Raw genomic sequence first — 52,813 nt, forward strand, 5'->3', positions numbered from 1 at the left:
ATGTGCGAGGACCAGCTCTCTTTGTTGGATTCTCAGATTTCTCCAAAGGTGCTCCGTAATGGGTTGCTCAAACACAACACCATCTTTTGTATTGAGTAATCATAGAGAATGAATGTTCATGGTTTTATAGATCTTGAACCGAGTTACTGAGACTGCACAAGTGCAAAGATAGGTTATAACAGCAAAATGATGCTTCAGCGGAGGCTGTATTACATGATCCCTTCTGTTTAACCCAAAGTACTCTGACATGACTCTTAGATATAATTATGGGCATGACATCTAAGCTTGATTCATTTTACTTTAATAGTTAACATATTCCTGTACGTAATAATAACACGGGCTCTTCAACACTTCCATTTGCTTAATAAATAAAACAAGCATCGGGTGGGAACCGACTAGCCTTCTGTTTGATAATATTATTTTTAGATTTAAATGTCTAATAGAAAATATAAATGTGGGATTGAAAAACTCAAAAAAAAAAAATCGAAAAAACTGATTCAACCTCAAAAGGGAGTTTTAAATAGATTTGTTGTCACAGACAAATAATTATTTAAAGCTAGACGAATTATTTTTAAATAAATTGTTAAAGTATTTTGCACTTATTAAAATTTTTTCATCATTTTCTTAAAAAAATCTTTCTAAATGAGTACGTCTTAAGCTTCTAAATGTATTAGGCCGCCTCCGCTTATGGAATGGTTTCACAGGTTTTAATAGTGGCTGTGCCATTCATTCCCTTTCCCGACCGGCTGGTTTCGGGGACTCTCTTGATGGAATATTGCAACTAACGACCGGTAAGCTGACAGGCGATGCTCGTGGCTGCCTTATGTTACCCTGGATGGATGATTTGGTTCTCAAGAAAGTAAGGGCGATTCCAAGGAAAAACTACCTCGGCAACGCGATTTTTCCATCCCGGAATTATCATTCTTGATGGGGAGACTGTTGCAATAACATGTCGTGGGACTGGCTTCATAAGAGAGATTGACTGATATCCAATTCAGCTTAAGAAATGAGGTTCTCAGATATAACCATTATCTAATTGCCATCGTATACATCATAACACAAAAATATGTGTTGAAATATTTGTAAAACCAGATAACGGTGTTAACAAGACCATTATCTAAAACCTTGGTTGCTTTCAGTCAACCAAGCATAAACATAAATAGTTCTAAAAGGCCATTTGGGCGATGGAAAAATGTTGTGGTTTACCTTATATCATATTGAATTGCAATCCATTCCTTACTACGTTAATGCTGCGCAAAGATGCCCATGCAAAGACTAAAGGGACACATGCACTCCAAAATTCTGGGCTCGTGGGCTTCCCAATTATGCTCTTCCCGTACCCAAATTGTACCATAAATTTGGATTCACATTTGGCCCAACTAGTTAATACCGTGACCAGCCCACCTAAGCGTAGGCTGGCCTGCATGGCTCACGGAAAAAGACATCCCTTTGGCGGGAATCGATTAAGAAGGCACCCACTGATGCATAAATTTCCCGCGCCCCCTCAACTTTGCTCCCAAGTTTTCCCCCAGTTTCCAGGAAGTTCTAGGGTTAGGGTTTTCCTTCGCAATTCCGACGAGAAAAATGTTTTCCAGCCAGCTCGACGGCGGAGCCTCTCTCTTCTCCGGCAGCGGTTTCATGGCGTCCCAGGCCGCCCAAGCCCCGGATTCTAGCCTCTCCAAGGTAAATCAACAAACCGGTTCGTCTATCTCTTGATCTTGATCTCGTTTCCCTTTCTCCTGATCTAGATCTCTTTTTCAGAATCGCGGTGCGCCGGGGGTATTCTCAGCGACTGTGAAGCAGATCAGCGACGCGTATCACTCAAGCGATGACAAGTCCAGTTTCGTAATTGACGGGGTCGATGCCACCAACGTAAAACAGAAATTAAATTTTGCTCTTTTTTGTTGCGTTGATTCTTCGTAACGTTCTACTCCTAAGCCGTAATTTGTTTCTGTGGAATGTAATTGGTGTTTTTATTTGGGTGATCGCAGTTTAGGCTCCTAGGAATGGTGTCGAACAAGGTGGAGAGGACTACGGATGTCACCTTCACCCTCGACGATGGCACTGGCCGGATCGACATCATCAGATGGTAATTTCTTTTTCTTTATCTTTTTGTTTCTTTTGTTTTAATTTTGCAAGCATCATTCTTGATCTGATTCTATGAAAAGTTCCATTTATTAAAATTCTATTTTGGTACTATTTATAGGGTGAATGAAGCTTCAGATGCAAATGAAACAGCTATTCTTCAGTAAATGTCCAAAATCTCTATTGATTCTTCCTTTTTATTTCTTAAAGAAGCCACCGGCCAATGACTTATTTCCTTTTTTTTCTGATGAAGGAATGGTATGTATGTCAGCGTCAGTGGCAGCCTCAAAGGATTTCAAGACAAGAAGCGTGCTGTTGCCTTCTCCATCCGGTGAGCTATATAATGCCTTTTTACTAACACATAATTGTTAGACTCTGTGCTAAGTTACTGATTGTTGATTGATGATACTTTTAGTTTCTTGGTTGACTGGCTGTGTTTCTTATCTCTGTTACATCCATTTGTATGAACGGTCCTTGTTCTGCTGTCTTGGTAGACACTTCATCTGTTGTCATGAAACCAGGTTGTGCCAAATCCTGCAATATTACTCAAACTTATCCACTTTTCCGTGGCTGGTTGTTGGGTTTCGGTGACTGGCAAAGCCTGCCATGAGTGCATCACTCTGTAGTGGTTGATGCAGTATTCACGTCTATTAGTGATGAGTGGTTAAGGTTAAGCGATCTTGAGAATTAGTTTCAAACCTATTGCAGTTTGTTGGCAAATACTTGTCTGGAGCTTTTTTATTCTTTTCCATGATTGGAGTTATGTGCAAGATGAAGCTGTGCCTAGCCCAAGTCTCTGGGACCTGTGTTTGATCCTCGATCACAATGCTGTGTCTCTGTGTCTCTTATATAGATTAAGTGATTGTTTGTAAAAGAAAAAGGAGCAAAAATGGTGGGGAAAGACATGAGAATCCTTTAGATTATACTGAGAAGCAATGGCATATAAAACAGAAAGAGCAAAGATGGTGGAGAAAGACATGAAAATGCTTTAGATAAGAGGCAAGGTGTTAAGTTAAAAATAGCAGGAGTGGTGAAGAGTCTTATGTAAATGCATCAAATGTAACAGAACTCAACTTCACAGAATCATGACCATCATAAGGGTGCTGTATGGGTTATCAAAAGGACAAACATGAGAAACCAAACTGATTCGCATGTAACTTAGACCTATAGATACGCAATAATTATGCAGATCTTTGGCGTGTTTCATGGTGCAAATGATTAGCTTGGCAAGGTATGCAAGGGAGTCTTGTGCAATGTGGATTTGAAGTGAAGGACATGATGGAACAATCCATATGGTTGAAACATCTAAAGTAATGTTATGGTTATTCTACATCATGGTATCTATTTCAAGAATAATAAAAGAGTCTAGTACCTCTCAAGATACTGCTATTTAAAAGGGAGCATACTTGGGGAGAAACTGAAGGATTAACCACATCTGCATCTGTTAAACTAGTTCACTGCCACCTGTTGCAGCACAAGGTGGCAAGAGTAATAACAACAACATCATCATTTGAAAAGGCCATTGTTCACAGAACAAAAGTTTTAGTTTTCAATTTGCATTAAGATTTAAAATTTAAAATTTAAAATCTTTAATCCGATGACCAATGTAAGTGTCAAAAAATTGTTCTTGGTATTGTTTAACAGCTAAATAGTGGACATTTTTGTAAGACTTGCTATGCATTATTTATGACGAGTACACCCAGTTGATTATTACATAAAATGCCATTTGCCTATTTGGATTCTATTGAGAATAAAATTCAATATCTAGTAGTTAGATGAGGATGATGGTTAGGACTGTCACTAAACTTGTTGTGTGGCCCTATAGAGGACTGATATTTGATAATGGACATCTCCATAGCATAGTGGGGAGTCTTGGGTGCTGTGTTGGAAATTCTTTCTCCAGAAATTATTTGAACTGGGGAAGAAAATGCACAAGGAACAGACATATATGTTTACGATTCTCGGAGTGTGGTTACTCAAGTATGCAAGATCGTGGTGAGGATCTCATCCTCCTTTTCTTTCACTTTTATAGTCAGGGGAATTCACCTAAATAGGGCCATTGCCAAATATTGCTTATGGGGACAAAACTCTTTCTTTTCCACCAAAGAAGAAGGCAGAGTACCTGAAATTAGTTAACATTTGTTATTTCCTCCGTAATTCCCTGTGTTTTCATAGTTTAATATAAAAGTCTAGTTAAGAGCCATGGAGGGTTTGGTGGAAGGCCATGAAGAATGAGATTTTTTTCAGAGTTACAGCATCGATTCCTATCCTAATACCTGTCTTAATGATGAAATTATCCACCAGATCCAGTTCAATATTGTAACTTTAAATTGATATGTGCACTATGAAATACTACCAATCGAGGCTGTTGTAGCTCCCCCTCAATAATGGGTTAGATCATTTTGAGCCGAATTCTTTAGCCAATAAGAATGGTTACTGTGATTTGTATACTAAGGTGGCTTAATAGCTTAGCCTATTTGTTACTTTGCCTGCATTTCTGGTGTTTTTTTGGGCTTAAGTTCAGGACTTACTTGTATCTAGGTAATGAAGCACCAACTTTCTGTCTATGTCCTGTTTTTGTTATACCAGTTAAGGAACTGCTGATATTGCTCTAGACTTCATGCTTTGCCTAGATTTGGTTGATCCATCTCTCTAATTGGTATTCCATCCCCAATGTGTGATATAAATTTTTCTGTCAGCTTCTTCTTATTATGCGATCAATGAAGCTTGTGATGGAAAGAATGACACTTTGCAGCTTCCCTTTATTGGTGAGCAAAAATGATGGTCATATTTGGCAAAACTTCTGGAGCCCATATGGTCATAAATACACAAAGCGGGAATTCAGATATATATTTCACACACAACCCAGTGTATTTCAGGTAATGCGTTTGAGAAGTGATATGACTGTTTGTGAATATGCGGAAAATTGACGTCAGACAAAATGCAAGACACAAGGGAAACAAGAAGATGTGTTCAAAAGTCTATAATCAATTATAGAGAAACCAGCTGGAAAATGCAAGCTTATCTATCAGTTTGTCGAAAATTTCTGAACTTGTTTCCTATCTGTTGCCCTGCGTATAACATTTCTTACATGTGTTTCTTTTGGTGATAACTATGGTTTTAAGGTGGACGGTTATCTTGATCTTGAAGCTCGCTAGCAGACGTCGAACCTGTTAAGTTTTTCTAGTTCGACTGGAAGTGATGTGATCTAATGACAGGGATTTCTGCCCCTTTTCCTTCCTAGTCCTTGTTGTTGCTGTATTATCGAACTTGATCTGACGTATCTGGACTTGAGTCTGGGTTGGCTGTTAGCTTGATATCTGCTCTATTTGCAATTAGCAATTATTTAAACATATGTGGAAAACATGAGAGTAGAATTTGAATGATACTGGGCGATTTTTTTTAAATAGTTCAGCAAATGTTGATGTCTCTGGGGCTTAACTAGATTTGTTCTTTTTCCAGGCCTGTCACTGACTATAATGAGATTGCATTCCACTTCATTCAATGTATTCATATTCATCTAGAGAACACCAGAATGAAGGTACTGGCATTTTCAAAAACATTGCATTTCTGGTTCTATGCACTTGGCCACAAGTATGCTACCAGATGCGCGCCTGTGGGCATAAACTCTTGATCTTCTAAGTCACCATACATTTGACAGGTTGGAGGTCCTACCCAAACCCAGGCAAATCCAGTCATGGGAACCTCTTTTGTGACTGGACCAAAAGAACCTCAAACTCCTGCCAATCAAGTATGCTAATTAAGATTTCTAATTTCCTCCCCACATTTCTTCATGTGGTACAACTCAAAACAAGAAGACAAACTCATGCAGTATGCTCCTTTTCTTCTAGATATCAGGGCCCAAAATCATGAATGGATCAGAGAAGGACATCTACAAATTGGTCTTGAATGTTTTCCAGGAACCTGCGAGCCTGTAAGTTTCTTGTGATATCTTTCTGTACCTCCCAGTTGTTTCTTGGCACAAGTGTAACATAGGACAAAAGGCAAGCAATCTGAATCCCCTTGTAATATATCAATATGAAAATAGTACATTATTTATATTCGCATAAAATCTGGTTGGTGTTATTTAACCACGATAATTTTAGCATTGCTACAGATTCATCCATTATTTGTCTGGACCATATACGGATATGGAAGCAAGATTGCTTATGTCTGAAAAAGTAGATAAATTCATTAAAGAAGCACCGTTGCCTTCTAATTTCTATATCTGTATTGGAAAACTATGCTTAGGTTTAGGTCATATTTTTCCAACCCAACAAACAAAGTCCTTTTGGATTCTGGTGAGCCACCTGCCCAAGGCCCGACTACTACCAATGTTAAGTGGAGGGATCCATTCTAGGGGAGATTAATCCATATGGTTTCTTCATCACTGATGCCTTCATTTTCCTGAATGACTTGTCATTTTACCTCTATTAGTAGTTGCCATATGCTCTTGTCAAACCATGTTGGATGCACGGTTACCTTGTGCCTGCCTTTTCATTCAGTAATATGGTTTTTGGCAAGCAAAATTCTTGGACTAAGTACAGTAACTGATGCCCTTTCTAGTGTATGACATGCCATTCTTTCTTCAGTGCTAGCGAACATGGATTGCACATGGATGAAGTTGCCAGGCGACTGGGGATACCAATCAATCAGATCAAGTCTCTCTCTCTCTCTCTCTCTCTCTTTCTTGTCTCTCTCTCTCACACACACAAACAAATGAATTTGCTCTTAATCTTCCTATTGTTTGTGGTGCAGGGAAGCTATTGATTACCATGTTGATGTCGGCCATATTTACTCTACGATTGATGACTACCACTTCAAGTCTGCATTCACCGACTAAGACCTTATTAATCTCCATGTTCATGATGCGGTGCAACGAAAGATTTTATTGTAAGAAAGTATCCCTTCTTTTGCTAGCCAGTGAACTTGATGCTTCAGCTATCTTCCATAAAAATTCTGTTGTTGCAGTTGAATTATAGAACTTCTTAAGAATATATAGATATTGTAAATCGAAATGGACTTGAAGTGTTCGTCTGGCACTTTACTTTGCGTTAGGTGTGTGCTTAATATTTAATTCTATCTCTTGATCTATTGGAATTTATGATCCAAAACAAGTAGTTTACTGATAATTCAAACAGGTAGAATGGTTGGTACCAGCAAATGAAAATGTCATTCAGAATGGAGCAAAGTCTGTTCTATTGTTATTAACGAGCTAAAAAGTCCTTTTCCCCCATTTGTGATGGTTGGCTTAAAAGCAAAACTTTTTGCATAAAGCGCAGACGAGGGTTGCTCCTAAAAACTTCGGAAACTCCGATGCCCTCAAAGAGGCGAATAAAAATTTTATATAGTTCCTTATATACAGAGCTCATGTATGGCACGTACTCTTCTTTTTTTTCTTTTTTTTTTAATTTTTTTTATTAAAGCCGGTGGATTATATTTAACCAATATGGATGTATCTAATAAAATTAAAAAATAAAATATCTTAAAATATTGGAGACAGTTTTTTATTTTCAGCGACTGGCGATATAAATAGTTATTCAGTCGCTTTACGGAAAATTTGTAGGCCCCAAATATCGTCTGCGAAAGCAGAAGGATGTTGTGTCAAAAAGGTAAACTCAAAAATCAAAAGAAAGAAAAACCAAAGCAAGACATCGGGCTAGTTAGAGCGAGAAGCTCTGGTTCTTGAGAGAGAGACAACGGCTAGTTGGCCAGCGGGAAGTCTGTGCTCCGGCTGTCCGGTGTGTGACGCGTGACCACGGCGGCCTGGGCAGTGTGATAGCATTGCGGTTTTGGGAGGACCCTCGGTGCAGTCGGCGTTTAGCTCGGGTGCACGGAGGAGGTAAGAGGCGGGCCACCTGGCTCTGAAGCCGGAGGGCAGGGGGTCGGTGCCTCTGGCAGCCTGCGTCCCGGTGGTGTGAGCAGGAGACAACCCGTGGCTGGCGAGGTTAACTCTGATCCGCTCTGTTTGGCTAACCCCCTTTCTTACAGGTGCAATGGACCGGAAGGGCAAGCTACCGATGGGGAAGACACCGGAGGGAGCGGCGAGAGGACCTGGTAAGGTTCCTGACCATGGTCGAGGGGAGCGCACTGGCGCTTGGTCGCGGCCGGGGCCGTGGGTGACTCAATGGCCCACGGCCGCGGAGGTGGAACGGCTGAGCCGCCGCTTCCCGGACGTCCTCCGACTCCCGGAGGAACCGATAGCGGCGGCCCGGCGTGAATGGCAAGGGCGGGCGTTGCTGGCTCGTAGTTTTGGCCGCCGCGTCCCGGCGGAGTGGGTGGCCAAAGACGTGGCGGCCCGGGCAAAACTGAAGGATGTGGTGGCCGTCCCGCTCGCGGACGACCACCTTGCTCTGCGATTCCGGTCGACGGAGGACCGGGATCGAGCCCTGAGCGAGGGTCCGTGGGTAGTGGCGGGGCAGCTCCTCGCCATGAGCCCATGGGTCCCCGACTTCGAGCCCGACGACGGCACTGTGAAGACGGCCCTGGTCTGGCTTCGTCTGCCCCGATTGCCGCCGGAGTACTGGTCGACCTCGACCATTCTCCAGATTGCGGCGCGGGCGGGCCGGCCGATAGCGGTTGACGGGGTCACTGAGCAACAGGAGTCTATGGGGTTTGCCCGGATCAAGGTGGAGGTCGATGTCAATGAACCCTTGCTACCGGGGGTTCTGATCCAAGGGGAGACGAAGGTGCGTTGGCAGCCCTTCGTCTTCGAAAATATAGCCGCGCTCTGTCCTCGTTGCGGGCGGATGGGCCATGGGGAGGCGACCTGTCGCTTCCCGGTGGCCGGCCGTGCTGCGGAGGGCCCGGCTTCGGGGGCTGCGGCCCCGGGGGGCGGGTCGGACCAGTCGCCACCGACTGGTTCGGTGGAGAACCAAGGGCCAATTTATGGCCCTTGGATGGTGGCGACGCGGAGGAAAATTCCGCGGGAGAACCGTCCGCCGCGGCCGGGGGAGATGAACGCACCGATCCGGGTTCTGGGTCATCCTTGCCTCGGCCGCCACCCCCGGCGGCCCGCCCGACCTCGCCGGCATCCCCGGCGGACACTGATGGCTGGCAAAAGCCGACGAAGGTCGCACGCCGCCGGTCGCCGCTGGCCGGAGGAGGGGACGGGCTGCCCCCGGAACTTCCCATGGGCTACCATCGACTTGCCCTGGTCGATGAACCGGGAGTCGGCTCGGCCGAGTCCGGGGACCCGGAGCTGACCCAGCGAGGTGACTCGCCCCCTCCGCGGGCCGACCCGGGGCCTAGTGGGGTGGGCAAGGCCCGGGGCCCAACTCAAAAAAGGCCCAGGCCCCCAGCGGGCCTTGGCCCACAAGGGGGCCCGGGCGCGGTGACCCAATTGGCCCAGCAGGCCAATCGTACACTGGCCCAGCGCGGCCGGGCCCAGAGGGCCGGGCGTCGGGGCTGTGGGCTGGCTGGTGTAGCCCAGGGCGCGCCTCGAGCCGGTGGCGCGCCACGCACGGACGGCGCGCTCCGAGCCGGTGGCGCGCCCCGCGCGGCCGGCGCGCTCCAAGTCGGTGATGCGCCACGCGTTGGGGAGGCGAGCGGAGGAGCGCCTCAGGCCCGCGTCGAGGGCGCGCGTGGGGATGGGCCCGCGCCTTGCGACCGGGCCGGGGGGCTTTCGGATGCGCGGGGCCAACAGGCCCATTCGGCGATGGGGCAGCCTCTTGACCCTGTATTGGGCCAAGGGGACGGCCTGCGAGCCCAGATCCCTCTGGTCCACAATATCGGGGGCCTACAGGGCCAGGGCACGTGTAGCCTGGGTCCCCCTGAGCTGGACACTTTGGCCCAGGACGAGCGTACTTTGGTCAGGGGCCCTGAGACACTCACAGGGCCTTTCCAGTACAGCCCACCCTGTCGGGAGCTGGATTCGCGGCTGAGGGTCCCCCTGGCTGCTAGCCAGGACCTTCCTATGCTGGGTGCGGGCCTAGATGGGGTCGTTCGTTTTGGCCTTACACCCCTGACCCCGGGTGTGCTGGAGGACACCACCCCAGGTGGTTGTGTGGGGGACCACCCCACCCCACACCTGGAGGAGAGTACGGCAGCTGCGGGAGGGGGCATGGATCACTCTACTGCCTTGCAGCATGCTAGGGCGGCAGTTATGGGGGTTGTACCCACGACTGGCGATACGGAGGAGGAGCGAGGCATCCTGGGCGTCGAGCCTGTGGATGTTTCCGCGACTCTAGGAGAGGAGGAGTCTGAGGCCGACTATGTGGACTGTGACCCATGATGATTCTCGTTTGGAATTGTAGGGGGGCGGCTAAGCCGTCCTTCATGACTTCCTTCAAACGGTTAGTGCAGGTCCATTGTCCAGAGATCTGTTTCCTCTGTGAGACCCGATTATCTGGCGAGGGGCTCGGACGTTTGAGGCGGCGCCTTGAGAGGGACTGGCAGACCTATGCGATCGACTCTCGGGGGCTGTCGGGAGGTATTTTGGTCCTGTGGAGGCGTGGAGTGACGACAGTTGATGTTTTTCACAACTGCCCCCAACAGGTAGTCATGGTTGTGTCGAGACCTGATGTTGCCCCGTGGGTGCTATGCGGTGTGTATGTGAGCACGGACCACAGGGTAAGGAGAGTCCTTTGGCGGGAGATCACCAACCTGGCCGCTCAGGGTATCCCGACGGTCGTGGTTGGTGATTTCAATTGCATTCTGAGTGAGAATGAGAAGCGGGGGGGCGCTGTCTTTACTGATAGAGTGGATAGGAGGGAGTTCCGTGATTTTGTGTCACGGAATGGCCTGGTAGACTTAGGTTTTTCGGGACCACAGTTTACTTGGTGTAATAATCAGCGTGGCAGTGCTAGGGTCTGGGAGAGATTAGATAGGGCCTTTGCGTCCCCAGATTGGATCCTTCGTTTCCCCACTAGTAGGGTCACTCATCTCCCTCGGATTGCCTCGGATCATTGCCCTCTGCTACTTTCTACCTCATCGAGTCCCACCCACCATAGCCCCTTCCGCTTTGAGAAGGTTTGGCTGTCATACCCCCAGTCTTGGGATATTGTCGCGACGCGTGGCGGATCCCGGTGCACGGGGATGCCATGCAGCGGGTCTCGCGCAAACTTGAGTTGACTAAGAGGCGCTTGCGCCGTTGGAACCGTGAGATTGTGGGTAACATTTTCCGGCGTTTGGAGGGGATAGAGACCTCGATCGCTGAGCTGCAAAGGAAGGAAGACCTAGGGGGCGTGCTTCCGGAGGATGATATGGTTGACCTTCGGGGCCTACTTGCGACTCACCATTCGCTGCTACGGCAACATGAGGTCTTCTGGAGACAGAAATCTCGTGTGCAGTGGGTAAGCGAGGGTGATCGTAATACTAGCTTCTTCTATCGGACGACAGTCATCCGGAGACGACGGAGCTTGATCCATTCCCTGCGCGATGGGTCCGGCCATCGGGTGGAGGGTGAGCCTGCCATTCGGCAGGTCTTGCTTGATTTCTTCCGCGCTAGATGGACAGAGGATGAGGGGGCCCATGATGGTCACTAACCCTCTCAGGGTGGACGTGGGTATTGGTGAGGTTGAGTGTGCTTCCTTGATCCGGCCGGTTATGGCACAGGAGGTGCATGAGGCGGTCTGGGCCTTGGCAGCTGACAAGGCCCCGGGACCCGATGGTTTCCCCCCCTTCTTCTTCCGGCGGTATTGGGGTATTATCCGACCAGCAGTGGTGGAGGCCATCCAGTGCTTTTTCACCCAGGCAGCGATGCCTGAAGATTGGAAGGCCACCTTCATCACGCTCATACCTAAGCGCCAGGATGCGGCTGAGCCTTGTCACTTTAAGGCCCATTAGCCTATGCACAACCTTATACAAGGTTGTGGCAAGGATTCTGGTGGGCAGGATGAAGCCCCTCTTACCTGGCATCATTAGTCAGGAACAGGGGGCCTTTGTTGCTGGTAGAAAATATTTCTCATAATGTTATGTTAGCCCAGGGAATGATGTGGGATCTTCGGCGGGCTTCGAAGCGGCACAGCTTGATGGCAGTCAAGCTGGACATGGAGCGGGCCTTACGACAGGATCAGGTGGAGTTTTCTCCAGCGGGTACTGGAGGTGCACGGTTTCCCCAGGCAGTGGATTGGGTGGATTATGGGGGTGTGTCCGGGGGCCAAAGTTCTCTATCTTGGTCAACGGTACTCCATCAATTTTCTTTCGAGTCCACGATGGGATTACGACAGGGATGTCCCTTATCCCCTTATTTGTTTATTATCTGTGCCGATATTTTATCCCGTGCTTTGCAGGGAGCGTGTGCCAGCCGGGAGCTGGAGGCCTATGTGCCAGCCCCGGGGGCCCGCCCTATCTCCCATTTACTCTTTGCTGACGACTGTCTTCTCTTGGCCAGGGCACGGATTCCAGAGGCACGGGTCCTACGCAGGGTGGTGGCAGACTACTGCGTGGCATCCGGTCAAAGAGTGAATTTCCTTAAGTCTGCCGTCTTCTTCAGCCCCAGCACTGAGACCGGAGTCAGACAGGAGATCAGAGGGATACTGCAGGTACCGGAGCAGGAGGGGACGCTGACCTACCTTGGCGTCCCTATCACTGGTCGGAGGCTACGGGTGGCCGAGTGCTTGGGCTTGGTGCAGCAGGTTCAGAGCAGGCTGGAGGGATGGAGGGCATCCTCCCTATCCATGATGGGGAGAGTGACTTTGGTCAGAGCAGTGCTGGGATCTATTCCGGTGTACCTTATGGCCAACACAGTAGTACCGAAGACGATTCTGCTGAGGATCGAGCGCCTTCTTCGGTGCTTTCTGTGGGGGTCATATGGTGGAGGCCATGGAGTGCACCTGGTAGCTTGGGAGCAGGTTTGCCTTCCCACTAGCGAGGGTGGTCTAGGGGTGCAGTCCCTCATTGAGAGGCGAGAGGCACTTATTGCCCGGCACGCGGCCCAGTTCATGTTAGTGCCACACAGCTTCTGGAGTCAGGTGATGGCAGCTAGATATGGTCAGGGGGCTTCAGCAGCAGCACGGACCGGTCGTCGAGTCTCTTTCATGTGGCGCGAGATCGGGAGGTACCTACCATCAGTTGCAGCACATACCAGGTGGTTGATCGGCGACGGCCGGAGTATTGATGTGACCAGTGACTCGTGGGTGGACACCCTTCCCCTGAGTCGCTGGCCGACCATGGTTGATACAGAGGCAGTGGAGGGGCTACGGGTGTGCGATCTCCTAGCACCAGGAGGGGCCGAGTGGGATGAGGCCCGGTTACGACTGCTCTTCGGGGTACACCTAGCTGTGAGGATTCGGTCCCTCCCGCTTCCAGGATGTGGGGGGCCGGATGTTAGAGTTTGGGGCACTTCGAGCAGGGCCGGTGTTAGACTGGGAGACCTCTCCCCGCGCCATTCAGCCAGAGCACGAGCCGGGGCCAGATTGCGCTTGGATCTGGAGGTCCGGTCTCCACCCGAGGGCAGCTCTCTTTTTGTGGAAGGTGTTCTGGGACCGCCTTCCGACGAGAGCAGTATTGAGCAGGCGTGGCTGGGGGATCCCTGCGGAGTGCGGGACGTGTGGAGCTGAGGAGACAGTGGACCACATGCTCTTTCAGTGTACTTGGGCGATGTCGACATGGCAGTGGACAGGGATCCCGCAGGGGGCCCGATGTGCGCGGACACAGTTCCTTGGTGCGACGCGGCAGTGGCTAGCTAGTCCGCAGACTCATGAGGAGGGCATCCGAGCGACCTGCACAGCCCTTCAGATTTGGCTGGCAAGGAATGCTCGTACCCTCGGCCAGCGCAGGGTATCACCGAGGTTTGCAGCAGAGTTTGCTCGAGCACAGGCCACGGAGATCAGCCATATCCCTTCCTCAGTTAGACCTTTGACAGCTCGGGACACCTGGGGTTCCCCCCTTGCTCCGGCAACTCCTCAGATGGTGTTTCTTCACCTGGGAGCCCCCACCCCCGAGTTTCCTCAAGGTCAACTTTGATGGGTCTGTGTTGGATGGCGGCTCGCGAGGTGGTGCAGGTTTTGTCATACGGGACCTGCATTCCAGGGTTGTGGCCGCAGGTGGTTGCCAGTTGTTTGCTACATCAGTCCCGGGAGCAGAGCTGCGCGCTGCCTGGGCGGGGCTGCGACATGCACGGACGATGACGCGGACCAGCTCGATTATTTTGGAGGGCGACTCAGCTACTGTTATTGGATGGATTCAGAAGGGGTTGAGGGGTGAGAGCTCAGACCACCCCTTGATCCGTGATATAGTCAGGATGATGAGAGATGGGGGGCCATCCAGGCCAAGCATGTATTCCGGGAGGCCAATGGGGCGGCTGATTGGGTGGCCGCCTATGCGGCCCACCATTCGGGTTACGCCCTTTGGTCAGGGGAGGGGGAGTTGCCACTGGCACTCCGCGAGATATTGTATTTTGACTTTATTGGGTGTATTCACACACGGTTTGTACGAAGCACCCGTTTCAGCAAAAAAAAAAAAAAAAAAAAAAAAAAAGCAGAAGGATGCATCCCGTACTTTTTTTTTCTTCTTTTTGCCGCTCATGCTTGCATGACATCATATAAAGGGTCCGTACGATGCACCCGGTAGAACTCTATACGGAATTTTTATTCAAAAATCGCCGACGTTGGCGTGTCGACTCGAGTCTCTTATCTCAGGCCTCGAAACTCCCCAAGCGTCGCTATTCTTGGTGTCGATGGCGTTGAATCCAGGCCAGAGTCCGCTCTCGAGTCTGAAAATTGCTGGTTTCGTTCGGCTTGAAAAGCCTCACTTCACTTCTTTTTTTAAGCGTGGATTTCCTCTAAAAAAATGAGTTTTAAAGTGGGTTAAATTTGATCCGATTATATCTGCCTTAAAGTCAAACTTTTATCGGATGACTTTTAACATAAAAATAATATCTGAAAATGTATCACCTAGTTGAAAAAGCTTTACCGAGTAAATCCTTCTAATGACCCATTTATCTACGGCACTGATGGATTAGGATTTATTGGAAACGTAGAATGTCAGAGAAATTCAAATTATGTGAGGCTTAGAAAGCGTCATAGAGTCCAGGGAGAGCTTTTCTTCACGCATTCCCCGTCTCAAAAGACACCTTCTATGCGGCACCGTTTGGTCGCACGGAAAGCATCCCTGTAGTTTCCGTCGCCATCACGTGTCAGGCTTTAACTGGCTCTCCTGTGCGCGGACCACGCTGGTGCACACGCGATCCCTAAGTCCAACACGCGTCCAGTCCTTCCACGTGCTCCTTCCGGATCCCGTGGTCCACAGCGAGTCTGCACCGTTGGATCGCCGCCCTCCTCCCCTGGTCGCAATCTTCACCGCCGGATTTGACCCAAAGAAGGCGGTTAGCACGACCCCGTCACGGACGCCACCGTCCTAAATAAATAAATAAATGGGGGAGGCCGAACCGGCCCCCACAGCAGCCGTAGCTGTTCTTCTCCATTTCTCTCTCTCTCTCTCTCTCATTTAAATTATTAGGAAAGCTTTCTAGGGTTTCTCTCTCTTTGTCGGTCAGGGTGGTTGGGATCGGGCATCTCCCCGTGGGCACGACAAGAAATCTCTTGTGAACTCTAGGGCTTCAATCGTTGAAATCGTTTCAGGTGAGCAGATTTGACTCGTCTCCGGATTTCCCGAGGATCTGTTCTTTTGGGAATTTGTGGTTTGATATTTGTGTCCCTAATTTTTATGGAGATTTCGTTCGATTTCAGCGAATCTTGTGATCTGTAGGACGCCATGGCGGCGAAGAGCGGAGCGCTCCTTTTGACGGATGATGCGATCTTCCCCGTCCTCGCGGGTCTGTCCGCGATCAAGAATCTTGCGAGCGAAGTGGTTGTGGAAGATGATGATGTCGTTGTTATTACTCAATGCGGTTCCCTAGGTAATATTTGCTTCGTTTCTCTGTTTTTTTTTTCCAGCTGCAATCGTTAAAAGTTCGTGTTTTGCTATATCATGATAATGAAGTCGATGGAAATTATGAATAATTTTAATTTTTGGACCTGAGATTTGTTGGGGAAGTAGCTATCTGGAACTAATTTTCCAATTAGATTCAAGAAACATGTCAACCATTAGGCAACAACTTATATGCATGTTAAAATTTTTTAGAAATTAAGGCATAGACAGGGACCACTTTTGTCAGTTCTGTAATTGAAATTTTGAATTGAGATGATAAGGCTTGTTGGCTATGTTTTACCCCTTTTTTGTGTAAATTTTGTAATTTATTGTTTTTCTAGTTGAGAGGAAATGTGGATTCTGATCATATGGTTGATAAAAGATATTAATTCTTCTTCTAAGCATCTGAGTTTTAAGATATTTTGCTTGTTTAATTGCTATCACGTTGTTCTACATGTAAACTTTGGTGTTTTGGCAACAGGAGAAAAGTTGCCAATGGAGTCAGGGTCTTTGGATGTTGTTGTTTCGGTCTGGAAGGCACCTGAACTTGTTGGAGAGCAGTGGCTTGAAGAGATCAGCAGAGTGTTGAAGCCTGGTGGGAGGATCTTAATACAGACCCCTCTGCCTTCTGCAGAGCAGGATAAGGTAATATCTCCATGTTTCATGGTTGACTTCGTTCTGTTTGTTGATTGATGAATATTTGATGCCACTCTTAAGATGATAAAAAATGATTTTCTTGCAGCTGAATTCTACACTCAAGCGCAAATTACTCGTATCAGGATTCTTGGAAGTGCAAGCTTTAGAGTTGAAGTCTTTATTATCTCATGAGGATGTTCAATCTGTAACGGTGAGCAAAGCAAAACTTCTACACCAAAAAAATAAAGCGAGTTTTATTTCCTAGTTATGCCTGTTGTGATATACCTGAAACCTCGAATTCTTCCAATATTTTTTGCAGATTGAAGGCAAAAAGGCATCTTGGTCGTTGGGGTCATCTTTCCCCATTAAAAGAGCAGTAAAGACTGTTCCCAAGATTCAAATTGATGATGAATCAGATCTGATTGATGAAGACAGTCTCTTGACTGAGGAAGACTTGATGAAACCACAGCTACCACCTGGTTCAATTCAAAATCCCAGTATTTCTGGTTCCATTTCTTCAGATGATTCTTTTTGTTTAAAGAAGACTTAGCAGTTATTTGATCCTGTGCAGTTGGAGATTGTGAAGTTGGAAGCACAAGGAAAGCTTGCAAGAACTGCGTTTGTGGTCGAGCTGAGGCAGAGGAGAAGGTGCAGAAACTGGGGCCGACCGCAGAGCAGATCAACAATCCTCAGTCTGCATGCGGCAACGTAAGTAGTGATGACCATCTGAGTTATAATTGCTGATAATGGCATCCCCTTGGTGTCTGGTGTATCAATACAATCTTGCTTTGTGATGTTAATCTTGCAGTGTGGGCTCGGGGATGCATTCCGGTGCGGTGGCTGCCCTTACAAAGGTCTTCCTCCATTCAAGTTGGGCGAAAAGGTAACAACCAATTATGGGTCCATTTATACATTTATATTTGGGTTGTGCATTCGTAGAGATGCAAAACAGCTTGTTTGGAGGTTATGCTTGGCTAATGCATGTTCTTGATTGCAGGTTTCCTTACCTGGTAACTTTCTTGTGGCTGATATATGATGGTTGAGAAGAGCCAGCATTGAAGTAGGTTGATGTTCTTTGTCACCATTTCTTTTTTGTTCTCACTGTTAGATCCTTGATTGTTGGTCTTGCACTGAAAGAAGAATCAAACTGATAGAAAAGATTTGATTTGGACAGACTTTTTGTTCTTGATGAATGAAGATAATCAAATCTCGGTTCATTCAGTTTACAATGTTTTGTGTTTGTCACTCTCTGTGAACAATTTTCAATTACTTCTTTGCATACACATCTACTGCCTAAACTTGTTGAGATAAGAGCACAAGTAACCCTTGAGGGCCGACTAATATTTCGTTTAAGAAGCTAATCAATCCAAACCAGACCACAGGGGTTACATCCACCCCACCAAGAGGAGGTATCAGCTTCCTTGTGACTCTGAGGAGTGGTTCTGTAGGTGCAATAGGCCAATGACATATGGGAACTTCCCAACTGGGAGCTTTGGATACCAAGACATAACTATCCGCAGGACAAATAAAAAGCCAAACGCTGAAAAGAAAGGGCCTGTGATCCCAATTGCCAACTTTACTGTAGATGGGTCCAGATCTGCTACTACCAAAGCCTGCGAGTAGTTGGAGATGGCTGTTTGTAAGCTCTGAGGTATAAGCAGTTCAGGTGTTTGCAGGCATCTGGATAAATCTGGACCAGCCGGAGCATTAAAAGATGATCGGATTCCACTGAACGTTGTGGTGCCAAACAGGCAGCAGGCACTGGTTTTCCTTGAAGTGCGCCATAATTTGCTTCTTCTTAAGCCTTCTGTAAATACCTGTCGATCATAATGTTAGCAATTTACCAGTATATGTTCCTAAACTAAATTTCAGCAATTCAGAAAAATAAATTCCTACGATACAAAGCTAGGTGATCTGAAAAGGGACCATTTGGAATTGCTGCAGACCATACGCATACAGCAAGAGGTAAGGGTTGACTGCAGACCCGAACTTTCAAACAAATTATGGAGTAAGACAGAGCCCCTAAAATCCACCTTCTTTCTACTAATAATTGAAATTAGCTTCCTTTCAATCAACTGTCTTGGAAATCTTAATATTTCTCACTTCAAAACCATTAACTGTAAAAAGAAAAAAGACCCACTTAATCATGCATTTTATATAGTCTGAACTTGCTTCTATTCAGAAAAGTGGGATGGACAAGTTTCTAAGTCTCAGCAAGTATACCAAAGCACTCCATGCTCAAACCCACAACCAAACACTTGTCCTGCACCGAATCAGAAAATGAAGAATTGCTTTCGGCTTACTTTCGAAAAGGAGAATTGCTTTCAGATTTCTCATAGCACAGGTCAAACCTTTCTTGGAACACCCAACTCCATATATGAAGGTTTTCCTCTGTAGGGATCCTCATGAAGATGACCGGTCAGGAGAACATGAGTTTTTCAAGGGTTCTTTGGATTTGGAATCAGTTTTTGAAACAATTGATCACCAATGAGGAAGATGAATTTCATGGTGAAGTTCTCAGTCACCATCCTTCCAACACATCTGTTTTCCATCAACATCACAGCTCCACCAGGTTCCAAAATAATTTAGTATAGATTTGTAAAATGATATGTAACATTTTGATGTTTCACCTGTGATTTTCCTTGTATGATTCTTTAAAGATTTCTTTTCTATTCATAAATACCCAAACTTGTTTCTCATGGAGATGCACTAGACAGAATAACAATATCAGCATAATTCCAGGGGCTGAAAAAGCTTATAAAGATTATTATAGTCTTAAACTTAGAAAAACTCTCCTCTCTCTCTCTTTTTTTTTTTTGATGATATTTTACTTAAGTATGTGGACATGATCTTAGTGATGGTGGTGGCAATACTATTCTCAATATTCATTCAATTGAGAATCCCCGAGTTCAATATCATGTCAAGTTAAAGGAAAAAACAATATTTTCATTGTAATCTAATATAAATATAATCTTCAGGCAAAAGAAGATAAGTGCAAAAAATAACAGATGAAACATCAGGAAGATCCAGTGGCTCTGCTAAATAAAACAAAGACATGGTTGATTGCCAATTATTGAAGGCCCTGAGATATAATTTAAACCCGGAATTATCTCAAGCATGGAAAAATAACCTGCATGAAAGGCCCCATCTAATTCATCCATGAATGGCTATGCTAACTAGGCCACTGAGCAAGCATCTTTAAAAGCTTAAACAAGAAAGGAAAGAACCAAGGTGAAATTTCCTTGATGAAATATGACATGGGGAGAGAACCCTCTTGTCCAACCTATCAACCTTTCTCTTAACCCGGTTTAAACATCAGAAGGTGTTGAAATCCCAATCCACACAGTTGTAAGTTTTTGCAAGATCGACAATATCCACCACTCGTTGGAAATCGTTCAAGTTGTAAACCCATTTTGTCGATAAATTCTTTATGTTTTTCAGGTTTTCTGAGAGGACTCAACGCCATTTCCAAGCTTGCGTTGGCTTTGACCTTAAAATGGAACCTTATCTCAAGAATTTGCAAGATAAACTAAAAAGCAATGGAAGCTTTCAAGTTCATAGCAAATCTATTCAGCAACTCAATATTGAGTGATATTAATATGGAAATCTAATCCCGATAACTGCAATCATCTACAGCAGTCTTAAGGCTCTGTGTGCAAAAATTCCAACTTTTAGCTCAATAATAAGAAGTTTCATAGAACAACCAAATATTATAACTTCCGAGAGATCGAATGTTACGTGAGTTGGAATCAAGAATGAACACTTACTGGAAAGTCTTACTGAGCTGATTCCATGCAAGAATCCTGAAAAAAGGAAAGAAAAAAAGTTTAGAGGAAGTAAAAGAGGATGGCATCATAAGAATAAGAACAAGAGAATAGAAAATTAGTGGGGCAACCATAAAGAGAAGAGAGAGGGCAACCCTTTGTTTGGAGACGATTAAGTTGGAAACGAGGGACCGAGGTGTAGGGAAGCGCCATGGGGAGAGAGAAGTTCCGTATCTTTTCCCTTATCCAATCTCCAAGGAAGGAGAGATTTTCCGCTAGATATTTTCCGCTCGACCCTTCTTCTGAGCCGCACCCGATAAATAATCAATCGGGTGGAGATGGGGTGCAAATGGATCGGGTCCATCTGGGATCCGACCTGCTCCGGAACTTGATTCCTGAAAAATCAGATGGAAATTGAACTGTGCCCTGTCCAATTTGAGTTGATTTGTAGATCAAACAGGGTCTGAAAAATGCAATGGTGTGCTGATCATGGACCTTTACATGCCAAAATTATATGCCATTTAATTTAGATTTATAGGGCACGAGAAAAGAGTTAATCAATGTGCTTAAATTATATTTTTATGGTTGTTTTTAAGGATAAAATTCAATGTTTTAAATTTTTCTGAGACTTTTATCTTAAAAGAAAAATGAGATACGGATGCTCTGTCTGCCTTGTCTCGTAAGAAAATAGGATTTCAAAACGTTATCCTGATGAAAGAAAAAGAAAGAAGAAAGAAAAAAAAAAAGAAAAAAAAAAGAATGGGTTAAAAAAAAATAAAGAAAGAAAGAAAGAAAGAAAAAAGTAGAGAGAGCCAAGTGGGTGGAGAAATTAGGGCATTTCGTCCTATAAAAATTAAAACCTTGATAAAATTTATTATTTTTAATTTTATTTTTCGGTAAATGTGTTTGAGAAGTGATATGACTGTTTGTTAAAGTTCTATTTTTATCATTTTCCGGTGTAACGGTAGAAGAATGGACGGGTGGATTTGGATCACATATGACCTGTTCGACTCAAATGATCTAATAAATATAAAATATTTTACGAAACCGTGTTGACCCAAACAAGCCAGGTCCAAATTCAAAGTTCGGACTTCGGACCGAGACATACATTGTGCTGCTTAGCCGAAACAGTAGACATCGCATTCCCCGGGAGAGGAAGAGGGGCGGAAAGATCCGACTCATCGGAAAACGGAGCTCCGAAAGGCCAAGACGCCGGCAAATGTCCTTGGAGACTTCCCTCGTATTACCCTCCCCTTTCCCCTTCTCTCCTGCCTTGTACTCCCCGTAGGAGGAATTCCAGCTACCAGAAGAACGGCGAGAGAATCTCTTCCCTAAAACATCCAATGGACGGTGAGCATACGGGTCAAGGTATCATCTCTCTCGCTCCTTCTCTGAAGTTCTGTTTGCGGATTCTATTCTTGTCTTCCTTTTAGGGTTCTATTGGTACTGGATTATTCTGAATTCTCTGCTAATTTGAGGATCGAGAATTTAATTAGCTAGGCTGTGGCTTTTGGTTGTGTACATTTCTCTCTTGATGGTTTCCTTGCCTTTATATTATATATGCGCAGTGATGGAAAAACCATTGGAATTTGGACTTTGCTTGTTCTCTTCATAAAGTTGCAATCCACAGTGTTCGCTGTGAAATTGGGCGTTGCGATCCAAGTTTTGTGCAGTTTTTGCCCTCCTGCAATTATTTTCTGATTTCTTTCCTTCTTTCTTTTTGATTCTTGAGCCGATAAGAATCTCTTCTGGATCCTATATAATCTGTTCTCTATAAATTCCTTTTGAACTATTTCTTCTACTAATTTCATTTCTTTTATCTTGTTTTCATGATTATGGAAGGCATGCCTAGGACTCCAATTGTGTTCCTTTTCTTTTCTATGAAATTTCTGCAAGAGTAACAACTGACAAGCTCTTAAGTGAGTTATTGTTAAAAGCTTTAACATGTGGAATACAGTTCGTAATTAATTAGAACTCATATATTTCGCTATGAAGAATGGAATTGATGAAGACATTCAACGTAATTTGAGTGTATGAATGAAGTGGAGCTTTGATGCTAGAGAGTTGACATGAGCAAGGCTGCTGATGTTGTATGAAGTTTCAGAATGCGAGGTGACAGAAGAAGAGTAGGACATATTGAATGAGCATTGCATAGATTATAATGTCTGAATAACTGTATTCTATATCGAAGAACGTTTGGGACAAACATGATATCATGCATAGGAACAAGGGAGGTCATAATAACAAGATACGGCCTATCAAACTGGTAAAGGTTTTAACCAAGTTCTGTTGACTTGACCAGAGCCACACTAATGTAACCTATTTTTAGTTTCACTGGTATAATCAAGCAACCTGCCTTCAAGCAACCTAATCTCATGCTGACTTTCCATTGCTGTTGTTTCTGAACATGGGATTGTCTTGTTCGCGGGCCTCATTTAGTATTTGGCACTAGGATTGCTGACTGGTGTGGGCTTTAGACACTTTTTTTTTTCTTCGATGAATGCCATATTTTTAGGGGCTTCATCTAGTAGTTTCCACTTTGAGTTGGCCTCTACAGCCTAATGTGTAAATGTTGGTTATCGGCCCTTGTAACTTGGTAGCACGCACAAACAGTTTGTGTTTCATGGCTTCTATTCCATAGGCCTTACTGCAGCAAAATTCAAGATTTGGTTTTGAAATGGTTTTGGAATCTAGACATAATATTTAGATTTGATCATATTGGAATATTCTATTACTGATCTGTTCCGAGCCACCAAAAAAATTATGCAATTAATATCATAATAAGGCGAAAATATGTATAGGAAAAAGAAAGGTTGTGATCCATGACAAAGGGGCAAACCTTAAGTCTCATCAGAGAATCAATAACATGGGGACTTCACTGCATTAAACAAAGAAAAATAATAGCATTGAACGATAACTAATACAAAATAGATTGTGTCGTTCTAGTTACCATGTGGTCTCGTTAGCTAATTGGTCCCAACCAGGCATGAATCAAGTTTTTGCTTTTTTATCTGTTTTTAACCAAATTTGCATGTTCGGATTACTAAAGTGTATTGACTTTTTCACTAGACTGCGGGATTTTCTCCTCATTACTCTGCACAACCAATTGCTTGGCATATGGATTAGCTAGCAACAGACTTGATGCTGATTCTTGCTTGACCATTAGCTGGATTGTCTTTTAATGTCCTTCAATGAAGAATTGCCTTCCAAGGCTCAATATGTTAGTTCTTTTATGTATGATGACAAGCACATTCATATGATGGAACTTATTTTCGAACATTCATTGTATTTGTATGTAGGAAGAGCCACTGTATTGCATCCATATCTGAGGATCATGAGACAACATGTTGGGGCTGTGGGTTGCACCTTCTTCTTGAAACTGATTCAACTATATTCAAGTGTGGATGGTGCGGAGCAATAACCCACCGAAACAAAGCTTTGAGAAAACCTGACAGTATATGCTTTTCTCGTTGGAGAGTTTGTGCGGGACCGATTCTTTGTTACTATTCTTCTCTTCTTTGTGTTATTTGTGATATGTAAGTTGCAAACTCATTTCTTTCTGGACTTACTTTACATGTTTGATCAGTAAATTCTTGTTTGCATTTTTTTTAACATCATGATGCTGCATCCAGTTTTTGCATTAAGCTGTTTCATATATATTTTTTTGTCTTCTATTTTGACTCATGACAGGTGCTGGTGTTTGGGGCGTATACCCAGTTGTTTTCTCAATCAGCTATTTTTGTGGGATTTTCCACTCCACATTAACGGCCATTTTGTCTGTCAGTACCATATCTAGCTTCTGCCTGGCAGCCTTTAGGTCTGCTGGCTCACCACGAAACATACTCTGGGTAGTTATCCAGTTGTGGCAAAAGGTGACCTAGAGAACTACACCTTTTGCATTTACTGTGCAAAGCCAAAGCCCCCAAGAGCACATCATTGCCGTTCATGTAGAATGTGTGTGTTGGATATGGATCATCATTGCCCATTTGTAAGTGAAATGGTTACTTACTGCCCCTTCTTCCACTGTTGAAATTTATTGGACTGAATTTTTCTGAATCGTAACAGAAAGATATGGGTTGATCTAACCATGACCAACTAGTCCTTTCCCATCTTGCTCACCTTATAATTATAAACTTATAATCTTATAACTTTGCTTGGACAGGTGCATTTATAGATCATGCGGATATTTGGAGGCTGTTAGGTTAGGCACAGATTAGTGCATGGAAGACAGACTCAAAATATACTGCTTGAAATAGAGGCTGCTTTTAAAAGGAATGCCAAAGGTGCAAGCTTTTATTGTAGGACAGACAGAAGAAAGACAATCATGACATGTGTTGCAGTGCATGGGCCCTGAGGTGAATAACAAAATTAGTGAAAAGGGACTTTTGAAGTGGGAATGTGATTACTATGTCATTTCAATGGATACATGAAAGGGATTAACTCTGGCAACTTTCTTTAAAGATCAGACTTGCAAATCTAATGCTGCTCAAATTTCTATCAGACTCTGGAATATTTACATAGTAGTTGCTAGTAGTTTCTTTAAGGGTTGACTTACTCTTTAAGAACTCAACACGTTAATTAGATTGCCACTTGGTCATCCGCAAGATATGGGACTTCTCTGCACTAAACAAACCTAGGTTGGGAATGTTTTAAATTCAGTGGATAAGATCCATAAGGTGTTATCATGTACGAGGAAGAGCATCTATTGGTGTTCTGTATTGTTTTTTGTCAGATATTGTTATAGATGCTTATAACTCAGTTGGATAGTTTTAATATTTGTGCAAGAAAGGAAGTTTAGGAGTTGTTACCAAGTGATAAAACTTATTGTTATGACATGCAAAGAGAGACAACATTATGTGGAAGATTTCATTTCTTGTAGGTTGAAAATGGATCGACCAACAATATATCCATATCAATGTGCATTTTTATTTGGCAAATACAATATGGATATGGACATTAATTGTATCCTAAAATTTATATCCATAATTATTTTAAACAGATATCGATACAAATTGAATATTGGCAACATGGATGTAAATGCTGATATAAATTGGACGGTTAAAATTTTATGAGTCGTCAAATAAAAATGTCACTATATGGAATAAATTGAAACAAAGGTGTTGATTTTGTCATTCATTTCCCCTTGGAAAGTTTATGAGAGCTATATGAGAATAAATAGAATTGCAAATGGAATGGGAAATTTGGGTACAGATATGATAATTGTATATCATCCACTTTTCTTTTATTGATAGAAATAAAGATATGGATATTAGTTTGGTGCTATTTGAATTGATATCCAGATAGATTGGGAAAATGGAAACAAATCCGATGGATAAGTACCTGAATCCCATTTTCTCCTCTAGTTTCCCATGGTAGAGAAAATCTTACTAACCTAGAATGAATCTCCTAATAAGAGATTGAGAAAGGCATTCCTTGATAGAGCATGCAACATTTGATTGGAGCTGATCTTGATCTGTAAGATTTTTTTTTCATTGAACAGATGGACTTTTTAATTATGGTTATTGGTTATCGAATAATTGTGGTAGCATTTTATTATTTAGATTGCTTAACTGTATGTTTTAAGATTACATGTTCATGTATAAATTAAAAATGCATGTAACAATGCAGTGAAGAACCATTAATCTAGTAAACTACATCACTCCTGTAAGCATGATAAGAACATCTGTTGGGAAGTTCAGCAGATTCATTTATACGGTCTTACTTTCTCTTCAGATAGGCAATTGCGTTGGAGCAGCAAAACCACCTGTTTTTCATTGCATTCCTTATCTCTGCATCATTAGTTGCACTTACGTTGTCCTGATAACACTATTTGCTGGGTTTCATACCTGGCCTCCTTTGGAGTTTAGAACACTTGGCTCAAACTGGCTTCCACAATGTGAGTGGTAACCGAGTTAGCAAAGGAGATCATCGCGGCCTTAGCTAGCTCAGCACTGCGCTTGTCAGCAAGAGGCCTTGTTCTTATTTATTTGGCATTTGCATGCCTGTCTGTGGAGATTGGTTTAAGTGCATGTTGTGGCAGCAGCTCTATTACATCTATGAAGTAGAACTTTCATCAACCGCATAAATTCACAGAATGTTTGGCATGGAGAAAAGGGGTTCAAAACCTTTTGCGTTTTTTTCGTTTGTCCATATTCAGTTTTGAGGGTATCACTGGGTCCTGCAAAATGCTGGAAAGTTTCAGGACACATCAAGCTCCAAGATCTTGTACGAGGTAACTGAAAACTATTCTATATTTTTTCAATTGTAGATAACACAGTTAAATCATTCCTTATGAGTTGCCTCTGTATAATGTTACAAAGTGACCATCCTTAGTGGCATAATAATTTATACCCTTTCGGCCTAGAGTTATGATTGCATACTGTGTATTAGTTATATGCACTGGCCATCCATAATTAATGGGATAACTTTTATATCTGACATCTTATTTTTTATGTGTTGGTTATTGGTGTATGTATTCTGTTTTAATTATTTCCACAACCAATGCCAAGGAGCCTTCTTTTTCCCATGGACCTTAATGCAAAACTTTGCTCTAAAGAATTTCTTCTTATACATTTTTAACTAAAACATGGTGATGCTGATTTGCAGAATGATACTTAGATATTCTAAATGATGTCACTTTTGGAGTTTGCGTTGGTGGCATACCCTGCTTACCAAGATGTCAAATGCCAGAACCACAGCAGTCTCTTATGCTGTTCGATAGGCTAACCAGGTAGCGAGATACTTTCAACTGAGTTTGAGGGCATTCTGGTATAGAGAAAACTGAACGGATTTGGCATCTAGCTGGAAATTTTTTCTATTTTCTTTCCCGTAATATTGCAATCTAACCAGGCTTAGTTATTACTGTGCTTACTGTCTTCATCAGTGTAAGGTCTTTCTGTTGCTAAAATTAAATACTTTAAATGCAAAAAACTCGATTTTCACTCCTAGATTCTTGTTGTACAAGTCCTCGACATTATTTACATGTAGGCTGTGGCTATGTTCGACCATCAATAGACCTATGAATTATTGTCGTAAACTGCATGATATTAATATAAGAAGTTTTGGATGCTTATTTGAGAAGGGTGGCTCTTCTTACGTGAACATAACAAACTTAATCAGTACGTAGCAGAATATGCTGCAAAGAGTGCTGAGTATATGGAGGCTTAGTGTTTTTTTTTTTTTTAAAGATGTGCGGTGCTCAATTATATAAGCAAGGTCTCAGGGGTTATTTTAGTTATCTATTTTATTTCTTTATCTCTTATAGATATTTGATGTGTCAATTTTTTTAATAAAATAAACTTCTATTGAAAAGTTAGAAAAATCACATTTCATAACCCTCTTTCTATTGATTTGTGCAGTAGGTTCTTGAAGCAAGAGCAATGATATGAAATCAAAAGATCTTTAAAAACGATTTACTAAATGCAAGGCAAGATTCATTTGAACCATTAGACAGGTGTTGGGCGATGGCCAATAGTGGTTTCTATGATTAGAATTTGATCGGTTTAGCAATGTTTGAAGAATGATAGTCGAACTAGGAGTTTGTGGAAACCGACAGTGGCTCCGAGAACAATATGCGACAAACAACCATCTCAACGCTCAGAAATAACCTCTAGTTAGGTGAGTCTAGGAAGAGCCATGAAAGGAAATAAAAGCTTTGTCCAAAAGGTTTTTTAGTGAGCGATGACCCTTTTTTTCGCTTTTCTACAAGATTAGAGAATTCGCATATAGTTGGGAGTATCCTTTTAAGAATTCATGAGATTATATGCCTTCTTCTTCAAGTTTGGATCTCTTGCATGCATCTTTTGCACCTCGGAGCTGTGCATGCATGGATTGCCGGCCGCTAAGCCATCCGTCATGGAAACGGAAGGCTCTCACTGCTTTTGAAATTGAACTGTCATCTTTGAGTTTGCAAGCACTCCAAGTGGGGAGATTTGTGCTAGAGAGACTTTGGTTTCCGAGATGGGTGTTGTGATGGCAATCCAGGCATGCACAACCCTCGTATGATGCATAAAAAGAACCACGAAGGGTCCCTCTTTTGTTGTCCTTCAAAAGGTTGCAATCGTTATCGCCCTTGTTAGTTTGTGATTGGTCCTATTGGCCATTGATATAGCTCAATAAGCTTTTATGGTAAAACCTAGCTGTATTGGGCTATGGGAGTGGTAGTGGCTTCCACTTATTTGATGTTAATGGTTGAGCCTTCTGGATATCCTACATTCTTATTAGCTCGTCCCTATGACTACAATTTAGCAACTAGAAGTCCTAGATTCAATTTTCGGATGGTACATCCTCATAGAACTTCAAACATGAACATATGATGATGGATTTTCGCTGCTTGTTCCAGTAATTCCTAGCAACAAAATTAGAATCTTGGAGCGAGGGATTTGAAAAACCGGACCAGGCCAGAAACTATGTCCTTTGGCTCTTTCTTCCTTTGCCTAGAAGAAACGCATCAACTACAAACATGGTCCATGTCAGCTCGAAACCCTTTACTAGCACTAGCTATGTTAGATGCCCACGCATGCAATGGGCCTTTTTTTTTTTTTGTGGTATGTCGAGGACCGGCCTATAAACACAGTCACCTAGTATAAATGGTAGCCAGCCACTCGTGTCACTCACCCAAATATTACCAACTGTTCACAGAAAAAGTAAATCGTAAACTGCCACGGCGAACCAGCACTTCATATTGCTTAGACCCCATAAGTGGCAACCTAGTTGGCAGCAATTCTTTCGCTCCTGTAAATATGTTGGCTTTATAGAAGGCCGAGCAATAAAATAAGCCTAGGATAAAATGGGTGTGCATCCTCATAATTTTTTTTAACTAGTTATCCAAAAAAAAAATTACTATTTTTATTTTTTTTACTAAAATAAATATCCATACAAGCCTAGTAGGAAATATATCCAAAATATCAAAAAAAATAATAAATTTCAGAATACTCTAATAGCTTTCCCTTCTCCAATCCACGGGAACTGAGTCTTCTTCCAAGATTATGTTATCCGTTCCGGATCTTGGATCAACTTGGGCATATGGAAGTTAGGTTGTATACTTGTATCTTATGCCGAGTATACCAGCTCAACGGTACCGAGTTAAATATAACCTGCCTACGTGTCCGTGAGTAAAATAATAAAAATCAAACAAGCCCTGACTTGGGATGGTGTGTTTTCGCAAGATAGGGGCGCTATCGGGGAAGGGGAGGCGGCAGGAGACGGAGTCGGCCGTGGAGAGGCTCGGGGCAAAAGGGGTGGACCGCGTACGTCAACGGAGGTGATGGTCTCGGGAGAGGATCGGATGCGAAGCGGAGGGACTGGGAGCGGCACGGTACATGAGGCCTTGGGGCGGCGGTGGCGGTGTCGTCCATGGCGGAGGTGGAGAAAGCTTTGAGGGGATGCGGAGGCTGAGGTCGAGGCGGAAGGGGAAGGAGGAGAGGCGTTCTTTAGGAACTCAAGCACCCGGGCGATGATGTTGAAGAGAGTTAGCTCGTTGTTGGAGCCTTTGAAAGGCGTGACGCCGTAGAGGAGCTCGATGAAGACGCCGAGGGCACACCAAGTCAGTTGGCCCTCGCCGGAGATGTTCTCAAGGGCGAGATACTCGTCTGTGCCGATGAAGGACACGGAGCGAACGTCCACAGGCTCGACGACGAGCTCAAGGCTGCTGGCGTGGCCGTGGCAGCCAAGCTTCCAGCAGCGGCGATGCCTGGGGCGGAAGTGGGAGACGGCGGGTATGATGCAGGTGGGGAGGAAGCAGGAGGCCGCGGGCTGGTGGTGGTGGTCGGATGCGAGGTGGACCCGGCGGAGGACGGCGGGGTGGGGAAAAGGGTTGTGGTTGGAGATGAGGTGGGAGAGACCCGAGCACTCGGCTTTATATATATATATATAATATATATATATATATATATATATATATATAGACACACACACTCATATTTAAAGGGCATGCATTCAAGAAAATCTAGTAAAAAATAACCTGAACTCCATTTTTTAGTGATTTATAAGTGGTTAGTTGTTTATTCGTTGAGGAAGAAGTTTTGAAAAGGCGACATGATTTATTCTATAAAAATTGAAATTAATATAGAATGCATGATAATACCGATATTTTTTATCACTCTTAATTGAATTTCACCTTTACCGTTTGAGCATGTGCCCCAAATTGAATATAATTCAATCACAAGCTTTGGGATATATACACGGATAGTAGAAATCAATTTTAGTAAAGATAATTCAGTTACTCTTGATTGAAGAGGGTGATAAAAGAATTAATATTATAATGCTGCCCATGTTGACATCAATTTTTATAGAAAAAGTCATGATGTCTTTGTAAAATTTTCGTCTCAATAAATGAACAATTCACCGTTTATAAATCACTAAAGCTATTTCACTGTTCTAAACTTCTATAAATAATTTAAATTTAATATGCTTAAATATTTCAAAAATAATGAAGAATATATAGCTGTATAGATCCACTAAAAATCATCGCATGAAAATCAACTGAAAGAATAGAGTTATCAAAATGATCATCCAATATCAATTTGACTAAGCTAAAATCTTAAACAAAGAAAAATTGAAAATGCTATTTAATTTTTATTTGGACTTGTCATTCGACCAAGCCATAAAAAACTTGGCAAGTATCAACTAAGTTTTTATCATTTTTTAATAGATTTTTTTAAAGTGTTTATCCTTCTAAATATGAGAAATTGCATAAATACCCTTGTATGTTACTATTTATGCATGTACCTTTATGAAATTTTTGTTTGTATGTTTACTTATAAGGATATTTCAATCATTTTAACTTGAAACTATTTATTTTTTTAATGATGTTACATGGTATAAATATATGTGCTAAATATATATATATATATATATATATATATGCAAAATCGATGTTTTATGAAAATATATACGCAAATAGTAATTTATAAGAGTAATTAAAATAATTGTAAGGGTTTTCTGCGTACATATGCTCCTAAATATTCAAATTTGTGTAAATATCCTGCCAAAATTGATATTTGCATGTATAACCTCATCAAACACTTGTCTTGTATGCATATCCTTCTTTTTTATATGTGTACCCATGCCATTGAACGTTATTAAGAAGTTAGCGGTTTGAAATTGAAATGATTAAAATACCTTTAACGAATAAACATATAATAAGAAACATTTATAAGGGTATACATGCAAATAGCAATTTTTGAGAATATTCGTGCAATTTCACATATCTAGGAGGGTATACACATAATTTTTTTTGAATTTTTGCATAAATACCTTTCTAAATATATGAATTTGCATGAATACCCTCTAAATCGATATATACATGCATGCCCTCATAAAATACTATTTTTATATGAATATTTTTGACATAGTGATTTAGCTAACGTGATTAGCCAAAATTATATTTATTTAAATCAAAAATTAGTTAAAATTATGAAAATATCTTTTACCCTTGAAGCGGGTAACAGGTTAATGAGTCTCATTGGAAATTAATATCTCTACCTTCTTTACAAATTTTCTTATCTCTCTCGATCCTCTCTTCACGTTTCTATCCGAACTCAAAATCATTCCTCCAACTCCCTTCTCCACCATATAGACAGCCTTTTACTGTATCATTTTTTATATCATGATGGCCAAGTTCTATCTTTAGCTTTATGAAATATTTAAAGAAACTGTTATGAAAGATTTGCATATTTATCTTTTAGTGTATGAGATTTTTAGTATTATTTTTTAAGCCAAAAAAATTTTGTGTGCAGGCTGGTCGTTGATTTAATATTACCGTGACAAGATAGGCTCCATACACTAGATTTTTTCTTTTTCTAGAAAATTGAATCTCTAAAGAAAAATAAAATAATTCCATAATTAGTGAAAGAACTTCCATAAATTTTTTGATTATCTAATTGTTGAATGAATCTATTTCTTGAGTCAATAGTTCACAGAACATTGAGGAGCAGATATCAGATAAATTGTGATGTATACCTTTATAATTTTTTTTTTGCATGTGTATCCATTAAGGATATTCAGTTCATTTTTAATTTTTAAACCGCTAATTTTTTGACAACGTCAGATGGTATGGGGCACATATGTAAGAAAAAAAGAAAAAAAGAGCAGACATGTAAAACAAATATTTTATAAGGGTACACATGCAAATATCAATTTTGAAAGGATATTATGTAAATTTTAATATTAAGAAGGATATGTATTAAAAGAATCTAAATATTTAGAAAGATGTATATATATATATATATATATATATATATATATATATATATATATATATATATATTTAGGAATATATATTAAAAAAAATAATTTTAAATATTTTGGAAGATGTGTGTGTATATATTCTTGATCTGGATGTTCACATGGTGCGGTGTTATTGGTCTGATGTATCGTTAAATTTGTACATCAGGTGTAGAATTAATATAATTTTGTTCTTTAATACGGATTAGATCAAAAGGGAGCTAGCCTTCTTTGGCTCTGCAGGACAGAATCGTGAAGCTTTAAAGACCTAATCGAGGATAAAAATGGAAAGAGCACTGACGCAGTACCTCTCTGCACCTCTTGTTGGTCTGGTTAGGGGGAGAAGACATGACGTGTACCCCATTCACGTAATGGTCCAATTTAAAATAGATGCGTGTCAACTCTTCTCTACCGCCCCACGCTAAACGCGCGCACATTGAGCAAGAATTTCGACGTGCAACGGGACACCCGTTATAGCAAAAATAACGTATGCACATTCGTCACCTCAAGTCCAGCCACCAAGAATATATTTTCTACCCATTGTGGCTGGCCCTACGAGGACTGAGGAGTGCTCCATGTATCCGACTTCAAGGAATGGGCTGCTATTTTTCCAAGAGCGCACCTCCATGTCCACTCTTCTGTAGCTTGCGAACATCTCTTTTAGTCTGGTATTCGTCGTCCGAGAAGGGCTCTGTTTCCCTCCTCCTTTCCCCGTCCTTCCGGTCTCCTCTTCTTCTTCCGTCTTTTTTTTTTGCTTCCAGTTTGCTTATTTCTCCGACTCTAATGTTTCTTTTGTCTCTTCTTTCTTGTGCTTATAAGATTTATTCAGTAAAATTCCATTGGGACGACTGGGGCCAAGTTCTAAGTTCTAACCCTCCCTCCTTTGAGACAAAAAAGAGAGATCTTTAGACAATTTCAAGCATTTTCTCCAACACATGGCCAGCCCCACTTTGTTCTAATCCCATGGCTGGGCAAGGCCACATGATCCCCATGGTGTGACATCGCCCGCCTACTCGCCGAGCATGGCGTGACGGTCTCCGTCATCACCACCCCGTCAATGCGGGCCCGCATCCAATCCACCATCGACCGCACCTCCGCCTCCGGCCTCCTGGTCCATTTCGTTACCCTCCGCTTCCCCGCGGCCGAATTTGGCCTTCCGGAGGGCTGCGAGAACGTCGACAGCATCCCTTCCGTGACTTGATCCCCAATTTCTTCCGAGCAACCAAGTATCTACGAGGGCCTCTGCTGCAATATCTTCGTAGCCGCTCGTCACTCGCTCCGAGCTGCATGATCATCGACGTCGGGCAGGCATGGGCTCATGGAGTTGCTCGAGAGCTCGGAGTCCCTCGCCTCGCCTTCAATGGCTACTCTTGCCTCACCCTCTTGAGCTTGCACAACTGTACCATTACAGAACACATGAGACCATGCCCTCGATGTCGCATTCTTTCATCCTGCCGGATTGCCTCATCGGATCGAGATGACGAGGTGGAAGTTACCGAGGCAGTTCCATGAGGACAACCCGCACCTGGAGATCTACAAGGAGGTCAGAGATGCTGAAGTGATGGCAGATGGAGTGATCGTGAACAGCTTTGATGAGTTGGAGCCAGGATATACGGAATGCCTCGAGAAGGCGACCGGGGAAAAAGGCGTGGACAATTGGGTCAGTCTCCCTTCGCAACAAAGGAAGGTTGGACATGGCAGAGAGGGGGAATAAGTCATCGGTCGACAAGGACAGTGCTTAGATTGGCTAGATTCGAAGAAACCGAAGTCGGTGATCTACGTTAGCTTTGGCAGCATGGGCAGCTTCTCATCCTCGCAGCTGAGAGAGACGGGCGCCGGCCTGCTCGCTTCGAACAGGCCTTTTATTTGGATGATCAAGGCGGGGCAGAAGCTTTTGGAGGAGGTGGAGAGGTGGCTTCTGGAAAGGATCGAAGGGAGGGTGGATTCAAGGTGTCTTTTGATCAAGGGGTGGGCGCCACAGGTGATGATCCTGTCGCACCCGGCGGTCGGAGGGTTTGTGACTCACTGTGGGTGGAACTCGACGCTGGAGGGCGTGTGCGCAGGCGTGCCAATGGCAACCTGGCCGCTCTTCGCCGAGCAGTTCCTTAATGAGAAGTTGATCGTGGAGCTTTTGGGGATCGGCGTGGCGGTCGGAGCCGAAATGCCGACCGAGTGGGGGAAAACGGGGGAGGAGGGTGGAGCGATGGTGAAGAGAGAGCAGCTGACTAAGGCTGTAGAGAGGCTGATGGATGAAGGGGAGGAAGGGGATGAGAGGAGGAGGAGAGCAAAGGAGTTAGGGGAGAAAGCAAAGAAGGCTATGGAGGAGGGTGGGTCCTCCTATTTGAGCATGACACGCTTGATTCAGTACGTCGCAGAGAAAGCTGGTGAGAAGGCCATGGAGAATTTTAGTGCTTATTAGGTGGAGGAGACCTGAAGGTTTGGGTTGTTTTGATTTGTTTGGTCGCCAATGTGCTACTTATGTAGCTCTTTTAAAATAAAAAGTTACGTTGAAAAATCTGCCTCAAAAAAAAAAAAACTTAAGTTGAAAAATAACAAAATTTTGATGGAACTGCATGCTTCTATTTCTCTTTAATGCTAGAAAGCTGTTTTGCTGCTCTATCTGAATGATTCCTGAGGAACTCATTGGCAATGTGTTGATTAAGATCGAAGGATTGGATGGATCATGATTGCCTACATGTTTAGAACGCATGCAAGCTTAAAAAGAACGCAGTTTGGACCACCCATCTCTTGCATCCAGAAGGAATTAAGCACGAATGAACATGATCACTCTCAGAATTCTTCTCAAGAAATAAAATAATTTTTTCTTTAAAAAAAAACTCTCACAGAATCAGTGAGAAAAAGGGTCTGCGACCTGAATGATCACGTTAGTAACATTCCTTGGATATGTTGACAAAAGTTGAAACTTGAAAGATACTTTAAGAATATGATTACTTGCACGCAACATACGGCATATATATATATATATATATATACCCGCAAGTGTAACAAGCTAATTTGCACCCACAGCTTGCACGTTTTCTGTAATTTATTTAAGCTAATTAATTAGTGATACAACTGTAATCCTACACAGTAATTTAGATATTTATGTTCTTTCCATTTTGTCCAATGGTAGGCTAGTCTTCTCCCTATTGGTCTCATGGAGAAAATAACAGAAGTTCCCAAAAAGCCAACTACAAAATTCCATTTCAGCATTTTCGCAATTGACAAAAGCTACAAAATTCACCGTCAACAAAGAGAGAGAGAGAGAGAGAGAGAGAGAGAAGGAAAGAAAAGCTATGGTGTTCATGAATAACCAACACCTGTTTTGATCTAATGTATACAATTAAACACATCTTGAGTAGATGTATTAATTTCTTTTGGAAAGCATTAAAAGACGCTCTCTATTCTAAGTAAACATTACCAGTGGTTAGGCATGAGACTCGACTCCCTCTAGACATCCTCAAGCAAGTATGAGTACTTACCAATAGCTTCTGCCAGTCATGGGAGCCCAAGAGTTGATGGAGGTGTCCTTCCCTACATTGCAAATGGTGGAGATGGGAGCCAAACACAGTCCTCTATTTCTCAAGTCCTCTTTACCTCCCATTTCCGTAATTTCATAGCTCTGGAAAGCATAAGAAAAAATATTCATAACTGAAAATTGAAATTTGCCATCAAGGATTGCTAGGAACGAAGAGAAAAATTCAAGAAATTTCTTTCGGAAATTTGAAAGACTTTTGACCTCAAATTAATGCAATGTTCATGTGTCAATGATCACAATTTGGTTAGTTTTAGTTTCGTTCCATGATTATGTGAAGCTCTAGTTTGCTTAACAGCAGCAACACCAGCTAACCGAGCCATATCATCACCTTGGTTAACTTTTATCACATATTTTGCTGTAAATCAATAACATTCAAGTCTCTAGGTGATATTAATTAGAATTTGATGGCTAATTAATACAGAAAAGATACAAACCATCTTCACATATGGAGAGCATAGTACCTGAAATTAGAATTGAAAAATGTAAGATTCATCATTTATGAACAACATAATCTATCTATAACAAAATGGCAGTTTCTAAAAGCTTTCTGGGGTCCAATAACATACAGTCAACTGCTCATGAAGACATTTGATGTATTCAATTGCATCCAACAACACGGAGGCCGTGTCAGTCTGAAAAGATGCATATATCCAAAGAATGAATTGAATAAGGATTTTAGTTTAGTGGCAGGAAGGAACAGGAGTGATCATTTTGGTATTCAGCTTATCATCTAGTTTTTGAGCACGTAAACAGTCATCAGTTCTGAATATTTGCACCTTCCCGAATGGTGAAACCAGCTGCTGCAGCGCGGCGATTCTGTCACCAAGTTCTCTTTTCGAACCTGGAAGACCGAAATATAGCATGGTATAGTTATGAGTTCTTCGGCTTTCTACGCGCATGATTGTTTGTAGACTTACCTTAAGTGGTGTAATACGGGAGGTTATGGGTTTTTCCAACTGCTTTTGTCGAAAAGAAAAGCTGCAGTTATCAGGAGATGGCTTCTTAATTCGATGTTATCGCGTAATAATGGATGGCCGCTCTGATTCAGCAGAGGAAAAGGTGGGCACGCTCCTCCTTCAGTGTTCTTAAGCAACGAAAATGGAATCTTTGCGGAAAAACGATGAAGTGGTTGCACTGAATGCTGCCGATGGTTGTCTTCTTTGATGGCTTGGACAGGTGCTGCTTCTGCAATCCAATCGCTCATATAAGAGCTGCTTCGGCCGCTACAAATTGGAGGAAAGAAAGCGGAAAGAAAGAAGTCATATTGGCCTATTTTTCTAGCTCAACGTATACGTAAAGTAATTAGCAACTACAAGTCGTGTTTTCCTCCCTTTTTCCCTAGAAGAAAAGTACACTAACTACACAAAGAAATCAAATGATCAGTGCGAGGCAAATTAAGAAAAGGCTGGACAACATAAGCTCAACCTTGGATTCCTCTTTCTCGATTAAGGGACCAAACTTACATGGACGTGAATCCAGTTATCACGCAGAACATAACATGTTGTTGGAAGGTAAAAAAGTGGGAAGATCATCAATGATACTCACAAAATCTCATTGTTCCAAGCTCTTGAAGGATCACCGGTCTCAAGAAACGATGTTGAGGATGTGCAAACTACGGGATCATTTGCAGGCAAACTGACCCATTGTTGCATCTCCGACATCCGTCCGCCTCCATGCGTCTCTCCACCCATTAATCCACTGTCATACATTAGTTTCCCTTCATAGAGTGTAGTCTCAGGCAATCCTGGAGAATGGTCTCATGTTTGAACTACACTCTTAGTTCAAAGATCTTTTTTTCTAGATCTCTCTTTGGACTCTAGCTTGAATTTTGCTTGCCGGTGGACCCCAAACATCAGCGTCCAAGGAAAATTTGAGTGGGACAGGGAATATGGGCATAGGAAACTTTGGGAAAAGGAGGAAAATCTCTTGCATCATTAGTCAAGTTGATCGAACCTTTAAGCAGAAGCGGCCATGCATTTGGTCTTAACAAAAAATAAAATTCTTGGTTTGGTTTCTGGTGTCCTTTCTGGCGTCAGAGGGAAGAGCCATCGTTTTCTTCTTTTTTTACTTGGAGGTGTGGGTTGTAAAGTAGGAGGGAGAAGCTTTTTTTCTTTTTTACTTGGAGGTGTGGGCTGTAAAGTAGGAGAAGCTTTTTGGAAAGAGTCTGCCATGGTGAAAGGCCCATCTATAAAGCAGAGAGCTTTATGAATACTTGAAGAGAAGTGCTTAAGTAATTTGAAAAAGAATTAAAAGAGGAATGCTTACGTAAGATAATATAAAAAAAAAAACCGTGGCGTCGCCCGGACTCGAACCGGAGACCTTCAGTGTGTTAGACTGACGTGATAACCAACTACACCACGACACCGCGTTGAAAAGCGACATGCATTTACTCTATATAATCTTTAGTTTTTTTGACAGTAGCCCATTTTCTCTCCTTAGCCATTACTTTAATCTTTTCTTCTTCGGACTAGAACAAAGACATCATTGATTTGAACATTTTATTTTTATTTATGAAATCTCTATCGGGGACGTGGTTAAGTCTTAATTACTGTAACACCTTTCTAATATTTTATTACTAATATGGTAATTTGGCTATGTAAGTGGCATTATCGTTGCAATATAAATAATCAAATATTATATGGCTGATGGGCCAATTTAAATTAGGGTGCCTCTAGACCGATTTTTTTAACAGTTCCAAACAAATCTTTTGGTTAGCCCTATTGAAAATCTTGGATATTATAGTTTTCGTATCCTAAGAGATTTTGGCACCTTTCATGCTGTAGTGCAATATTTTATACTTTTTTCATGCACAGAGACAATCTCTTGGATTCACCGGTCTTCCTTGAGTTATGAAACGTCCTTCAAAACTTTTCTCTAAAAGGACGCACTAGCTTTTAGCGAACAATTACAAATTCATAATAAAAAGATAACTCCTATGTTATTTATTTTCTAATCTTTATAAAATTAGTTTCGAATGGATGCTAAGAGAAGTGAAAGCAAAAGGACCAATTGGTGCAGACCATCACGCGATGGTCTAGCAGCCCCAACTACGTCATATGACTTTTGGAGCGACTATGTAATGCCCGCTAGGTCTGATACTTGAACTTTCGCGAACACAGCCTATCTCCGTAGTTCGCGGTAGAGCGGGCCGAGTACAGCAGTGGAGTTTTCTCGGGGTACCTCTGTAGGCGGGCCTTTAATAGCTCAAAATATTTGGGACTCTTATTATGCTCAAGTAACGCTACGGATGGTGTTCTTCACCTCGAAGCCTTCACCCCGAGTTTTTTAAGGTTAACTTCGATGGGTCAGTACTGGATGGAGGGTACAAGAAGGCGCGGGCTTTGTTATTAGAGACTCGCGCTCGAGGGTGGTGACGGCTGGTGGCTGTCAGTTGTCGGACACAATTGTTCTCAGAGCTGAACTGCGAGCGGCTTGGGCAGGTATTTGTTATGCTCGACAGGTGATGCTGGCCACTTTATCATCATGATGGTGACTCAGTCACTAGTGAGTTGGATTCAGGGGAGCCAAGTGGCTAGAGTAGAGACACCCCTCTGCTTCGGGATATTTGGTGATGGGGGGGACGGGAATGACTTTTAGCCAAGTGTGTCTTTAAGGAGATCAATATGCTAAAGACTAGGTGGTCGCTTATGCGGCTAATCACTCCGGTGGCACCTTGTGGATCCGAAAAGGATTTACCTAGGATATTTTGTGATATTCTATTTTTTGATTTTATTAATGTGTTCGTACTTATGTAGTTTGACTCCTGTTTAGCCAAAAAAAAAAAAAAGATATCAAAATTCTTTGCTTGCAAGGTTCTGTTCGTTGCAAGCTTTAAAATCTTTTTTTTCTTTTCTCCGTTCAAAAATTTCATCTCATCCTTTTCTTTTGGATTGGGAATTATTTTAATCAATATTTAAAAGTAGAGGATTGAAATCTTGCTGGCAAAGTAAAAAAGGTTAAATTCTAATATTTTGTCATTGAACCTTTAATAAGAGAGGATTGCAACAATAAAGCTGGCTTTTCTTATTCGAAAAAAAAAATATTTTGATCCCCCAAGTTTCAACAAATCACACTTGAGTCCTAAAATATTTAAACAATTTGCAATGAAGACCATCAAACTATTTTCATGTATCAATATGATACAGCTCTTTAGGTGGCTCCCAATATCATTGACGAGCAGGCATAAAAATACTAAAGTGCCCTTTTCCCTTCTCCTCGCGGTCCTCATGGTTTCCCATTGTTCTGTCCTCCTCCTTCTCACACCAAGCTCCCTTCATCACCACCATCTTGGGAGCCATCGATCGTCGACTCCCACGAAACCCCTCTCGCCTCCTCCCCTTCCTCACGCCCGCCTCTTCATCTTCCTCCTCTCCCTCAACTCCCTCTGCTCCGTCCTCTGATGTTGCTGTTGCTAGGCGTGGCGGCATCGCCGTTGGAGGGGACGACGCTGACGGCCTGGTTGACGGTACGTGCTGATGCCGAGGACGTAGATGGTGTTGACGAGACCGTGGACGACGCGGTACCTGTTCTCGAAGCAGGTGACGACCTGCCCAGTGGAGGCGGAGAGGGGGTCAGGGCGGAGTCGAGGTCATCGTCGGCGGCGGCCAGATGGCTGCTGCTTGCGGGGACTGGTGGCGCCATTGGTGGGCTTCTCCATTTTGGAGTTGAAATGGCGACAGCAAAATATAATATCATAAGTTTTTTGATTGGGTAAAATATAATATCATAATAATTAAAAAAATCAAGGAAAAAACGACAGTTTAAGCACCAGGAGATTAAAGTTGATCTTATGTTGAAAATTGATTATCGATGTGATTAATGATGTGAGCTTGATGCATCTTTGGAGTCATTAATATCATGGCTCCCACTTGAAAGATAACAAAATATCATCAATCCTAGAATTAGGATGGTGATATAACATTTCATTCTTGCTTCATTTTTTCATTTGCTTCTCAAAAGGCAATGGTGGCATTTACATTGCACAATACGGCACAATTCCATCCTCTTATAAAAGCCAATCTTAATTAAGATGAAAAAAAAAGGGAATACGGCCGTTCTTTTAATTAAGTAACTTGTTTTTGAAAATATTTTTAAAAAGTTTATCAAGATTTGAATACAGGGTTATATAGTTGCATATTGAAGATACATAGATCCTTCAAATTACTTATGAAATTTTCAGCTTGTTGGATCTTTTAACATGTCATGTACCGACCACCATCTTTTGTAAAAAAAATTTTAGTACCTTTTTATATTTTTTTTGCAAACTTTTTATAAATAGTTTCTTTAACGCAACTATTCTAATAAAGGCCGGATGGCTTTGCCTCCGTCTTCATCAAAAAAAAAAAAAAGAAAGAAAAACCTTGTTTACCTAATTCTTTCTTAATTGCTTCATTTCAACTCAAATTATAAGTAACAGACAACAATAGAAAATAAAGATATGTTCAGCTTTGTTAGTTTCTATTAAGTGAAAAAAAAGAGATATTCTTTCAGCTAAAATACAAACATTTAAATTGGAAGATATTATGTTGCATATAAAAATATATTAGTGGCAAATACCAGTGATTGCTTATTATACAACAATATTGCTTAATATGATAGCATTCAAAATAAGAGCAATTAATTATTTGATACATATCATAGCGGATTTCATTACTTTGAAACTGAAACCGACAAATGTTTCAGTCAGCCTTCAATGGCTGGTTCTTCGATGTCTCTAAATATGTCCATGGCCGACTCGAGGTATGGGCCGCAAAGAATTATCCACCCAATTAAGCCCAGTCACCTAGTAGGTATCTTGAGATATGGGCCTCCCTTAGCACCATTGGAATAAGCAATCTAAAGTCCAAACCCACTAGCCCACATATATGTACAAATGGGCACGTCTGCATTTAACCTGAAAACAACTTTTTTTTTTCCAAGATCAAAGCTACGTTATTTTTTATTTTCTAGGCCGGTGATATCGAGCCTCGAAGCTACCGCCAAACTTCATCTTTCTTTTTTTTTTCTTTTTTTAGTCAGAGTAGATTTTTTTTTCATCCGCAAAAACCTAAACTATTCTTAAAAGCACCCTCTGCCTGCTTCCATTGGGATTTCATCCGCAACCCGGGGGAAATGGACTGCCATTACGCTTTGTCACGGATGGCTGAATTTTTGGTAACCTATTGTAACCAAGTTTTTCAAATATTCTCTCCTACGTTAGTATCAGTTTCTGAGTTTTAAGAGCAGGAATGCCATCTTATCAGTACAAGCCCAGGAATTCTCCCCTGCTAGGAAGTAGCTAGTACACATGACATGCAATGAAGCCATTCGATATTTACTTCAAAATAAAAAATAAAAATGAAGCCATTCGATAGAGCTGGTACATACTGTAAACTTTGAACAATCACCTACAGTTGATGGAGGGCTCTTGTATGCAAGGCAAAATAGAGGAATCAGCAGTATTTTGCTTCGTGTGGGAGTACATTGATCTCATTCTCAAAGGTCAATGGAGCTTGAAGGTTTGTCACCTTTCAAATTTAAAAAAAGTACGGTTTTCCTCAAAAGGAGACAAGGAAAACAATAAACCATTTGATGTTGGATCCACGTCGGATTGATTCATTTTTTATGTGCAAATTTTTTTAAGGCATTCTTTTTGCCAAAGTAGTTGAGTATTCATGCTTGGAAGCTAATTATATGAGTTTATTGGAATCTCATCCAAATTTTTAGATTCTGTCCTTGTAAATGTAAGCAAACCTTCCTATTTATGTAGTTGAACGCAAAGTGAACTCCACTTCGCGAAGCAAGAACCACATGAAGGTTATGTTTTTTCTGTTTATTTATTTATAATTCAGAATGATGGAAAACCATCTCTCATTTTATTAGATACTAGTTTTGATACGAATGCAAGTTACGTGTGGCTGCCACTGAAGTTTGTAGATATTATAATAAAATTTCATAAGTTTTTAACATAATTTAGATGCTAATATTTACTTATTCATAAAACTACTTAGAATTTATTTGGTATTTTGCATTCTTAATCTGTATAATCTAAGTTTTGCTATAGCCAATAAATATCAATGATTTAGATTATCGATATGGAACTACAACCAAGAAACTCCTAACTCAAGCAGTGCTCCTCTTTGGACTATTTCTTGGACGTCAGCAATGTGAGATTTCCCCTTGGACTTAGGATAGTATTGTTTAAACATTTTAAGCGAGATTATAACTAATTAGGTCGGTATGGAAATCGAAAAGTTGAGAAATTAAGTCCTTTTTATATAGTGTTATGATGAAATCAAGGGTGCCTCAACAAGGCCCAGAGGAACAGGGTTACAAGCTTTACGATTCGAAATCTGGAACGATACCGGAGAACTGAACAAGAAAACTTTTTATACGTGACTATCAAACAGGAAAGTTAGCAAGCAATGACACTATGCACCATGCCTTAACACAATTTGATAGGGAATCGAATGCATCAAGAAGAAGCCACGAGGTGGGTGGGACAGCCTACCCATCCTTCTCTCTTGGAATTATGGCTTGCTTGCAAAAGAGAATCTTCCTTAACAAATAAATTCTGCAAGCCAAAACTTACAAGAGGAATCAAATCCTATTTTTCCGGGTGGTTTGCTTCAGATATTAGGCAAAGTCTCTTACCTCTTTTAAAAGGAGCCTCATCAAATATTAGTCTATTTCAGAACAAAGTCGTACTAAGGACCCATTTGGCTGCCACTTGCTCCAAGCGTGCACCCTTGTGGCAACAGTCAAGTAATACAGCATTCCCTGCAAGATATTATTAGAGAAATAAGAACATATCGAATACGTATGCCCAGATATGGGACATAAGAATAAGACTTACATCTAATAATAGATTGGAGGCAAGACAGCTTTCAGCTGAAACATTGCTGTTAAACTTCATGTAGCCATGTAGGGCCATGTCCAAATAAGATATGATAGGCATCGAACCGATCCACATGCAATGAGATGGATAATGCTGTGGAATACTGCAGCAGTCCAAGCAACATGCATGTTGAGATTTATATAAGAACTATTTGTTTACAGATCCAGTTGCGAAGAACTTTAAAACTATATTCGTTTTGTCCTCATACATGTAAGCAGAGTTTGGGTAAGGATTAATATTTTGTTTAGTCTAGTCATGCTCTAATACAGCCAAAGAAGTAGGTTTAGCATACTTCAAATACGTTTCTTTTCTTGTGACTAATCGATAAAGAAGTTAACAAGATCGCTATTACCTTATCTTTAACATCATGGCAATCTAGGATCATGGTTCATGAGTAAATTCATAAATGGTAATGTAATCTTATTATTAGTGATATTTTGTTATGTGTATACAAAAATTCTCAGCTATATAATAGGAGACATCAACTGAAGAACATCAACTGAATGTGGTCTAATAGGAGACATTCCAACCTCTTACATGCAAGCTATATAAGAGTTGAGGGTTTTGGTCCCATAGAAATGAGTGTCCTACTGAAGTATTGCTCTTAAAGCAGTACGTGCTACTTAGGGTGTTATAATTGCATGATTTGTAGCTAGTGTATTGAATCTCTGTATGGCATCAAGTTGGACTCTGAAACATGTACGACAAATGTTGTTGGGGGGATCCTGATGGGTTAATATTTTGGTCGGCCGTCATTACTTTCATGAAACCTAACAGCTTTATAACTTACAGCATTACATCATAAAACCAAACACCTTCAGAATTTGCAGCATTGATATCATAAACCTAACAGCTTTTATAATTTTCGACATTACCATCATGAAACCTAGCAGCTATGTAGTTTGCAACATTACCATCATGAAACCTAGGCGGCTATATAATTTTTGCAACATTACTATCATGAAATCTAGCAGCTTTATAATTTGCAAACATTACTAATCATGAAAATCTAGCAGCTTTATAATTTGCAACATTACCATCACGACACCTAACAGCTGGAACAAGGCAGAGAAGAAATGAAGCTGCTCTAGGGTCAGGTTGACCTGCACCATCTGTTTAAAAGAAAAGAGCTGACCAGAACGGAGAATTCAAGAGCTTTCACCTTGGAGTACATCCACTGTCGTGAGAAGCCTGATCCATGGAAGTATGAGTACCTGTATTATCAAAAGTAGGCACTTTGAGCATTGTGTGGGTGTCATAAATCCTAACTTTAATTGCAGTATTCAGGCATTAAACATAAACAGCAGTGTCATTACAGACATATGCGAGTAATTACAAAATTCAAGTAGGTCATTTAAAAAAAGTATGACATTTCTGATGTCCTGAAATGTACTACTAATGTTGTTCTTAAACAAGCGGTCAAAAAAAAAAAAGTAGATAGTTTGCTTATATCTCATTCTAAATATTCGAATTTGCATGAATAACCATACAAAGTTACTATTTGCATGTATATCCTGAGAAATTTTTTCTTGTATGTTACCTATTGAGAATATTTCGATCATTTAAATTTTAAAGCACTCATTTCTTAATAGTATTAGATGACATTGGTACGTATGCAAATATATATATATATATACACACACATAAAAAATAAATATTTTATGAGGATATACATGCAAATAGAAATCATATAAATTCAAACATTGAAGAGGGTATACATGCAGCAAATGCATACACTCACCATGAACTATTTCATTTGCATGATTTCGACTATTCATGCTTCTTTTCATGATTTCATGTGTCAAAAATCAGTCCTTTTATGATGATTTTTTTTGATAGTTGTGGATGCTATACGGGTGAGTTCCAGCGATGGCCTTATTCTTGCACCTTTGTGCAGATGCCATCTAAAAACAAAAGGTAGCGGACAGACTACTAGACCATGCAAAGCCTTATGGTAGACGAGGCCTCGCTTTAGTTGTCATGAATTAATTTTCCACAGTGGTCCATCATCTATGATGTGGTCCACGATATCCATATCGTAGAATTGGATGTCGTTTAAATCCTATTAAGATACGATCACTAACATCACGGATTCGAAGTGGTGGTAAGCTATGCCTCCAGTGTCACGGATTCATAGTGGTAGGTACAAATTGTCCTGTGGGAAATCTACAAGCTTGCGCAAATTATATAGGCCTCTTGATAGCTACTTGCTTTGCATTCATGGCAAAGGCAATGTAGCAAAGCTTTTGTGATTTAAAACTTTTTCTTTATCTCGGAGCCCTCTTTACAGTGGGACATGGAAGCCCCACTTCAGGTTTATTTTTCTAATTGCACTATGAGTAGGTTTGTTGCTAAGACCTTGTCATCCAATGAGTTTCTTTCTTTGTTGTCACCTAACTTATTATTGATAAACTGAAAAGATGTTTGGGCATGAGCATCTTTTTATTATACTATTGGACAACTTCACATGATGTCAATATAAATCTCAATGTCTATCTCCTACCATGAGAGAAACCCTCTACCTAGCTCTTAAGGTAAAAGAGGACCACATATTTCATTATGGAAAAAAAAAATTTTAAAAAAGTTCAGATGCCTAATTGAGTTCTTTGTCATTTCCATCCTAGGTGACTGCTTAGAATCACACCAATCCTCTCGTGCCACATCAAGTGAGAATGTAAGAAAAACTTGGATTACTTGGTTTTTTAAGTTTCCATTGTTTAGCCCCTTTTTTTATATACTAAAGGAGGCAAAAGCCACCTAAGACTTTATTAAAAGAATTGGTAATTACAAAGACAATGAGTTACAGAAAGTAGAGAGTGTGTCAAATCAGAACTGTAGGTATTAGTTGTAACTCAATTCAAATTCAAATTTGATGCATATGTGACATCTTGTCATATGTATGGTATGCTAGATCGAGCTAAGTGAGTGTATGCGTTTGGTTACTGACCTATCATCCCCAAAATTTAATTGGGTTTGGAATCATTGGACATCAATAAATGCTTGTACTCGCATTTAAATATGTAATATAAAATTATTGAGAATGGATTTTTAAAAATTTGAATCTTTTCAAGGAAAAACAATGTCATCATTTTCATTCAAAAATTTGAATCTTTAAAAAAAAAAGAAAAAGAAAATCCCAACAAGCATCCATCTTCTTCCTAAATAAGAGGAGACAAAGGTGGCCCGTTAGTTACACTATGCTCCCATCGGCAATGAAAGATCATTTCCATGTGAGTGGGCCCCAAGGCAACAATGGCACGCCTGCTCCTCTTTTTTATTCTTTTATTTACTTCCATGCAGGCCAACCTCGCTTCTCAGAGCTAGAAAGAAGCGTTAACCCCATGCTCGTGGCCAATCACTGGGACCCATCGCCAGTCTGCACCTCTTTTGTGGCTTACACCACAGCTGTTTCAGAGCTCAGAACACTTATTCCGGAAGAATCCGGTGCGCCGGAACCCGCTTCTATTTAAGTCTCCGCAGAGAAACGCAAAAGAGACCGAAAAAATGGACTTCCAACGCTAAAAACTCAAGCGTCGGCCGCCAGCGTATGAAATGGGTGGCGTTTCTTTCGGTCGCTCTCTTTTAAAGCCTTACGTTCTAAGCTTTTTTTATTGGAACGGTTCGGCGGTTAATCCGGAGCGTGGGCCGGACGACCGTCCAATCCGTGATGGACGACCCACAGGAGCCGGCAGGCGGTTCGCCGAACCCGGCCACCCTCCCCGCACGACAACCGTGGCGTACGACGAGAAGGACACGCGTGGAGTTACTATTCGCTCGAGGAACGTGCGAGTGGAACCGGAAGGGCGCATGCGCACGTGGGGGATCTGGACCGCTGGTTTTGGTGACTCCTTACGGTTGTCCGCTTGCTTTACTTAAAAAGCCCGGGTGGGACGGCTTTTTTCCACTCACCAAGCGCTTCTCTTGTTTTTCCTTCAACCTCCTCTTCGCCCCTGTTTTCCTTCTTTCTTTCCCATTTTCTCTCTTATTTTCCTAAACTTCTATATTTCTTCTACTCTCCCTTGAGACCTCTTTTCCAATTCTCCCACTACTTAGATAAGTTTCTATAATTCTTTATGCTAAACTTTTATTCTCCTTGTCCAATCCATTTGCTCTTGGATTCCTAATGATCGTCTAATTTGTTGCTCGACATTCAAATTTCCTTCTTGAATCCATTCGTTTTCAAATTATACTTTAACTTCTAAAATTTCCATACCTTCTATGCTTTTCTTTTCATGGTTATACTTTTGACTTCATTTTTCTTAGATTTACTCCTTTTTCCCTGCCAATTGCATACAATATAATTTCTTTTCTTATATCAACTCCTACGTATGTTCACTCATTTTGATATGAGCTATTGATTGAGGAAAATGCTCGCTTTCTTTGTCATGTTGTGACTTACAGTAGTTTGTTTATAATGGTTTTTGAGATTTGATTCCATAGAGATCTTAGATTCATAGCGTCTATCCATTTGTTTTTGTTGGGCAAGAAGATAATGAGATTATGGATATGCTTTTCCACGGCTTTCTTGAACTATGGACTTGTTTGGATTTCTTCTTTACCTCTTCTTTTATAAGGAAGATTTCAAGAGATGAGAGACGAAAGGGGAAGACCGTTTAGTGCAAAGTTCAAGAAAGACGTGGGAAAACATAACAGGTCTCCGAATCCCACTACTCGTATAGTTGGTAATAACCTCCATTCCTCTGCAAATTCAAGAAGCTTTTTTTACTGTTGCAGCTCTGAATTCTAAATATCTTGGTGTGAAGCCAAATATCAGGGAATTGGCGCAGACTTTGGTATGTGTGCATCGTAGAGCAAGTTCTTCTCCATGTTTCATCTATTTTATGAGACTTTATGTTTTCAACAAAAAGGATGATTTAATTTAATTTTCTCTTTTCTTAAAAAAAAGATTTTTAATTTTCTAAATTTGGCAGTAGATAATGATATTGCTTGTTTTATGCTTGTCTCAAGCAGATTTTGTCTAATTAGGTCCTTGAATAGTTTGATGAAGCTTCACTTGTCCCATTAAAGAAAGAGCTCGAGAAAAAAAAAAATGAAGTGACCTGGTAGCGTGAATCTCGACCCTCCCACCAAGCAGCAGAACTATCAGAAATTGGCACAGAAGTTCTTCAAAGGCCGAGCTTTTGTTACCTCACCAAAATCTCATTTTGATCAAATTGTGAGTGCTATACATAGCAAAGATCCTTCCCCCACCATTTTCCCAAGAGAAAAAAAATGAAAAGAAAAAGAAAATATTCATGCAATTATGTCGTAGAAATTTGTGAGATTTATTTGATACATATGGTGCAAAGAAACGACTGTTTCTTTCATCTCCTCCTTGCATACGAGTAGCATCCATAACTTGGCTAGCTGTTTTTTTTTTTGGTTGATGAAGAGAATGTGATCATCTCGATGAAGAAATATAACACTAGATGTTATGATATGCTTGTGCTCATACATTTTTTCTTTCAATTTTTTTTATGAGTTCTGACATGCTTTTTTGTGAATGGGCCTGGAGAAGAAAAGCATCTGAGTGCATGGAACTGGTCATGGAAATTGGAAAGCGATGGTCATAGGCTTTTCTTCAATTTTTATTTCTATTTTCCCCTTCATTTCCAAATTGAAGCAAGAAGTGGATGGCCATTGGGGGATTCTACGAATTATTCTTTAACAGCTATGAGGAAAGCGATCAGCTTTTGGCGGTCTCTGATAGCTGCAGCACTGGGCAGTAGGCAGAGGAAATATCAGAAAGCGAAAGGTACAAAAGGAAGAATGTGGGGAAAGGAAAGAAGAAACTCATGTGAGTTCCTGTGCAAGAGGGGACTTTACAACTCAGAAGCACACAAGACATGAAAGGAAGGAAGGTGGACGTATATGTGGCCTTTACAATAATGAGCAAAAAACGAAGAGAAGAGAAAGTGCTTGAAAACTGCTCACAATTAATCCACGTCTATCCCATGAACAATAAGATCCAAGGGATCTGCATGCAAGGTCTTTCAGATGTATTTTATACGCAGACATATTTATTTTCCTTTTCTAATCACAGCTTATGGGCAAGTTTGGATGTCAATAGAAGAAAGTACATTGGAAGTGGGATTCAGTAAGTTTTAAATATAACAGGGGGTGTCTGATGGGAAACTGGAAATAGATAGGTTTGCCTTTATGCCATGAGAAATGACTTGTAACTTTATGGAGTCATTTCATGATGGTAGTTGTGTAAGTAGTGAATACATAGGTTTTTGCGGATTTTAGTGAATACCAGATTTTGAAAGCTGATGAACCAAAAAAAAAGAAGAAAAGCTGTCCACTTTCTTAAATTATAAGGCTTTTAGTTTTGAGCTATTACATGCAGAAGATACACCTGCTCACATTCTTTGATGGAAAGGACTTGCAGAATTGCCAGTGTTAGCATGTGTCGAGGCCTCTTGCTATATAGAGATACATCATTACATGCTACCGATCTTAATGAACACATACCTTTGTGCCATTATTTTGTTAACCATTCTTACTTGATGCATTTGTTTGCACCATCATGTTGTGACTGATCTTAACACAGATGTTTAACCATCATTCATGCTTGTAACTGGGCTTAACGTGGATGCTGCACCATCGTTCTTATGATTGATATTGCTAAGTGAGAGAAAGTGGCAATTAATGTGCGAGGATGCAGTCTTCAAATGCTCGTTCATGTTAGCTTGGGACTGGCATTAATTCATACGTAACCGCGAGTAAACACTGCATGGCCAATGAGAAATGCATCAAGGTTACTTGGCTTGGACATTTTGCCAATGGAAAGCTGGGTGGGGATCCCAAAAATTACTAACATAGATACAAAGAGGTGCTTATTAAGCAAATGAGAGTGTGATTCTTATCACTTTTCTCACTCATCATATGGGAATATGCGACTCTGGCGAGGTTCACATTTTGGTCTCCTGGATAACTTCACATATGAGGGACAAACATTGTTATGTGGTCACACCTCACATCCTCACCTCAAGGAGAAGTTGAAACCAATCACCTTACATGTAGAACAATCACCTTTCCTTTCACCTTGATATTGTAAGTAACTTCTGTACAAATAAAACCTGAGTGGGTTTTGATACCTTCCCTTTACATCAAAAAAAAAAAAAAATCTGATCTTAGTTCTGCCCTAGAGTTTATGTGGGGGTCAATTACTGTGTTACCAAATAAAAACCACTAATAGGAGATCATGGTCCCCTACATGGATCTTAGAAACATGTGTTAGGGCAATATTTTCCATTGAGCATAATTAAATCGTACATTTGAGTGACAAATAGTGTCTGTAGATATCGAGTCTCAAAATGTTATAATCTTGAGGGTCGTCAAGCTAATCTATTTCTTTCTTTACTTGCTTAGCACCTTACTCTATAATAGAAGTAGTGGAAGAGTGCTACTTCATATTAAAATATTGTTTCTATTAGATTCTTTAAGTTACACTTTTTTCTTTTGAAAATAATAAATATTTATGAATAAAAAAAAAACTGAATAGTTCAAAAGTTTTATTTAAGAACTCACTCAAGGTCTCAATGAGACTGAAAATTCTCTACAATTAGGGTGGTTGGCTTTGAATGAAGAGAGAATCTAACCTTGACTTTTGTTTGGCCTTCCAAAATACTCTATATCAGTTGTACAAATTTTCCATACAATCAGCGTTGTAGAAGATCTATTGCTTGTCAATACATGGAGCAATGAGGAGTAATCATGTTTGAGTATATTTTCCTAGAAATTTCTAAGTTATGATAGTATATGTATGGTGACATCGAATGAAGAAATAACAGGAAACAACCATATTTGTTGAGTGATTTTATTGAGTTTATATATATATATATATATATATATATATATATATATACATAAGATATACTAGCAACCTTTTTTATACCAATGGATCAAGAAACAAATGAAACGACCATACTTGCTCGCTAGTTTCTTTCAATTGCAAGGTATCTAGATATGATAGTGACTTCTATGGTGCTAAGGAACGAACAAGCAACAAGTTGACATACCTAATTTGGGTTTATTTGATTCTTGCATAAATTTATTAGGAAAAAACTTTAACTTGCAAAATTTATTTAAATATTCCTATTTGATAAGATAAAACTATTCAATTATCTGATCCCTCATTATGAAATAGTCTTAAATTGGTTGGAGAAGAGTATACATCGTTAGATACCTTTTCAGCTAACATGATGAAATTGCCTTTCTTTATATCTATATTCTTCAAGCATCGAGAAAGTAATTTTGCTGACTTGAATAACAAAACTTTATTTACATTTGTTTGTGACTAAATAGGGCCTATTGGGGAATTGTCTAAGATATGCTAGTATTCCACATTTGCCAAATGAATGAAGTAATGGGAAATTGCCACATTGAATAGTTTTATTTAGTGTATGTATATAAAGTATACTAGCAACCTCTAATATGCAATGGATGGAAAAATGACAAGGCACTATATTTGTTGACCCTTTTTTTTGTGCGGAAGATACCAAAGATGCATTAGCCACTAATATATTGCTAATGAGCAAAAGAGGAATCGTGAATTGCCATATCTACTTGATTCTTGCATAAACTTTATTTGATGGTTCGACCTTCCTTTATAAAATAGTTTTGACTCAGTTGAAGAATATGTATCGATACATTGTTTTTAAGCTAACCTAAAATTTTCAAAATTCTCCGGTTGAAGAATAAATATTCATACATGCTTCTTAAGCTAACATGACATTTTCAAAATTTCTCGTCTCTATTTTTTTGTCTTTTAAATCTCAAGAAAATAATATTGCTATCTAGATAAGTGAACTTCATTTAGATTTGTTTGGGAGCTAAACGAAGTTTTTCAGTGAAATGTCCAGGATACAAAAA

At 41.2% G+C, this 52,813-nt stretch overlaps 5 protein-coding genes, 1 long non-coding RNA gene, 1 other non-coding gene and 2 pseudogenes across 10 annotated transcripts; 6 read left to right on the top strand and 3 right to left on the bottom strand.

The window, feature by feature from the left end:
* The first annotated feature begins 1,482 nt into the window (after positions 1 to 1,482).
* LOC103717087 (replication protein A 32 kDa subunit A-like) lies at positions 1,483 to 7,175 on the top strand. Its single transcript, XM_008805336.3, has 10 exons — positions 1,483 to 1,683; positions 1,762 to 1,872; positions 1,992 to 2,089; positions 2,207 to 2,248; positions 2,339 to 2,416; positions 5,548 to 5,626; positions 5,747 to 5,836; positions 5,937 to 6,019; positions 6,678 to 6,746; positions 6,844 to 7,175. The coding sequence occupies exons 1-10, from the start codon at positions 1,585 to 1,587 to the stop codon at positions 6,926 to 6,928; spliced, it is 834 nt and encodes a 277-aa protein (XP_008803558.1). The 5' UTR covers positions 1,483 to 1,584; the 3' UTR covers positions 6,929 to 7,175.
* A 4,288-nt stretch (positions 7,176 to 11,463) lies between these two features.
* LOC120104305 lies at positions 11,464 to 13,586 on the top strand. The gene is made up of 3 exons (XM_039115226.1): positions 11,464 to 11,851; positions 12,007 to 12,209; positions 12,318 to 13,586. Exons 1-3 carry the CDS (start codon positions 11,464 to 11,466, stop codon positions 13,584 to 13,586), a joined length of 1,860 nt encoding a protein of 619 aa, XP_038971154.1.
* Positions 13,587 to 15,421: 1,835 nt separating this feature from the next.
* LOC103717059 (anamorsin homolog) lies at positions 15,422 to 17,751 on the top strand. Of its 2 annotated transcripts, none has more exons than XM_008805299.3 (8): positions 15,422 to 15,608; positions 15,736 to 15,886; positions 16,379 to 16,542; positions 16,640 to 16,744; positions 16,853 to 17,012; positions 17,105 to 17,241; positions 17,342 to 17,416; positions 17,531 to 17,751. In XM_008805299.3, exons 2-8 carry the CDS (start codon positions 15,742 to 15,744, stop codon positions 17,567 to 17,569), a joined length of 825 nt encoding a protein of 274 aa, XP_008803521.1. In that variant the 5' UTR covers positions 15,422 to 15,608; positions 15,736 to 15,741; the 3' UTR covers positions 17,570 to 17,751. The 2 variants fall into 2 exon arrangements, with proteins under 2 accessions (XP_008803521.1, XP_008803529.1); XM_008805307.4 differs by having other exon boundaries at positions 15,425 to 15,608; positions 15,717 to 15,886.
* LOC103717073 (protein COFACTOR ASSEMBLY OF COMPLEX C SUBUNIT B CCB3, chloroplastic) lies at positions 17,682 to 20,280 on the bottom strand. Its single transcript, XM_026808694.2, is given in 4 exon segments — positions 17,682 to 17,988; positions 17,991 to 18,350; positions 18,460 to 18,796; positions 18,885 to 20,280. Coding segments are annotated over 3 exon segments (525 nt in total). The 5' UTR covers positions 18,463 to 18,796; positions 18,885 to 20,280; the 3' UTR covers positions 17,682 to 17,826.
* LOC103717047 lies at positions 18,945 to 27,260 on the top strand (annotated as a pseudogene).
* Positions 27,261 to 32,880: 5,620 nt separating this feature from the next.
* On the top strand, positions 32,881 to 35,037 carry LOC103717036 (annotated as a pseudogene).
* Positions 35,038 to 35,804: 767 nt separating this feature from the next.
* LOC103717025 (transcription factor bHLH153-like) lies at positions 35,805 to 37,851 on the bottom strand. Of its 3 annotated transcripts, XR_005506708.1 has the most exons (6): positions 37,606 to 37,843; positions 36,978 to 37,283; positions 36,837 to 36,901; positions 36,627 to 36,692; positions 36,495 to 36,521; positions 35,807 to 36,144 (listed from the first exon to the last, which is right to left on the bottom strand). XR_005506708.1 is itself a non-coding variant. In XM_039115105.1 (5 exons), exons 2-5 carry the CDS (start codon positions 36,957 to 36,959, stop codon positions 36,001 to 36,003), a joined length of 360 nt encoding a protein of 119 aa, XP_038971033.1. In that variant the 5' UTR covers positions 36,960 to 37,245; positions 37,606 to 37,851; the 3' UTR covers positions 35,805 to 36,000. The 3 variants fall into 3 exon arrangements, 2 of the variants coding, with proteins under 2 accessions (XP_038971033.1, XP_038971032.1); XM_039115105.1 differs by having other exon boundaries at positions 35,805 to 36,144; positions 36,837 to 37,245; positions 37,606 to 37,851; XM_039115104.1 differs by having other exon boundaries at positions 35,805 to 36,144; positions 36,837 to 37,283.
* Positions 37,852 to 38,351: 500 nt separating this feature from the next.
* On the bottom strand, positions 38,352 to 38,425 carry TRNAV-AAC. The gene has a single exon. It is a non-coding gene; the product is annotated as a tRNA-Val (tRNA).
* Positions 38,426 to 47,515: 9,090 nt separating this feature from the next.
* Positions 47,516 to 50,250, top strand: LOC108511685. The gene is made up of 2 exons (XR_005506709.1): positions 47,516 to 48,729; positions 48,908 to 50,250. It is a non-coding gene; the product is annotated as an uncharacterized LOC108511685 (long non-coding RNA).
* Positions 50,251 to 52,813: the final 2,563 nt, after the last annotated feature.

This window comes from Phoenix dactylifera, chromosome 17, assembly GCF_009389715.1.
Source record: "Phoenix dactylifera cultivar Barhee BC4 chromosome 17, palm_55x_up_171113_PBpolish2nd_filt_p, whole genome shotgun sequence".
NCBI classification, from domain to species: Eukaryota; Viridiplantae; Streptophyta; class Magnoliopsida; order Arecales; family Arecaceae; genus Phoenix; species Phoenix dactylifera.

Bases quoted from the DNA above. Each gene is read 5' to 3' on its own strand.
- LOC103717087 (XM_008805336.3), top strand. From the start codon at position 1,585: ATGTTTTCCAGCCAGCTCGACGGCGGAGCCTCTCTCTTCTCCGGCAGC. The intron at 1,684-1,761 runs GTAAATCAACAA...TCTCTTTTTCAG, and splicing joins CGGATTCTAGCCTCTCCAAG to AATCGCGGTGCGCCGGGGGT. The intron at 2,090-2,206 runs GTAATTTCTTTT...TACTATTTATAG, and splicing joins CGGATCGACATCATCAGATG to GGTGAATGAAGCTTCAGATG.
- LOC120104305 (XM_039115226.1), top strand. From the start codon at position 11,464: ATGGGTCCGGCCATCGGGTGGAGGGTGAGCCTGCCATTCGGCAGGTCT. The intron at 11,852-12,006 runs GTCACTTTAAGG...ATGTTATGTTAG, and splicing joins CCAGGATGCGGCTGAGCCTT to CCCAGGGAATGATGTGGGAT. The intron at 12,210-12,317 runs GTACTCCATCAA...CGTGCTTTGCAG, and splicing joins GTTCTCTATCTTGGTCAACG to GGAGCGTGTGCCAGCCGGGA.
- LOC103717059 (XM_008805299.3), top strand. From the start codon at position 15,742: ATGGCGGCGAAGAGCGGAGCGCTCCTTTTGACGGATGATGCGATCTTC. The intron at 17,013-17,104 runs GTTCAATTCAAA...GATCCTGTGCAG, and splicing joins GAAACCACAGCTACCACCTG to TTGGAGATTGTGAAGTTGGA. The intron at 17,417-17,530 runs GTAACAACCAAT...TCTTGATTGCAG, and splicing joins CATTCAAGTTGGGCGAAAAG to GTTTCCTTACCTGGTAACTT.
- LOC103717025 (XM_039115105.1), bottom strand. From the start codon at position 36,959: ATGCGCGTAGAAAGCCGAAGAACTCATAACTATACCATGCTATATTTC. The intron at 36,693-36,836 runs GTGCAAATATTC...GCATCTTTTCAG, and splicing joins TGGTTTCACCATTCGGGAAG to ACTGACACGGCCTCCGTGTT. The intron at 36,522-36,626 runs GTATGTTATTGG...TTCTAATTTCAG, and splicing joins GTCTTCATGAGCAGTTGACT to GTACTATGCTCTCCATATGT.